Source organism: Etheostoma cragini, chromosome 18 (genome assembly GCF_013103735.1).
Source record: "Etheostoma cragini isolate CJK2018 chromosome 18, CSU_Ecrag_1.0, whole genome shotgun sequence".
NCBI lineage: Eukaryota > Metazoa > Chordata > Actinopteri > Perciformes > Percidae > Etheostoma > Etheostoma cragini.
Window position 1 is genome coordinate 13012554 of NC_048424.1, and position 72089 is coordinate 13084642.

At 40.3% G+C, this 72089-nt stretch overlaps 3 protein-coding genes and 2 long non-coding RNA genes across 6 annotated transcripts; 2 read left to right on the plus strand and 3 right to left on the minus strand.

Annotated features, from left to right (window-relative positions):
- Positions 1 to 5203: 5203 nt before the first annotated feature.
- Positions 5204 to 7558, minus strand: LOC117961174. The gene is made up of 3 exons (XR_004660335.1): positions 7379 to 7558; positions 5683 to 5684; positions 5204 to 5217 (listed from the first exon to the last, which is right to left on the minus strand). It is a non-coding gene; the product is annotated as an uncharacterized LOC117961174 (long non-coding RNA).
- A 19677-nt stretch (positions 7559 to 27235) lies between these two features.
- Positions 27236 to 30129, plus strand: mrps18a (mitochondrial ribosomal protein S18A). The gene is made up of 6 exons (XM_034899655.1): positions 27236 to 27433; positions 28015 to 28046; positions 28727 to 28831; positions 28951 to 29074; positions 29604 to 29676; positions 29780 to 30129. The coding sequence occupies exons 1-6, from the start codon at positions 27286 to 27288 to the stop codon at positions 29922 to 29924; spliced, it is 627 nt and encodes a 208-aa protein (XP_034755546.1). The 5' UTR covers positions 27236 to 27285; the 3' UTR covers positions 29925 to 30129.
- A 173-nt stretch (positions 30130 to 30302) lies between these two features.
- Positions 30303 to 34096, minus strand: rsph9 (radial spoke head component 9). Its single transcript, XM_034899645.1, has 5 exons — positions 33707 to 34096; positions 33444 to 33606; positions 32979 to 33108; positions 32551 to 32697; positions 30303 to 30602 (listed from the first exon to the last, which is right to left on the minus strand). Exons 1-5 carry the CDS (start codon positions 33931 to 33933, stop codon positions 30442 to 30444), a joined length of 828 nt encoding a protein of 275 aa, XP_034755536.1. The 5' UTR covers positions 33934 to 34096; the 3' UTR covers positions 30303 to 30441.
- LOC117961178 lies at positions 33575 to 43255 on the plus strand. Of its 2 annotated transcripts, XR_004660340.1 has the most exons (3): positions 33575 to 33637; positions 38602 to 38691; positions 43014 to 43255. It is a non-coding gene; the product is annotated as an uncharacterized LOC117961178 (long non-coding RNA). The 2 variants fall into 2 exon arrangements; XR_004660339.1 differs by lacking the exon at positions 33575 to 33637 and having other exon boundaries at positions 38540 to 38691.
- Positions 40911 to 51535, minus strand: tmem63a (transmembrane protein 63A). Its single transcript, XM_034899574.1, has 23 exons — positions 51458 to 51535; positions 49879 to 50056; positions 49657 to 49736; positions 49444 to 49522; positions 49095 to 49132; positions 48678 to 48820; positions 48357 to 48408; positions 48136 to 48244; positions 47834 to 47904; positions 47663 to 47743; positions 47091 to 47205; positions 46638 to 46771; positions 46156 to 46299; positions 45590 to 45743; positions 45399 to 45505; positions 45196 to 45282; positions 44800 to 44865; positions 44202 to 44364; positions 43558 to 43663; positions 43038 to 43205; positions 42732 to 42847; positions 42594 to 42644; positions 40911 to 41449 (listed from the first exon to the last, which is right to left on the minus strand). Exons 2-23 carry the CDS (start codon positions 50029 to 50031, stop codon positions 41309 to 41311), a joined length of 2358 nt encoding a protein of 785 aa, XP_034755465.1. The 5' UTR covers positions 50032 to 50056; positions 51458 to 51535; the 3' UTR covers positions 40911 to 41308.
- Positions 51536 to 72089: the final 20554 nt, after the last annotated feature.

Genomic DNA, 72089 nt, shown 5'->3' on the forward strand with positions numbered 1-72089 from the left:
CAGGAAAAAAGAATATCCAGCAGCAAATGTGAATTTATCTTTCTAATATGTCACAGAAACACTTGGCATTATTTTTATTCTTGGCATTAAACCTTTCTCGCTGATTCATTTGGTCAAGTACGGCGAGCCCTGTACAGTAAGAAAGTCATTGTGGAGTGTGTTTTGTCCGAGCAGCCCCTAAAGCCCGGAGCTGGCCTGGCCTTATCAGCCTCCACTTGTCCCGTTGTCCCTGGCAACACATCCCACCTGGAATGAGGCCAACACCCCATTAGGAGATCAAAGCTGGGTAAAGTGTATAAAGCGCACTCTCTCTCTCTCTCTCTTTCTGTCCTTGTTTCTCTTCTTCACATGTGTTTACACCTGACTGCCTTTTTTCTGTCTTCTTACGTTTTGTCTCTTTTTTTAAAGTGCTCTCACTTGTCTATTTTTGTATTATTTTGTTTTTTTGAGTCATGAGAAAGGCTCAATGGAGTGACAAAATATTAAAAACTAATTTCATATACGACAGTTTACAGATGTGGTTGGCTACACTGGCAACTCTGGTCAACCTCATGGTTTCAGAGATTTAAAAATTGAATCCGGCATATTTTACTCTTCTTCACTTTGGCGCAGAGACGAATTACCCCCCCAAATCACTTTGCTTAGGGGACAGTACTTTAGGACAAAGTCATGTTTCTAGTCCATCCGATCAGCCACTTTAACCCTTAATATTGAGCAACGTTAGGTTACATTGACCATAAAAATTCCAGCACCCTGTTTGTGTAAGTTTTAAATACGAAACATATAAATAATGCAGCAGTGACAAAGACATCTACAAAACCAGCTGGAGGGGGACGCCGGCCGAGTAACACAAACAGAGAGCTTGTGTTACTCCCATCTGTCTCCTCTCTGCTCCGTTTGCTGTGTTTTTAGTAACGGTAGCGAAACCACTAGGTTATCTTGGACGCCCTCGTCTTCTGTTCACTCTGAGTGAGTGGAAAGTGGAAGTTGTCTGCAAGAGTGCAAGTGTTTAACGTTTCCAAAAATAACTCCATTACTGTAAGGTAAAATATATAGAAGAAACTTGCAATTCTAGCTCTTGCTTTGGTAGCTACAACAAGCCAATAGGAAAAGTCAGGCTTGTGGTGTTCAGTTATTTGGCTCATATTTCCCAAAATGCTCTCCAGCAGTAAATGTTGTAGCTGTCCATTCGTTAAAGACAGTTCATGCATACTGCCTGCATGTCTCTGACACCGCTGTCAAACAGTGTGTGATGACTGGCACCTGTTGCAGCAGTTAAACACTCACCAGGCGAGTGTCACAGCCATAAATATTCATCTTGTGATTTGGGAAGTTGTCTACCTGTAACATCTTTCATTCAATAATAAAAATGGAGGCGGAGCAGTAATTATGTAATATGTCACCCACCTTGTGTACTGTGAGGGACCGAGCTGGCAGGCATGAGGTGTCACAGGGCCAAACCAGTTGGTCTCCTAGTTATGGTTCGGGGAATGTATGAATTGTTAGGTTAATTTTAGCCTCACCGGTTTTAGTCAAAAAGGCTTGTGCAGAATAAAATTTCAAATAAAGTTATTGGGGTGTAGTGCAAACCTCAGCTGACACAAGCTGTCAGTCAGTCTCGGTCTGTTTGGGAGCATTACAGATGCAGTGGTACTGACAATGATGGGAAAATTGGTGTGTAAAGCGTCAATTGTATGCAAGCACCGTGCAACACCTGTGGCTTATCCATACAGTAATACTTCTAATATGGTGGCACATTTAAGAAGACATCAAGCCAGTGAAACTAAAAACAAAAAAAAAAACAGTAATAGAATGACTCAGGGAAAACTTGTTTAAAGAGTTACTAAAGTGTTACTGTACATAGGTTATATAAATGTAAGCACTACAAATAGAAACTAATTGGCACTGCACTAAAAAAGTATAAGTATGTTTGAAACAAAAGCTATTTTTCATCATTTGTCTGTTTGCTGATTAATGTGCGTTAGGGCAAAAGGTCAAAAACTCAATGAAGAGCAATTAAAGTGTTGAATATAGAAAACTAAGGTGTGTGCAGGAGAGTTACCAACATTTAAATCCGCTCTGTGCCAGCAGGTGCTGGAAGTTTGGCAGTAACGGGCTGAAACCTGCATTTCTCAGCATCTTTTTAAGTTTCTTCCAAGACTTTTGTGGTCTCTTCCTCATGTCTGTTTAACACAAGTGTTAAAAGCCAATGAATTATTACTTTTTCCTTTCCACTGGAGGATTTGTGTTAAAGCTTTCAGTGCTTTTTTGCAAGACAGAGGACTGGCTATTGGAGGTCTGATGAGACCTGCAGCCGCTGCATAGGGACATTTGTTAAAAGAAAGGATAACACATGGAAACTGCTTATGGTTACCAAATGAGGCAGATGAAAAATAAATATGACAGTATTGAGGAGGTGCTCCCCTTCAAAAAGAAACATATTTTGCATTTCCAAACATCTTTAAACTGGAGTCTACCGCTAGATGTGCATTATCACGAGGCTTACCAAAATGATCCAGGAAGACATTAACTGTAAATGTTTATAGTTTATTCGAGCCCATTTAATACATAGTACTTACTCAGTTCTTGTAAACGAATAAAAGTTACTTCTTCCAAACAACTTTAATACATTTCCTTTTTCTCCCTCAGTGATTCTGTGTAGGTTTTTCTCTGCCTTTCCTGTTTGGCTGCATCAAACTGTATTAAATAAACTTCAAATTTTCAAATCCTAATCTTTACAATGAAACATACACAACCAAAAAAACATGTTTGAAAAATAAAGATAAACAAAACTACTACACTGCTATAAATTCTTGACCAACTGCTTATTAGAGTTCCCCTTACTGCAAATTAAGCTCACAAAATGGATTATTACATTACATCACGATTATTACAAACAACACACTTAATTTTTTTCTCTCTATAAAATCGGTCAAGATTAAAGTTCTACATTTGATTCATCACTAAGAAAATCCCAGAATACCCTTTTGTCAGGGACAAAACATTTTGACACAATGTCACAGCTGTAATTTTACAGAGAAACATTGCTCATAAGTCACTACTCTAGACTCCCAACAAATCTCAAAGTGATGTCATCCCTGGGTTACTGTACGGTCCCATCACAGGTGCAGTCTAGCGTGTGGGAGAGGAATGTGCAGATGTATCTGTGTGTATTCTACAATATCAACAAGCACGCATGAGAACGTGATGCCTCCTAAAGGGAGCGGGAAAGAAGCAACACTTTGTTACTGTTACACAGGGACTTTGCTTGCATGTTGTACTTGCAAACTTCTCTGGCTTGCATGTGTGTAGTCCAATATGGACTACACACATGGACGCTTTTTGGATGTTACGCTGATAACTCCCCCCTACACTCCAATAAAATCTTTCCTACAAGTATGGCCTTAATAATTATTGCCAATTCAAAATTGGATAACATATATATCAACTTTTTCTTCTCTTGTATTCTATAAAGGTTTGCTTTGATGGCATTTGGAAATTCCCACCACTACAGTAGTGGGAGTTTTTTTGGATAATCTGCTTGTCTCTTAGCCTGGCTGAGGATCTAAGGAACATAACTTGTGAAACTCAGGTCAGTAAGGATCAATAAAGACAGTTCAAAGACACCCTCCTGCTCTAAAAAAAATGGTTTAGAAACACTTGTGGTTTATTCTGAGCAGGCACATTGAAGACTGCACACAGATACTCACAGAGTGTTTATCGGAGAATCTGCCTCCTGGCTCTTCCTCTCACATCTACATGTAAACTTCCTGCTCCTCTACACCGGCATGTGTGTGAGGCAGCAGCTTTACAAAAAGCCAAAAATCAAACAAAGGGAAGGTATCAAATTGGAGACACTTGATCAGTTTCCATGGTAAACTCACAAACAGACCCTCCACTACTGGCTGCCATTGCTGGCAGGTCCTCAGGAAAGCCCAGCAAAAAGCCATTTTCCAATTACAGTACTTTTCATCACTCTTCTCAAGTAGCTGTGTGGCACTGGCTACAAACAACCGCGGCTTCTTGGATCCAAGTCAAATACAGAGAGACGGAAAGGGAATTTTGGGCCTTTTTTGTTATTTGAGGATACAGTTATTTATATAGACAAAGCTGTCAGACTGAATACTTCAGTGAGAGCTATGGGCTTTCTGGTTATCCTGAAATGGCCTGTGACATGGGTCAAACTGGAGTGTATCAAATTCTGTTCATACACACCTGATGAAAACAAGACTCGGGCGTCCTGATGGCCAAAGGGTTCAAAACGTGGATCATTTGAGTCTGGCCAGGTGCCTTCTTTGCACATCTTCCGCCATTTTTCTTTCCACTTGTTTCCTTTCATCTCCCTACAGTCTCAACTACCTGTTTAAAGAGAAAAAAGCCACAAAAACATCTTAAACAAAAGTTAGCTAGCAGTTCTGAGAGGGTGTACTAAGAAACAGTGGTGTTTTAAGCTACATTAATACTACTGGTGGCGCTAGATATTAGGGAATCACCAAACCCAATGGGAATATTTACTATAGTCTCATAGAATTTCATGCCAACCCATTGAGTAGTTGTCAAGTCTGTTCCCTATGTACCAGCATTATCTCTGTCGTTACCACAAGTGGGCAAAAATGTTCTTTTTGGGAGTAAGATAAAGTGATTGGGCAACAGATTCTGTAACAAGCTGCTAAAACATCACTTTTGTTTAGAGCAGACACTTGCCAAAATGTCCTGATGTTGGTGTGAGGACCCATGACTGTGTAGTCTAGTTTTACCTGAGTCCAAAAACAATCATAGCACTCTGTGAAGACAGTCCATTTTCCCATGTGGGACTGTAGTTGACTGTACAGCCAAGTTCCAAACTCTCTGTGTGTGTGGCTTTTCTTACGTTCCTTCATCCAGGGAAGTCAACTGATACATGCTTCATTTTTTTATTTACTTTTTTACAAATCTACAGCTTAATGCTCCTGTATAAGTGTGTATGCTCCTGTGAGTATCACTGCTTTTTACTGAGCAGAAGCCTTGAGTGAACAGCTGTGCTGTAGGAATGAATCTAACTCCTCTTTCAAGGACCACTCACCAGTTGAGCTTTTGAAAAAGAGTTTCTTTCTCTAAGTGCACCCTGACCAGCAATGCCAACATTGTCCAGGGATTTGAAGTATATCCCGTAAAAAGCCTGCAACCGTCGAGGTTTGATCCCTCGTTTCACTTTCTTTCACAATAAATGACATTTAACTCGTTCCGTGGTCAAGAAGTGAAACATCTTTGGACCATATGTTCTCTCTCTAAATAATCAAAATCACTATTACACTATCCTAAATGTGTAATGATGCCTTGATAATAAGCTCTGATAAAATGGAATTATTCTCAAGAAAGCTGAATTTACTGGAGACCAGAGCTTAACGGAGCTTTGTTTATCTGAGACTTATCTTCTAATCTAACGGTGTAAAACAAAAGGACCAGTTTTTACACTCACACTTGAAGACATCACGGGTCCTCAGAATCATCAAATGAGCAACCTCCGCCCGTCGCCAAGTGAGGGGGAGTACGAGCAAGAGACAGAGGGAGGAGAGGAATGTTAGATGGAGTGGGGCAGTTCAGTAGTCATGCTTACTTAACTTGGTAGGTTAATTACCATACTGACAGATTGATTACTGAGAGTGACAGAGGAGGGGGTCTGGCAGCAGCTCCCAGCTGTACTCCTTAACCTTCAAATAATGTGTGTGTGTGTGTGTGTGTGTGTGTGTGTGTGTGTGTGTGTGTGTGTGTGTGTGTGTGTGTGTGTGTGTGTGTGTGTGTGTGTGTGTGTGTGTGAGAGGGGGGGAAGAAAGTGAGACTGCAAATGGGAATTGGAGAGTGTGTGAAATTGATGTGCGAATAATGAATGGTTTAAAAAGAACGAGTATTTCCAGAGCTCAGTGGATGTACATCATTGCCTGGTCGACTGCAAAATTTGTCTCTCTTTGTGGTTGTGTGTAGATGTGCGTGTTGGACACCTGGAGCTTGAATAGAGTGTTTGGGATGTGTGTATCCGTATACTTTTTAGTTCAGGGGTCGCTGCAAAGGGCCTCCATGTCACTGCAGTTGGAAAACAAACATCTACATACAGACACACACACACACACACACACGTACGATCATTTTCTTGTCAGCAGGTTCTGGCTCTGGCCACATGATTGTGTTAATCATCATTACCATGTGCTGCAGCAGATACAGCATGCACCCTTTTTAAACAATTGCAAAGACTCTGAATGACACTTATAGATAGATACAAATGTGTGCAAGAATACACAGTAATTTCACACTTGGATTTAAACTATTTTTTCTTATTTACAAAAGCAAACATGTTTTAATGAAACAAGTCACGTTACTCACAGCCTACCGCACTAAACTCGACACACAGATGTGTGTGTTGACACTAGTTTCAACACAGCTGTTTTTTATTGAGTTTCATGTGGTACACAAGACACAAACACATCAAGCGTCTGACTACTGCAAGAGGTCTGTGTATGGCTTTGTGTTTTGTATATGTATTCAGGTGTGTTCATGTTTACTTTAACATGTAATAACTGAATAAATAGGATAAAAATATCCATGTCCACCTTAGGGCTCTTACATATGCAGCTCGCTGCCCTGCACAACCTCGCTGACCTCATCCTCTGACATTTCAGATCTTCTGAGCAGCGATGCGAGGGATGAGCCAGGAGACGAAGAAGGAAGTAGCTCAAGTGTTTTTTTGTCTTCCTCTGTTGGGGGATCAAAGCTCCTGCTATAAGAGCCGTCTCTCTCATAAGGAGGATTAGTACGAAACAAATGCAGCTCTGGCTGGGCCCTTACCGTCTTCCACTGAAGGAAGGAGGAGGGGTGCGTTCCCATGCCAGCACAAGTTTGTACCTTACACGCACAAGGGGGCTAAAATGGCAACTCGTTTTGAAAATATCCTGTAAAAGATTTTGGAAAGCGCTGTGTATGAGATTGTGATATCCACGCACACAATGTCACACGCATGAACCATCCTTTTGATGTTGTGATGATGGGTAAGTTTGTTGGGGGAAGCCCTTGTTCTGCCAAGCACAGATCAAATGAAACGCTGGAGAGTTCAACAAGTACACTGTGAGCACTGTGTGTGTGTGTGTGTGTGTGTGTGTGTGTGTGTGTGTGTGTGTGTGTGTGTGTGTGTGTGTGTGTGTGTGTGTGTGTGTGTGTGCACTCGTGTGTGTCTTTGCAGCATCTGAGGTAAGGAGAGTTAGGGCTCCTGCACACTGCCTGCATGGTATGTCAGTTGCGTGGCAGCTTTGAATTTACACTTACATCTGCAGTCATGTCAAAACCTAGAGACTTTCAAACATCAAAATGTCATTTATCAAATGTATTTGTGTAAAAATGGCATGCAAACATCTTTTGTGGAATTTCCTATTTTGACTGGAAAAGCTTTCAACATGCTTGTGTGTCACGTGAAAAATAGGCGTTGGTTCTATTTCTAGCATGCACGTGTTTTCGGCGCGGATCGAGCCACGGACGTGAATGTCACGCAGGCAGTGTCCGAGCTCTCGACCTGTTTACATGGGAGCCAAAATAAAAATGGGCACGCCACGCAGCTGACATGTTCAACCATGCATGCTTGAGCCAAAATTTAAAATTGCCGCCACTTGAACCCCATTTATTGACCAGTGAGAAACATCTACAGATCTCCATTTGTTACATTTGTTAGTAAATATCAGCAACTAATTCCTCAACACATTACACAGCAGTGGCAAACCCTAGCTCCATGCCCATATTAGGCCGTCCTATTTGATATCAAATTAAAGTGACCTGTGGTGCAGCTGTCTGCCCCACCTGGCCCGCACCCTCACCACACGCAGGAGACTCTGCCATCAAGTGTGTGAGTGTGTGCACAGTGTGTTCCCCTGAAGCATGTGGGACAGGAATGGACTGATAGTGCTGTTCGAGCAGTGTGACATTTCTGTGCCCCATCATTCCTCCCTGACACGTTGTATCTGCCAAAACCCCAACTGGTCACACACAGTCCTAACCTTGTCGGACCATGACAAGCACGCCATCACACTGACAATCATCATAATAAACACTATAGGTGTGGTCAAAAGATGATTCGGGGGACTGACTCTGCAGGGTGATGGGGGAATTCCTTCACACTGGTGCCAAATGGACTAAATGTTTATGGTTCTATGAAGCCATGCGAGTGCTGGGATGTCTGGTAGATGTGGAAGAACACACTGTGGGGAATGTAGCACACATACTGTCTAATCACAGATGGTCATGAACTAGGTCATTTCATTGTATCAGCATGGGTGGTTTACTGGAATGGGACAGCTCCAAATGAATCACATTCTATTCTAACACTGAAAAAGTGTACATGCTGATTTTCGAAAATAGAATGCATCATAATTACTCTGCTTTTATCATTCTAATTATTAAAATTCTGATAATTAATTGTAAAAAAAATTAGGGCATTTGTTTAATTGCAGAGACTTAGATGGGAATCTTTATATCTCTCTTGCCAAGCCTTCAAAGCTCACTAATTAACATGTTGTTTAGCATTAGATACATCTGTACAAAAACATCTAAAACTGGCAAGTTTTTTTTTTACTTCACGCATAGCTAAGTTAGCTAGCTACTTGCTTTAGCTTCTTATTAAGTATAAAGACATGAGAGGGGAATTGATATTCTCATGTTACTCTTGGCAAATAAGAAACTAAGCATATTTTCCAAAATAACACAAAACACTAACAATACATCCAATAAAACAGCATGTGCAAATACATAAAATATAATAAATAAGAAACATGATATGATGTTGTAAAACAAGGCACTTTAAGCAGATTGTTAAAGTGATAAAAATACCTTTTTATGAAATCTTTCATAGCCGGTTCTCGTAAGCTCATGTAGACGTGTAGTTCATTTAAATTCTGCCTGCATTGAACCTTACTATGATAAATAAAAATAAACAAACTTAAGCAAGCAAACCCGAGACTGAAAGCAGCAAATTAACTGTGTGTGCACACACAAGCCTCAGTGTTGTTGGGGGGTTACCAGACTTGTAGTTGTGCGAGGTCAACACACATTTCTTTTCTAAAGCGACAACCACTGGGGCTGACATGTTCAGAGCTGTTTCACTTTGTTTCCTTTTTATACACAAACAACGTCCCACTGTCATCACTCCATCCTTCAAATACCAAAGGGCCCCCTCAAGAGTATGGTCTCAGTGTTGGCCTTGAGTCGGGCCCCATGATTTCTACGGAAAGCACATCCCCAAGGAGGGAACTTTTGCTCAATGCAAACTCAGAGATTTTCTTCACTCCAGGATGTAAGCAGCATCACACCCAGAATAAGAGAAAAAATACCCAAGCATACTCTGTCAATCCTGCTCTTATCAACACATTCTTACACAGAAAGTTTTTTTTCATTGAAAGGTGCCTTCAGAAGGACAATGGGCACCTCCCCCCTCATGTCTGGTGACATTCGGATTGCATTACACTCCGACATATAGCAACAGACCCTCCCTGATTGTGTTTTACAGCTGGTAGTCAATCTCTCACCCTGTAAACCTGCCGGCCTGTGTCAGTGTGTGTTAGTGGGAGTTTTCTCACAGGTTATCACTCTTACAGCTGTTTTTTCTTGTTCTGTGGCTGTAATTTAAGCTACTCTGCAATGATAATGGATTTAACAGGTTCCTTTTAACAGCACTCTGACCAGATGTGCTAGGCTGCCTCAGGATAGACTGCTAAGTATCACTTTGTCTTCATTTTGTCTAAGGTGGTCCTCCATTTTCAACCAGGTAAGTCTCGCCTAGAGGTCCTTGCCACACATCTTAACTACCCTTAACTTTCATGACGTTTGTAGCCTCGTCTGATCCTCTCTGAACTCTCTCTGTTCTTCACAGCTCATCCACCCTGAAAACTCCAACCTTAAAGGGATAGTTCGGATGTTCTTGAAGTGGGGTCATAGAGGGCTGCCTGAAGGTAAGTTGTTAAAAAATATTCTGAATAGTATACACTTGTACTGTTGAACCTTTTTAGGCTTTTTCGGTGGCTAAAATAAGTTAACTCCTACCCCCGTCAACAGCAGTATCTTGCCCTGCTTCCATCTGTTTCTCCAAACTGGGGGAGTGCCATCCACTGTCGTAATACACTGATAATGTATAAGTACCTCAGACAACCCCACTTCAAAATATCTGAACTATCCCTTTAAAACTCAAGCCAACAACACACTGATGTGCTGATAATCTCCTTAGATGTCATGTCTTTACAACAAAAATGTAATTACTTTAAGCTTACAATTCACAGTATTAGCCACTCACTTGTAGTATTTGTATTCCACCTGAAGCAACTTCTCTTAAATTAATAGTTCAACATTTTGGAAAATACATTTACTTTCTTTGTGGCAGAGAGTTGGGTGAGAAGATTGATACCACTCTCAGTTTGTTCATCAAATATGAAGGTTGAGCTAAGAGATGGACAATTTAGCTTAACATAAAGACTCAAAAACAGGGAGAAACAGCTATCCGGGCTCAATCCAAAGTTACCAAAATCTTTAGGAACCAGCATTTCTAATGCACAATATTTAACACATTTATCTGTACAAAACCCAACGTACCCTCATAGGTTTTTTTAGTTGCTGATGTTGCTGATTAAACCTAGAAAGCTCTTCTGGGATTTATGCAAGGTCATTATGTACAAATTTGTAAACTGTCCAACAACAAATCTAACAGGAGAGTCCAAGTGCCGAAAAATTATTTCTTGCTGCACATGACTATAATAACTTGTGTGTTCAAATTATTATCTTGTGTGCATAAGAAAAAATATATATTCTGTACTGTATATCTCTCAGCACCCTGAAGGCTCCATGATTTAACACTCGGACAGGGGCCATTTTGTATAGTGAGTACTGTCACTTTAAGTAGCCTGATTGGTTAAGGTTAGCCAATCGGTCAGCGAATGGGACCTGAAGAAATGCTATTGAATGGCGAGTCTTGCCTAGAACTGCTTTTGGTTCCATTGTACCGCAGGAGGAGGCTATGACAGGCTTTTAGCCCCACCTTCAATAGTGACCATTCAGAACAGGTATAAACACTTTTCAGACATGATCAGACAACACTTTGTACTAACTGTTCTGCACACTGATACCCTGACATCTGAACGCTCTAACCGTGCATTCTTATCTGTCTGCGCAACTACTGTTTCCTCCAAATAGAAGCGACATTTTTTAAGTATAGATACTTACCAGGTAATCTTCTCATATCTTATGAACAAGGAAGTTCTTGCATTCATTTTATGAAGAATCTCAACCTAAATGGCCACAAAGCCAGCAATTCTATGCTCTTAACCTTTCCCAGATGTGCGATTCAACAGAAAGAGGAGGGTGTGGATGAAGAAGGTGCAGCAACAAGATGGGAAAATATCGCTGAAGAGAAAGAAAGCCGTGGGAGAGGGAGAATATTGCGGGGTGAGTGACGAGGGGAGAGAGGCTGTCACTGCCTCCAGCGGTGAGGCAGGGGGCCAAAGGTGAGAGAGATGGGGGTCTCTGCTGTCTAGTTAGTGGGACCACAGGGAATGACGGAATTATTAGGACGAGCATCTGACAGGAAATAAATACAGTGTGGGCAGAATCGCCGAGAGGAAGCCAGCCAGACATTGTCGAAAACTACAATGCAGTATGGGTTAAAAAAATGTTTCATTGTGTGCTGCACCAGAGAATTCTTAACCTTTGCTGCTCAGACTGAAAGCAAATAAATTATTTCTTCCAGAGGGAATCATATAAATGCTCTTATCTGAGATGTTGCTGTCGGTTTCTTTATTTTACTTATGAAATACACTGTTTACACTGTCTACACTGACTTTATCCAGTTTAATAAAAACTGTTAATTAGAGATTAGAGATTAGAAAACATTGCTTTATTAGTCTTGTTCTGATCACGTTTGTTGAGGTTGTTGGGACGTCACTGCGTGGGTTAGGTTCCATCGTGTTGTGTCTGGATTTGTTGTGATGTGTTGATTAACAGATGGAGCAGGAAGACAACTGGATACCTCTGTAGCTTCGCTGGTTAAGGGTCATCCATCCTCTCTGTCATTTGTACAAGGATATTTGAGAGGAAAAGAATGAAAGGCATGGAGAGCACAAAGACAGAAGAGAGCGGTGACTTTGAAGAATCCTCCTTGTATATGTCAGTGTCAAGATTTTTCAGCCAAAGCGGAATCTGGGACCCCTAACCAACACAAACAAACAGCTGAAACACTCCACGGCACTGCTTCTGACACAGTCAAGGAACGACATGAAAGAACATTTTTCTCATTCTGCCGAAGAAATGACTTATGTGGCATTCTTTTTTTTGGTTTTCATCTTTTTTTTTTCAGACACAGCATTGGCTTAGAGCAACAGATGTACCAACAGTCATAGAAAAATGGTCAATTAGCTTCAAACAAGACAACTGATACATTATCCAGTCATGTTCACAATTTAACTGGCTCATATGTCTGGACATAAAAATCTAAAAGCCAATGTAGCTTCAATGTAACTAGATGTGCTGCTTTGATGTGGTTTTGACATCCCAGAATTACTCCACGATAATGAAAGAAAATGATTGTGCTTATGCTTCCTGGCCAGGAGATGAGGATATCACTCATACAATTTGTAATACTTCCTGACCACTAAACACACAAACAGCAGAGGCCTTCAAAGAGCTGTGTGTGAAAAGTAAATAAAAATAGATGGATGTTACAGTATGTTATGAGTCAGTTTAGGACAAATTTGTTATGTTGGATCAAATTATCTGTTTTACAAGCCAATTTCCTAGTAGGTGGTTGGCTTTCTGAAGAAAGTTGAAGCCAAGTTACAACAAATGTTGTTTTGATTGAAGACTTTTTACTGTTTATCCAAGCGGTAGTCTGGTTCCAGACCTCTAAGTAGCTGCTCAGATCTCCAATTTCATCAGTCATTCAAATGGGTGAGTATTTGTGCTCTTTGACTGCTGTTTCTCTGGTTGGAGAAACCACCAATCAGACAATCAGAGTTTTCTAAGGAAGATTTGAGAGCTTCATCTTTCTGTGCCAGAGCCAGAAAGTGGTTCCATAAAACTAGACAGAAACGTGGCGACAAGCATGAAAGGGACTGACACAGGTTGTTCAAAGCTCACAAAAAACAACATTCTTAAATTAACATTACTTGAAGTAACAAAAAATTAAAAAGATTTCAGGTGGACAGATATGTATGAATGGGTGACAGCTGGTATGAATAAAATGACGAGATAATATAATGAAACAAAATGGCACATCATTCTGATTTTCGGGCTACATAAAGGTAGCTTGGTGACAAGAGTCTACAGCCATGGTAGAGGCTCCGTGAGGCTGCATTTTGCTTTGAGTGAAATACTAACATCTCCATACTAACATTCTTACAGTGCCAATACTAACATGCTGATGTTTTGCATCATCTAAAGAGAGGTTGAGTAATACTCAACCTCTCTTTAGAATCTTAGGCAGTCCACAGTTGTCCACTATTTCACTTGAAACCAACAATGTCAATGATAGTGGCGCTAGGGAACACCAAAGTGTTAATTTCATGACAATACACCCTAAAGTGGTTGAGAAATGTTAGTCTGAATCAAAGTGGTGGACTGAAAGACTGACCAAAGTTTTCACTCCCAGAGCCAAGTTATTGTTGTGGCTAAGAACAGTTAAGCACTTTGTTTCCTCAAAAACCCAACAATTCTCCAATTCATTTCACTTTCAGTCTTCACTTTCATTTATAGTATCAAAACATCCGTACACTTTACAGATATAGTAAGGGTACAGACCACTCAATGCTTTACAGGGACCTAACCTAATTCCCAAATCACAACACATCAAGACACAGAATACAGACTTGACGCATGAATGCACATTCAGTCATTATATTGTGCATTAGTTTTTGGACAAGAACAGAGTTATTTAGTTCAAGGGGGCCAAGCAGTCACTGCTGTGCAACAGGCATGAAGCTAGGGCAACATCCGTGAAAAGTATATTTTCCGTTCTATACCATACGTAGACAAAATATCCTTTCAGTACATTTAATGAAGCAAACTAGTGTTTGCAACAGCCAAAGGGTATGTGTGTCTACTCATCAACATTATCTTTAGCAATCTAAAAACTAATAATATTCTTTGTGTTTTGTTTTTTTAAGTGACCACCATGCTTCTATGAAAAAGAGATAATTTAATTTCCAGCAGGGCCTCAGTCCACAGAGGTATTCTCAGCTTGGAGCAGATCTAACAGGATCCCCTGCCAGGATGTAAAGGTCAACACAGGATCTCTGTTGGGAACACTGCACGGCTCTTGCTCTGGGTATGTCTTTAACAATGCCATTTATGTCTTTTTTTTCTAACTGAGGATGACAAAGATAATTTAATTTCCATGTTAAAAGACTGGTTGTGAAGGCTGAGCCCCTAGACACGTGCCCTGAGGTCCCTCTAAACTTTTACTGCGTCCCAAACCTGTTTAATACGGATACAACACACACGTTCTTGCATGTATGTCTTAAATAGTCAATGGGGATTTGGGTTATTGTGATTTTCATTATCGTTTAGTTCACTGCTGGGATTCAGCAAAATCTCAAGAATGAGGTAAGTATGGTATACCCCTGAGCGGGGACAAAAGATAACTGCAGTTGTTGTGCTTCCAATGGGCCGATGTATGAGCTATATAAACATATTACAAGGATTTTAGGCTATTGCAAAACCTCTAACTGATAAAGTAAGCTGTTCTGTTTCAGTGTGTCTGAAAAAAAATTATTTGAAGATAACACAATAACATTGCTAACAAACCCCTGGGGTCTTTGGTTTAATCGGCAATCATTGTGATTGCAATCTGGCTCGATTCCTGGAGAAAGGTTCAGAGACCAATTTCATATTCTGTATAAGTTAGAGATTGTCTGTGTCTTGTTCTCAATGGACAGCTTTCTATTGAATCTTCTGCAGAACCATGTAGAGACATATTCAAGGAAAATTCCGGTTGATTTCAAGCTGACGTATTTACCTGGCGCATTTCCCGTGCACACCACATCAAAGAATTGGGGAAACAAGGACTGACGCAAAACAACGTATGTTGGGGCAAGTTGCATGAGCCTCCTTCAGCTCCAATACTTCAATAAGTCTGCCACCAGGAACGGCCATTATGGCTATCGGCCTAGGGATGTATTTGGGGCAACTTGCTGCCTTACCTTATTACACATCCACACATGTTGGTTTGTTTACATGTGCGAGGCCAACTTATACTGTCATAATACTGTCTTCTTAGGAAGCTCAAAAAGTGAAATGCACTGGTGCATTATCACCATATATAGACATTTGCTTTTCTTAACACAAAGAAAGAGGTGACATGAAGAATGGAGGCATGAAGGCAACAGGAGGAAAAGCTGAAAGTGGGAACTGTTGATGCCAAATTTGGGAAATAGATGTGTCTGCGGATGTGAGTGATCCCAGCTGTGTAACTACAACAAATGAATTTGCAGGGCCTATCAACACGATTGTCCAGCAGACTTTGTTACACTGTCTGTCTCTACCATGTTCACATTTTATTCCTGCCATTCGGACACCTACAAACATTTCTTTGCTAATTCTTGTCTATAGCACAAACACAGCCTCACATATACACAAACCAATATGCAAGTTGCCCTGGTTGGAGATCCCTTTGCAGTTAGACCAAAAGGCTGAGCCAATTGGTCGCTTGTGCAGCTTGACTTAAATCTCTACAACAGAAGTGACAAGTGCAAAGTTGGCATGACCCATACGGCCACAGCAGCCACATTCATGGGAAATACAACAGGTTTAAATAAACAGTAATTATCCTTTAATAAATCAAATAGAGTCAGATATTGTTGTGGGACTGAATGTACCCAAAAACAGAGCAACCAAGGCTGATGTTTCATATCTGGGCTCACGTTCATTGGCAATAACAGAAGGACAAATCCCTGCTGAGGTAAGGTCTGTTAAATTATTTCTTATTTGTAGACCAACGTAATAATGTTTTCCTCAGAGGGCTTCATTCAATATAAAAAGATTAACGATTGGTCATGAGAAGAAACAACCACCTCAATCGAATCTATTTAAACATTAGTTCTTGCAAATGAAATTAAATGAATTACAAGCTTGAGGAGTGACAATTTATGTGTGCATTAGAATCAGTTTTCTAATTATTAAATAAAGCATGGTTTGAATATTAATATCTTTAAATGAATAAAATGTCCTATTTACCACTGATAGGAGACCTGCTGGAATAGTACAGGATCTGGTGCAGTTGGGAAATAACACAAACGTTTGTAAAAACAGTAAATCCTACCAAAGTTACTGTGGAGCCTTCACTTACCTGTAATAGAGTTTCAAATATTTTGACAGTGCATGAGTTTAATGATGTTGGACTATCTTATTACTAGTGGCATGCAAACTCTATAGCCTTCCTCCTGTCAGGGAACGCTCTGTTGCCTTGGGCTAGGCATATATTACTTCAGGGAAAAGAATCTCATTCAGCAGGCAGGTAAGACTGTCTGTGTCCTCAGAGACTTTTATCTGCTATCCGGATTTGAACAGCAGTGTTTTACAGCCAAGAGCACAAGAGTTTAACATGTTTTTCTGGAAGATGACAAAGGTATGTCTTCCTTGCAAGTGTGGCGTAGTGTGTTAAATATATGGTATATCTGTTTTACATTACTGTGTGTCCCTAGCTTTACCCTGCTTTACCCTGCAACTAATTCAACATACATCTCCAATAATCAGAGCCACATTTCTTCTGCAGGGAAGGAGATTTTTGGACTAGTGTATATATGAGGTCCAGGTCGTGATCATGCTGTCAACTTGACGCGGACAATTATTTTGTCCTGGTTACCGTCTCCTGGACCGATTATATGCGAATAGTCATTCACTCTTCACAAAACCTATTTATATATATAACACTCTATGAAGTCTTCAAAATAATATTCAGCTATTTTGGAGCATTTCTGGATAAGGTGGATAACACTCTAGAGGTCACTAATTAACACGTTATATTTAGTTTCTTTCATCCGTACGAGTGTTTAAGCACTTAATGGTGCGGTAACGTGCCAGACTATTTCTTGGCTAGCATCCGTTAACTTCTTGAAGGTAATTTATCATTTTAGTTACTGATCTTCAGAGGTGCTGATAGGTGAATATTTCTTTCCTTTGGAAGGAGCCGGTCTAGCTGTTTCTCAGACTTTATGTGGATACCGTATTTATGTACATACAAAAGTACATACAAGTGTCTTGTTGCTGTCTTTAAAGGTTATTAGTGGTGCGGCTTTGGTCCAGCTTTCATTTGATTTTTTTGGGTTCCTTGTTCAGCACAAACACATGCTGTTTTTTAACTCAAGCAATCTTAAGAGATCTTCCTCAGATCAAATATCTGCAGATTTCCTGAGGATCAGCAGTAGATGAGTTCCAGTAGTAATTGAATCATACAGAACACTTACAAAAACAACACATAGATTTTAACTTAACTTATAACAGGTGGAGTGGTCAATGCAAAAGAGAACCTCAATCAGTGTCATGAAAAACAGTACAGAACATGTATGTGTCCTGCTGTGAAGTCAGTTAAACCAATGGCATGTGCTCCACAAGGATGACAACAAGTTGTACAGCAATGAGAACCCATCTTTGCTGAAAAAATCATGTATGTTTTTTTTTTTAGATACATAAGTCTGTGGAAATAAGAACTTTCTCTGGAGATGAGCTATCTCTGTTCAAACATGGAAACACTACCCATTGTTCATCGTGGGAATGAAGCTCTGACATGATCCAGATGCAACCGCAGAGCAATATTTTAGGAAAAGACTTCCTAAAGAGAGAGCAGGAAGTCAGTGTGAGATTAAATTCTGGCAGCAGGCTAATTGTTTAAACCCAGAAACAGAATAAGCAGCTACGCCGTGGAGAACTGGGAGTGAGTCGGTTAGCTGAAAGCATCGCTGCGTTTAAGAGCCGTGGTTGTAGACTCTTAGTCTTGATATACTCCAGTTCTCTGTGAGTGATTCAGTCCAGTTTTCCAGCAGTGATACCACCTTATTAAGATCATATTATAAGACACTCCCTTAAAGGTACAATATGTAACATTTCTGCATCAAAATGTCTAAAAACAATCAGCCGTCTCTGTTGAAAAAACCCATTTATTTTACTTTTACTTTGGTACTTTAAGTAGTTTTGAAACCAGTACTTTTACACTTTCACTTGAGTAAGAAGCTTGAGTTGATACAGAAGTATTTTAAAGCCCTAGTATCTATACTTCTACTTGAGTAGAAGTACTTTTGACATCTTTGGTCCCCCTTTACACTTGTACTTCTTACTTCTTTGTACTTCTTACACTTCTTAAGTTGCAAACTATCCAGCGCAGCCTGCCGTTGGCGCATTAGCCGTATGCTTGGCCAGCAAGTGGTGTTTGAGACACGTCCCATACTCCACTGGTAACTCAATCCACATTGACAGTACATGCAAATAAACTTTAGTCTTGTCGAAAGAACAATCTGGAAGGGTTTTGAAACTGAACTTGCCATTCAACAGACCCTTTTCTTTATCCAATTCTGCTCAAGGTTGGTTTCTACTAGCCATCGACAATGTTACTGCTGCATCGCTCCCTAATTTCCCAAAAGAGGGAGCGGCCGGAGGCCCAAATCACAACACACATGCACATTTGCGTTAAGTCATTAAACCTGAATTTATGGTGAAAAGATTACACTCGCTAGAAAAAAATCCAGGTAGAGGTCTGCTATCTCTCAAACAGCTGTGGGTTCAAAAACATGAAAGAGAATGAGACATTGATCCAATGTAGGGGACATGAGGGACCAGAGGCTTTGATGCTTTTGTTCGTGTTTATTTCCTGTACGAGCATATGGGGACACTCTGACAACAGGGTGTTTATCAAACATGAATAGACTGAAATCAGCTGAGAGGACTTTGTGTTTGTTCTTCTCTGTACTTTCTGTCTTTCCTCACTGTTCCCTCTCCTCTTTAATCCTTTTATTTCATTCCGCCATCACACCCCACAAGTGTCCGTTGTGAGCTCCGGGTGTTTGGAATCATTTTGCACAACAAAGAGAGAACATCCCACATTTATAAATTGGCTCTTGCCAGTTGGACGGGTTTTCTTAAACAAGTATTTCAGCAGGGGGAAAGAAAGTCTGCTCTTCAGAATCTCAGCAGCCAACGGCGTGGGTTAAGGGTTGATATGCATGACCCAATCTGATCTATTCGATTTTTACAATGTTTTACACAGTTGACACCTTCTTCTTAGATCTATTTGTGAGCTGTAGGGGATTTATTAATCATAAAACTGACTTGTTTCTTTTCCAAGTTCTTCCCTTGGACTTTATTTCTTGCTAGTCTTTCTTTTATGAGAATAAATGTAAGTTGGTCAGAATTTTAACACTGAGCCATTTTCTATGACCAAATAAATAAAAAGGGAGTAAAAATAAATAGGAAATGTATGTATTTCTTTGGTATGGCTTTTTCATTCCCAACAGAGAGAATGTAGCAGATATTCATACTAATTCTTTTAGTAGGCCTACTCAATACTAAAGCAGAGACAAAATTGCTATGTCTGAAATGAATTAGCATTACATTTAGTTGGCAGCAGAAGAACCAAAGTGGCAATACGTCGATGTGTCATGGAAGATTTGATCTGCAAAACCAGTGCCAGTAAAAAAAAACTCAAGAGCAATCTGACACTAAAAGCATACATACAGCTCTTGTAAAATAGACAGATTTCATAAATTGGAAACATCTGGAGGACAGTTTGGAAACTTATAAACACCTCCATCCAAAGCTCATCTACAACACCTTAGAATAAGGGTGGTGCCGCTAACAGTCAAAAATGAGTGATCCTCTCATTTTCGCGTCAAGTCGGTCCAAGCCAGCTGAATATATGGTGGTTTATCGGTTTACTGCATGTAGTAAAGATAACAAAATGGTGACACACTCAAAACGATTTTGACTCACTGTCTGCAATGCATTCATTGGAGTGTAGGGTCTTATCAGATCAGGTCTTTAGGTAGTTTTTTCCACGATAAAAGTGAGATTAGGCGATCTTCGAGCAAAGAACCATTTTCTTACAATTGAAAAGTTGAATTCATAAATAATAAAACACACCTGTTCAATTCAGTCAGGGTTTTGGCTACTACAGCCTCACTTTGTGTTCTATGGCCAGTATTTCATTATGGCTTTTGTTGGCAAACTTTAGCTAGACATTGAGTCAGTTCACTGACTCTTTTTTACTTGTGTATACTGTTACACTACATTATAGGGATATTCTATAACGTTTTATATCACAAAACTAAAAGAAGTTGGCCTACTGCACCTTTCTACGTGACAACCAAACGCCGTCACTAGGCTCATTTTTGTTAGCCTTGCAAGCTTGTCCACTACTCTAGAAGGTAAAGAGGAAAATACAAAATACATCTGCCCTTAAAAAGTACATACAACAAAAACATTCAGTTAACTTTTTAATTTCTACTTGCTGTCACGATGTCCGCAAACATTACACAGTCCCACCACGACTTAGTCAAAAAATGTAATCTGATTCATTCTGAAAACTGAAACATGGCACAAGTCATAAGAATTGACCTTAAAGCATACATATGGCGGTTATGAGCATGAAACATGTAGTTTTCCTTTATTATTCAGTGTGAATGGAAGGAATTATGCATGTGAGTGTGTTCCACTTGATGACAAAGCAGCTCTTGGAAAAAAGTAACTCTTCCTTTCTGACTATTCTCGGTCCTGTGTTTGCCAGCCATGGAATTTTACTGGAGAGTTTGCCTTCTGTTTGACTGCCCAGTCCTTATACGTACGAGTGAATGGAAGATGGAAGGACTTCAGGTTTGCTTCTTTTCAGCGTCCACTCTTTTGTTACATCATGTCTCTTTGTGTGGAGAAAATGTCTCCTAATTAAGCCTGATGCATAGAGACTGGAGAAACTCTTGACTGCTCGCCGTTCACTGTACAACTTCTTCTGAACGTGGCAAAGGCAGACTGGACACACACACACACACACACACACAGAGTAAGGTTTTTACATTCTCTTTCAGGAAATGAGATGTATTGGACATGGTGTTAGAAATACAACAAAAAAAGAGGGTTGGAAAAAAAGAAGAAGAAAAAAAGACGGTCTCAAGTTGTTTTCATGAATGACCCCCAACCGGGAAAGGAAGAGAGCACAGGACAAAGATCATGTACCCCATCAGGGAGCCCACATAACATGTCTTGATGATGGAACAGGGGATTTTGTAGGTCTGAAAACGCACTGCTGTGACGGGAAAGTAATTAAGTGTCTATGTAATTCCACTTGTAGATTGGAGACATTTAATTCCTTCATTTACAATGTTCCTTTTAAATTTGTGGAACAGGATAAGGGTATTTGAAGGTATCTCACCAGTGCCTTGTCTGCTTTGTTAGATGTAATAACGAACCTACTTGATAAGTTGTGAAACCAATGTGTCTAGTGTCCTTGATAACATCCCATTGAATGTGTTTTATTATTTTACTCCTCAAGGTCTAGCTGACTGGCTGGCTGGCTGCTGCAGGTCTACAGAAGGTGGGAGGCGAGGCAGTCAAACAGTGTTAGTGGAGCGAAGCTGCACCTGAAAATCACCACTGTCCCCTGCTGGCCTCCATCTGTCTACAATTCTGTGCAATCTATACCATTCAATACATTCACCCAGTTTCAGCCAGAGAAAAGGAGACAGACTAATGAGGGTGAAGCAAACGCTGAACTGACCTTATGTAACACCAGGTTCCTTTACAAGCCAGGTGTGGTTCACATAAAGGAGGGGTACAGAGCATGCACATATCTGCTGTTCTCACTTTCTCTCTTCTGTGAGAGAAAACATTATGTTGAACTTGAAGGTTGCCTCACACAACTTATAACCTTGTGTCAACTAAAGTGTTACTATCCACTGGGGGATTCAGTATTAAAATGTCCACCATTATTTCAATTAAAGATCAACTTTTACTCATGCTTCAAAACCCATGGGGTATTGTGGTTTTAACAGATTGTCAGCAGTGCAGGTTAACCAGTTCAAACTTAGCTGAAATAAGTATGTTACGTGACGCAGAAAAGCAAGACAACGTTAAAGTCAACTGAACAGATATCTCAATGGAGTTTCTTGAATGGCTTGAATTTCTTACCCATACAAGGAGGGAAAGAATGGCATATATGTTGAGGCCACACTGAGATAAGCATTAGGCTACTGTGAGAAAAAGGAACAGTGGGGAAATAAGTATGACCAGAGTAACGTCTGACAGGGATGTCAACAAAACTAATTTAACTGTTTGCACCATGGCAACACATTTCAGAAATAAAAATGTTTTTTGGAAAGGCAGCCAGAACTGTCATGTCAAATGATGATGTCAGAGCAAGCCTTTTGCACAGAAATGCTAGAAAATATAACTAATGAAGCTGCTCTACAATTCTTTTGTAAGGGGTCGCTCGTAGTGATAGACACTCGTAAAAATAAATACAACAGTTTCTGTTCAAAGCTTTTTGGCATCTTTCAGCTCATTGTTTTAGTTTTACGACCCACAGCTTTTTGTGTTTTGTTTTACTCTCCATGCTCTGCTCAGTATAGTATTCAGTCACAACTGGCAGCTTTCTTTTTGAGCTCTCACAAACCTACTCTCCCCTTTCCGCCTAGCAGCAAACAACAGATAGCATTGTTTAGCTGAGCCTACTGTAGTGGAGCATTCCACATGTAAAGAACCAGATATTTCTCTAAGGAGTTAGAAGAGACCAACCAACTTTACAACACCATGTCAACTTAATAAGGTGATCTTATGCCAATGCTGTGTTCATAGCTCATTGGGCTGTCCCCAAGTGGCCAACAAATCAATTATTGTAATACAAGTCTGTATTTAATGAATCAACCTGAGGAGTAAAATTGGTACATATGTTGGGAGGACTATGTATCCCAGGTTGGAATATTAGCGAGTCCAGCAAACAAAGAAAGACAAAATGGAAGCTTCTTTAATAAAAATGGTCACCTCATAGGTCATGCCTAGGTCTACTTGAAGACAGCCTTTTAGGAAAAGTGGCCGCAGTTGACTGGAAACCAGCTGGTGTATGTAAGAATGCCACTGCAAGCGTCATGGCAACCCAAGGAGGAAGTTAAGAGCAGAGGCGGCCATGGTGGGAAACTAATCTGGACAGTGCTTCACAAGTCAGCACAGCACAAAATGGCCAAACGTCACGTTAAAACATCCTTCAGAGCTTAAATGAATCACAGGTTACATTTTTTTGTTGCTGTTCCTACAGGTATGACAAAAACACGGTGCGGAAAAAAAATCCATGCAGGTCAGAGTTTTGTCTTCAGTCCAAGGCATTGATCCTCCTGCTTTAACTGACGTATTTGTTGCTAGCCACGAAAGGGTCACAAACACAACTCAGCCCAAGAAAAAGAAAAACGTAAATGGTACAAAATGATTCCAAATATTTAAAGAGGATCACTTAGGAGCCATGGAGCTGTTGTTTGTATTGTAGTGCAAATGTAATTGTGAAAATTTGTTCTGACTCAAAGGCCTGAACGTCATACGTAAAGTATGTATATGAGAAAGACAGATCCAGGGGAGCTTGTATTTGTGTGTACTGAGGATTTAAGGGCAGGCTGAGTTTGTGTGTGAGAGAAAGGATGGAAGCTGGCTCCCAGAGCCAAGCGGGGGAAAAAACGCGGATAAGAGCCTCTTCTAAGAGCAGCGGGTTTGTTGATGAACCCAGTCCCATTTAGCACGTACACCCAAATAAGTGAAGAGTAGTGAGCGAGAGGGGCTGAGAAAGAAACAGAAGGGGGGGCTCTTTGATAAGTGGATGGATGAAGATTCATGTCACTTTAAGAAAGCTTTACCCAACATTAGAGTGATAAACGCACACTGGATGTCACTGTAGTCTTTGAGCTCCACTTCCCTGGTTGATGAAACCTGCGTCTCTTGTTTCCAGTTGTCTGCTTTGGCAACCGTCTTTTCCTTCACCTCATCTTACGAGCAGTGGGGGCCTTTAAGCAAACTCATTCCCTTGAAATAGGCTAATTGTGTTCAGTTGACTTCCTTGGATGCAACAGTCCTTACAAGTTAATCATCCAGGAAAGCCTCTTAGTGATAGCTATGCCTTAATTGCATACCAGACTGTGCCCATCAATTTGGATGGCAGCAAATCCACACATTCCATCTGCATGGGAATAAGAGATTCTGTCAAAAAGTGTTGGCTCTTACAGAGAGAAATCTTCACCTAAGGGAAACACTCAGCACAGACAGGCATTGGAAAGCCGCGGCAGTCAGGTTGTGTATTGCAGTGATTTTTTATAAAGGTACCACCTCAGCTTGTGAAATCCCACGGTGTTGCTGTTATGAGACTCTTGGAGGTCTTTTGTGTTTAGACTCTTCAGCAGAAGCTATCACCAGGGGCCCTTCAGTCTTCACCAAAACATTAAAGGCAAAACACACTGACCAGCGTGACAATAAAAGGGGAATGCGGTGGGGTGGGTTAGATTTGTTTTTGTGTGATGTGACCGTGCACACTCATCTTCGCTCCAGTCTCAGCTCTTCTGCTTGTTCCATGCTGCGTTTTAGCAGTTTGTCCAAGGAAGCGGGGGTGAAATCTCTAACCTTTTCCACACAGCAATAACTTCCCACCATGACATCGAACCAACATTGCTTCAGCGTCCCTCAGCTCTCGCTGTGAAAATGTCAGACGAGTTCTTTTCATCTGAGGTAAATCCTATCTGATTTACTCTCCCCCCTCTTCCTCAGCTGAGGCGCCTGTTTGTACAGGGCCGTGTTTCATTTGAATATCAAAGCCTGTGAGGAGGTGGTCAGACACTTTAAATGCCATTTTTTGGGCTTCTCTCAAGGAATGTGACTGCTTAAGTGTCCTTGACGAAGGGACCTGATCATTGAGACAATGCCTCCTTTGTGGCGGCAGGGTGACGGTAATCTCTATATATCTACTCTCTGCTCCGTAAATGAGATGAACACAGAAATTCATTAGCAGTGTGCAGCTCTTTTAGGCTCCAAGATGGCATTCGAGCAATTGTTCTTTTTTTTTTTTTGCTATGAAACCAAGCAACCGTGATGATGAATGTGCTTGCAAAATTCTTACGAACCACTTTGTTAAGTGTGTAATGACAAAGTTGTACTCTGCATTACAGCTGCTAGTATCTTCATGTGATCTAATCCCAATTAATGTGTCCAATATCAGAAAATAAACAACTAAGATGTCAATGTCTACAATGTGCATACTGCTGTATCAAAAATACAATTCAAAATTTAACGAGATTTCAACATCTTAAAAAAAATTATTTTGGGAAACAAAAGTCATTTAAAGTGGACATATTATGCTTTTCTATGTTTTCAACAGTTTATTTTACTCTTGGCTGAGTGTTACGCAATCCTTAGCTGGCCTTCTCCGGCCTGATTGGTCATCTGCTCCAGGTAGCCAGGACTGGAGTGTTACTATTATTATTATTATTATTATTATTATTATTATTATTTTTAAGCTACTGCGGTGTTAACATTGTCAAATGTAAATACATGCTAACAGCAGTAAAATGTGTCATCTTAGATGCCAATGTTGATAAATTCTCCCCAATTCCGGGTCACATCACTCCTGAAATATTTCTGGTTATGAAATATTTAGTTAAAAATCCTTTATCTGCGATTTCTTATTGTGGAAAATGCTGCTATACTCTATCAATGTCCACTGCTTGTTATTGTAGCTATATGCTAACGCAGTAAAAGTTGTCATCTTGGCTGCCAATAATGTCAATTACTGCTGAAACATGTCCGATTGGGTTGTATTTGGTTCAGAAACCTTTATCTGTAAATACTTCTAGAAAACACGCTGGCCAATCAGAGCAGACTGGGCTTTTTCTGGAGGGGTCTTAAAGAGACAGGTGCTTTAACAAAGCGTCTCATTCAGGTGCAGCAGCCATGGGCAGTATTACATTAATGCATGTAAACATGTCCAAAACACAAAATACAACCTGAACCTGCTGTATACTAGTTCTCCTTAAAGTTATTAAGTGTTTCTAACAGTGTGTACCCTTTAGGTCTAACAAACACGTTGATCACATGTTGATCGTGTTGTTCACATCAGAGCCTAGCAACATTTTCTTGCATTTGTTGATGCATTGCTACGTTAAACTGTTGGCAGGAATGTGTATCGTGTTCACAAGCTCTGCAAGTTATCACATAACTTTTGCATAAGACTAAGTTCCACAAATGTATTTTACTTTATCTAAGAAAGGACTTTTGTAAGTAGATCTATTGTTGCAGCCTGCATTGGCTTTCTTAATGCTTTCTTTATGCACACAGATGAATCCATGAGATAAAACCTGAAAGCAAACAAAAACATAACTGAAAAATGGCATGATGTTCTCATGATTACACTATCAAACATCAAACTCTTTATCTTCTCTGAGTCTCTATATCTGGCATGAAGAATCTGCCTGTATCTCCCAGAGTCTGTAACAAAAGCTTGGCATGTTCCTACACTGCTCCTTTAGGAGCCTCTCATACTTTCATCTGATGAGCGTGGTATAAACAGAACTATGAGCAGTGGCCTATATTTGTTATGAGATCTGAGCACCTAGACACAAGAATAAAAGTATCTCTAGGATCCTCACATTCATGCTGCAGTTTATCAGAAGAAGGATTTCTTTTCCCCTGCACTGGAACGTTATGTTTAAATCTTCCATACAGACAAATACATTCTAGCTTTACACTGATCTCTCTTTCTCTCTCTCTCTCTCTCTCTCTCTCTCTTTCTCTCTCTCTCTCTCTGGGCTGTTAAGCTCTATGATCCAGATGTCACTTATCACCTTTTCTTGGAATCTCTCCCTTGTCTTAGATAGGATAGATACTTCTCAACATGCCATGTTTTCATTGCTTTTCCCCCTCGTGTTTAGGGGTTGCTTGGGGTCTATTGTAGATTAATTAGATTAAGGCTAGATCTTGGCTCATAATGTGTTGTCCATGATAAAGTATCATACAACCTATAATTGTATTTATTTGTTTTTGTAATAGAATTTCCTGTTGGCCATGCAACTATTGTTTATAAAGTCAGTTCATTGAACACAACCACATGTCATACACAGACATGGGGGAATTTAAATTGATTTGTTTACCTAATTGTGTAATCCAGTGTCTGTTGGAATTTGTCTTATATTGGTCTTCACCACCATCGATGTAATAAGTGGCCTTCACCGTGAGTGTCGCTGTTTTCATTCTCGCGAGATTACCAGACAGGGAAGTGAAGGTCAGAAATTAAACATGGCAGCTCGCAGTTTGTTGAGGTCTGCGTGGACCTCAATTGCGGGCTTGAAAGTAGGTACCACGGGCACCAACGTGAAGGTTCAACGGAGGTTAAATGTTCCCCAGCTGCCGACTTTAACCATTCAAAGCAGAGGGATCCGACAGGGTGAGACTTATCTTCAAACGTTAAGATTTCAGTCCAGCAATGTTAGAAGAGCTAACGTTAGCTAGCATGTTGTCGCAGTGATTAGCTAGCTGTTACCAAAAGTCATGCGTCCGTTGAGGCAGTCTTTCCCCTTGACACCTTTTCATTCATCTCGTTGTGTCACTGTCACATTGAAATACACACATTAAAAGTAGCTAAGAGTGTGCTGTTTTATCCTTCTACTCCTAACCCTAAGCATCCTTAAACTGGATGGTTTATGTAGACTATCTTAAGTATTTCAATATGACTATATATGTGGCATTTATTAACTCAACAAAGATGTAAAAAGTACTTACTGTAGCCTCATCTAACCACATTTTGAGTCAATATTACTATGAATTACCACCATTTGTTAATTGGGATTTAGCTAAAGTTGGAGGTCAAGCTGAATGATACCTGTTGGCATTCATAATGTAACTAATTACTAACTAACTTGGGGACCACATGTGCTAAAAATGTCTATCAAAGATTAGGAAAGCAGTAAAGAAGTGTATTTATATAACTGTTTAAAGTCTTAACATTGTACAATGTGTGTTTTACAGTGGTGCAGAAGCAGGAGGGTAAAACAACAACAGTAAGTATAAGCGGGCTGTAATGTGAAACTGATAATGTTTTGGTTGTTAGATAAAGCCCTTGTCACTGTGAAAAAACACAAGCATCAAACTGTATTCATTGCAGCATTCAAATGAATTGGGAACTAGTGGTAATGAGAAATACACATAACCCATATACTGTACTTGATCGCTATTGTATTACATCAGACTATTAAATAAAGATACAAATGTAAAGCCGGATGGAGAACACTCTTCTGCTTTATTATAGTATGGATTTTCAAATTAAAAGAACACTGCAATACATACAAATCAATAGTGATCTTTAATTTAAAAAAATGAGTTTACGTATGTATTGTTTTTTTTCTACAGTGGTTAGGAAGGCCTTTCAGTTTGGAGTAATGTACTCGCGGGGATCTTACATTGTTGTATAATTTTACTCAACATTGACATGTCAAAGGTGTCATTTTAGGATCAAGATGACATAATAGTAACACAGAGCTGTGTTTTCCAAAGGAGAGGCCTTGTCAGATGTTAAGGGATTCAACAAACCTTTGACTTACAATGGCACACCTCTATGACCAACAGTTACAGTAGAGAGGATATGGAGAGCGTGACTCGTGTCTCATACTGCATACATACATATTCAGTCAACCTGACATGGAACGTACCATAACGTCATATTACGCCAACTGTCTGTCAGATTGAGGGAGAAATACTGAACATTGCAGCAGGACCGCAGCCTCCAAACCCCACAGCCAAGTGTCCTATCTACAGATGGAACCTGCAGCACAAATACAACTACACTGTAAGTCCGGCCACAGGCATGTATTGATCAAATCTTCTCCGACATTCTGTAAAATGTATCAGCTGTTTGTTGTGTCTGGTTTTCTTTCTCATTTTTTCTTTCTGTTTCACTTCCTCCAGGACGTCTTGTTGCTCAGTCAGTTCATCCGGTCAGATGGAGGGTTGTTGCCCAGGAGAATCACCGGTCTCTGTCCAGAGGAACATCGCAAGATTGCCATGTGTGTTCAGATGGCTCACAGAGCGGGTCAGTGTTGATGCCTGCTTTTTGTTTGTGTGTTTAAATATTCGATCACTCCAAACTCAAATTACTTTGATTTACTTATTAATATACTTATTAAAATTACTTATTTAAAATGATTGCAAGATTTCTGTAAATTTCAAATACAGTGTTGCAGAAAAGCAAAGACATTTACGGACTAAGGTTGTGCATGCCTGACGCTATGCTGTTTCTTCGGGCCTGCAATCCTCACATTGAGAATCAACAAATGTTGGGCGTGTTTGCTTTAGAAATGCCTGATAAATTATCAAATTTGCCCACAATTTCATCGATTTAAACAATAGTTTCAGCACTGTTTTTAAAGAGAAACCAGACAATACTGCTGGTAAAAGTGCTAATGACTTGGTTTAACTGTCCTGGTTCCCAGTCGAATAGTTTGAGTCTTAAGCATCAATAAAATCCAGCAGTTGGACCTGCTTTACCTATTAATAGCTGTTTTGATCACTAATTTAAATAAAGTACCTAAATGTGACTTTGGTTTTCCACTGCGTTCAAGGTCTGCTCCCTGACCACAAACCCAAACTTCCGGAGGGCCATGTCCCAAAGAGGCCCAAATCCCAACTCAACAGGTAATGTTTGCATGTGTGTCTGCTTACATGTGTTGCTCACCATTATCTACCAAATTGTCAGTTGGAGTGCAAATGAAAGTAGCAATGATTTTCTGTTGTGCAGATACCTGACTCGCTGGTCCATTGACACTGTGAAACCAATATATAAAACCGGACTAAAGTGGTGTAAGAAGCGCATGGCTGTTGGCCACCCGGTACTCAAGGACAATGTACGTTACGGTGTCAAGCCCCTTTACATAAAACACTGAACGACAGACAGCCCGATGAATCAGTGCAGCAGCCTGACACAAGTGGGTGGGCACATTTTTATCCGAAGAGTTTCAAGTGGATTACATTTTGTCATCCTGCCCTAAAAGCTTTAACCATCTGTATTTATTCTACCTTTTTGTTTATTAAGCTTGATAAGGCATGCTCAGCCCCAACCAGAACCATATATTCTGTCTCTGCTGGTTTTCAAAAAGCCCTTGAAGTGAACTCTCGGACAACTTAATGTGAGCAGCAACTGGGACCGCAACGCAGATGTGCAAATAAAATGTGTGTGTTTACTCTGCCTCTCAACATGTGTTTACTGTATAGGAATAGCTTTTGTATGTGAGAACTGAATGGAACAAAAAGCTTATAGAAACTTTATGACTGTAACTCCTTAGTTTATTCATTTCAAAATAAGACCAAGAAAAAGTCCTGCAATATGTTACATAGAATGCATGTTGATGTGTCTGTTGTTCACATCAACATGCTAAAACAGGAAATGTCTTCTTTTTTTTTTTATAGCATGAAGGGAAGGTCCAAATTCTTGAGCCCATCACCGATATAGATGTATCCATGCTGAGGTGTCGTTGGTACATGGTAGAAGCTCAGGCCAAGCCACAACAGGCTGCGGAGCACGCACACTTTACTGGCACATTCAAACTGAAGACTCCACGATCCTACACACAAACGAACACTTGCTGTAAACAATTGATGTGTAATGCAGGAAGCTGCCACGCCATGTTGAGCTGAATTGTAAATAGAGGTTGCAGTAACCTTTTCAGTCAGTCCAAGTAGATTATACTACTCACATGCTAGAGGCAACCAAGGGATACTCTAATAAATCAACCCTTTGTGTTCTTGATGTTTACAGTTTAACCTGTTTCTCAGTATGTTAGGGTGTGACCATAAAGCCAAGACCCAGGTAATTGAGAACAACAGCTGGATTGGCTACTATGTAAACACCAAGAAGCCCTTTGATCAATGCTTTTACACAAAAGGGGAGATGATTTCGATCAATTTGCCATTTTGTTGTCTTTTGAACTTTTCTGGTATGATTCAGCTAAAAGTATGTTTGGTATCAAGGTTATAACTACCGCTGCAGGAGGAGAAGCCTAAAGCCATTAATCAGGAGGTGGTAACCGTTTGCAGGATTGTTATGGGAAAGAGGTGGAGCCCAGCTTAGGGTCTCTGAGATACAGTACATCGTACCTCATTTCCCCCAGGGTCCCCTTTAAAACTCTCCTTTTCAGCAAATGCATGCAGTCTGCCATTGTGACAGCTGCAGTGAGTGTGGCATTGAGACAGCTGTGTAATGTCTGGTGCAGTGATGACACTGACATCCGCATCAACTCAAAGAACACACACAAACATACACATGCGGAAGCCCTCTTAAATCCGACATCTGTTGCGTGTTATGGTCTTGGGCGCTAAGCATTTTTGTCTTTCACACACAACATTGGTACATCCACTTTATCAATGTCTACTTTTATAGGCCCAGGAGTCCATTCATCTACTGTAGGCAACTCACCTCAAAACTTTAACACTATTTAATTTACATTCTTTACACAGTATGATGGTGCATTCATGCCATCTAGGACTACCAGGGGCAGCTAATTTTTCTGTTAGCAAACTCTAGCCCGAGTTTCCCACCTCTGATTCCTACAGGAAGTGTATCTGTGTCTGAGCTTCCCAACGGGATGTGAATTCACAAATCTGAATGACTCAAAATCATTTCATGCTTTCAACTACACACAAAAATTAAATGCAATACAGAGAAATTACCATTCTCAAGAAAGCAAGTCTCAGTTCATTGTCATAATGCGCTTCAATTTCGAATGTTGGAAAAAATGTGCTCTCCATACCAAGAGGCAGTAGTAATATGTTTTAAATTTGTTAAAACTTGCTTAAACACTGATATTAATTATCAAATAGTTTTATTTCCTACAGATGTGACAGCAATCCCACTATTCATATTTTAACATCCGTTTGTACTGGTTTCTGTCCTGGTTTTCTTGATGATAGAATTCTTTGTAATTTTCCTTTCCAAACTTGAGGGCAAACTCAGAGTGGGTGGGTCCTGAATCCAGATCCAAGAGCTCAGATAGTATCCAGCTGTAGTCATCTTGTTGTCAGACCACTGTATGCAAAGGTTCCTCCAACATATTCCCAGAAAACCCATTGCATCATGGCAGGTAAGTTGACATCGGAAGAATATAGTTGTTTTGGTTATAACATTATATACAGCCAACTGCTTTACTGTTAGAATGATTCAGCTCTTACTTGGAAAACGTCCTTGAATTCCAGTGAGTTGAATCGGCATAATTTGTGCAAAAATCACACCTCATTTAGTTGCAATGTGGTATGGCAGTTGGAACACGCTAAATGATGAAAAAAACTGACATACCACTAGCATTGTAAAGGCCTCAGCAACACATGCTAGTGCTCAAAATAGCTGTGTTATGTTCCAGATTGTAGGATGGCCTTTTTCCTGCAATGGCTTGATCAGGTGCAGTTTTCTTTACAAACCCTGTTAAAGCCCAGTAAAATAACTAATCTTGTAAGATATATCTGTTATGTGAAGAAATGACTGGTGATATGGTATAGTGTGGAACAGAATGAACTCACCTTTAGGAATGTCATCACTCAGTACATCCAGGAAGTCAATGGCTGGGGTCAGATCACCCATTTCCAGGATGGATTTCTTCTTCAGATTCTTTGCTTTGCTGAAGTGGAGGAAGTTGTCCAGCTTCCCTGCTTCTGAGTGAGACAGACCTGAGGAGCAATGCACATTGGCAAGTAATTCCAAGGAGTCGCAGCAAAGATGATGCAATTTTACAATCATGTGATGTCAGAATACACATGGGCATGCATATGTTGCCTATGTATTTGTTTCACAAAGTAGGAGTAGCAAGGCAACGACCTCATTTTGAGAAGTGTTATGAAATATTTCCTAAAGTGTTTCGTCCACTTTTTTTAATATGTTAGCAAACGCCTTAGGGTCATTCTCGTGTAGCACAGTGAGGATACACACCATGTGGGAGTGATATATTTACCACCAAAGCTGTGGCTCATCTGGACAAGACCATGTGGACTCTTGATGAAGGCTCCACGAGGTACCACGGACGCTTCATCGTCGATCTGATGAACTGTCACTGCCAGCCGCCTCTCCTCATTGACTTTAGTCTGAAACCAAGAACTGTCAGTTACTAAGTTCTACACTGTATGGCTGTACTATTGGAAATTGAGAGATTAAATTCTCGTCTGCACTAATTCTTCATGAAGAAATGATTAATTTTGGTCACATCCATCCTTTTTTTAGGCTTAGTCATAATTTGACTGCATACTATAATATTTTTCTTTGGATAACTAGCTAGATGGATGGATGGATGGATGGATTTAAATTCATAAACTCGTCCCTTGCGCTGATGAAGTACTACTGAATATAATAATGACACTAAATCTAGAGTTTCATCTGATAGCTCAATACTTTCACTAATTCAACTATTGGTCACACTTACCACTACCTCCTCTGTTGCGTCATCATTCTCTCCTCGCCTGCGGATCTCAATGTGCTCATACACATAAGAGGGGTCTCCTATGAAGCGACTCTTGATTTTGGACACTTTCTCGATCATAGAGTCTGTGGCAGGAGGGAGCAGGAACCAGTTCATGCAGTTGAAGCTGCAGATAGCACCAAAGGACACACAAACGGGTATTTTACACCAAGGGCAGACTTAAAGTAGCTAAAATGAAAACAGAATCACAGTTGAGGCTATCTTACCTATAAAGATTCTTTTTATCAAGCAGTTCATCTTCTCCTCTCCCCTGAGCAATAAAATAATCGTCCTTTAAACCCAATATTTTGCCCCAAAACAAGACTCGATGGAACTTGTAGTTTTTCTTCAGGATCACCAACGAAGTCTGCAGTGCGGTTCTTTGCTCAACGTTTAAAGTACTTCCGCTACCGGCAACGAGTTCCAAAGAGTAGTATAACGAATTTGAGTCCATTATTTATGTAATATACGACTTAATGGTGTAGATATTAGTTGTATTAATTACCGTAACGTACCTGGTGTCTTAAACGACTTGCTAGCTAGCCAACTGAACAGCTATCAAAAACCTTCAGGTCCAAACTCTAGTTTGGGTGCTAATGACAACAACGTTGTTGCGCTGGTTGTTATAGCAACGTGCCAGTGTGTCTATCTTTTTTCTTTTTCTTTTTCAAATAACTTTTTATTCAGTGTGTGAATATAACAGTTAAAACAGAAACAAAACAGATTTTTTTTACCCGTGTCATTTTGGGTGTGTTTGCATGCAGTGTTTATACAAAGTAGACCACGCGCCTCTGGTAGGTCTGACCTCATGCCCCAACTTGTCAAGTGAGTGCGTGCAGAAAGTAGCAATCCCCAGGAAGTGGACAGAGTATTTATGTATAAATATTATTATTGTTGTAATTAGTTTAATTTGTCGCTAGGAGAGAAAACGATGGCAGCTTTCTGACTCATCCCTTATACTACTGCAAAAAAATAAATAATCTAAAACTACTTGTGCTCGGGTGCAAAACTATTTTGATTCATTTCGTATAAAAGTAAAAATGAAGTAAAAGTAGCCCATCTGTCACTGACCTAACACTTACTAATATCATAATTCTAACCTCAGGACAATTTCAGGTGTAGCCTATCTTATTGCGTTCTGTAAGCAATGCCAGAGAGGATACAAGTTAATGCATAAAAACATGCAGCTATCCTCAATCTTCTACTGTGAAAAGGCAGGTATTTGCCACATAAATGTAATATTAAACACATGAGACATTGATACTCAGCATACAATACAGTATAGGATGTTACCAGAGTGCTGATTGTAGGCACTTTGTGCAGGCTTCTCTCTCTCACTTTCACCCATAAAGCCCAGGGGCAGGGAAGCATGCAGAGGAACAGGAGGACTAAAGAGTCTGGCTTTCGAAGAGTTTGGTTTCTGTAAAACACAATCAGTTAAGCGTTTAGCACAGCTGGCAGGGAGCATGCTCAGATCCCTCTAATGTGACTGAAGGGCACTTTCAAACAGGAGTGAATAGTGCTTGGACATCATCTAGCATTGTGCTATTTACACACAATCGTGTGTTTTTGTCTGCTTTTTAAGCAAAAGAAACTGCATGTTGGTGTTCAGCTGAATAGGTTACAAATATATGTTTTTAATGAGAGACATCAGGACATGAACTCCCAGCACATGGCAGGCTGTCTTCCTCTGGGCTTGCTAGAGTTTTGAACTGGAAAGTGAGAGTATTTCAGTCATATCTGATCAATCAGCTATCTACCAATCTGATATTTAATGTGCTTGTGATTGTGCAGCATTTGACCAAAGAATTGTTTTTGTTGACATTTTTTATCTTCCACCTGCTGCAGCTTCTTATTTACCAATGGATCTCTTCTTATCAAAACTTTGCTCATTGTGGTAATGTGACTTCCTGTTCTCCGTGGTCTATATCTACAATCACTGGTTCCTCTGAGCAGTGTATGGAGCAAATCCTGCAACCAACATCGGTTGTTTGGTTTATCCTGGCTCAGATCCAGCAGTCTCAGCCAGCATACGCAGTGTGCCGCTGGCTGAAGTTACACTTAGCAAAACATGATGGCTACTGTCCAGCAAATGATTTTTGACAGTCTGCCAGTGATGGGTTAATCTTGTGGTTTGTGATCCTATTTTGGTCCCTCACCTTGTTTGACAACACTGCCTTCCTCTGTGTTAATTTATGTCTGGGTTCCTGAAAAACTGGGCTGTGGATTCATTCATGTTGGAGACTGGATTTAGTGCCCTCTTCATTCTGACCCTCATGTCCTCACCACTGGAAGTTATAACCATACAGAATGACGAGAAATAGTTTTATAATCCCCTCTCTTTAAACTAGTTTTCATTGTTAGTGTGGGGGGCCCGGCCCGCCATTGAATTTGCCTTCACACGCACAGGTGATTCACAGGAACTGAGCCATATAATCCAGCATTACTGTTTGTAATGGTATCTCATTGATATGGACGTCACTGTTTACTGCTCACGCACCTAGCGCTGTATCAGATTTCTATAAAGTTACTGCTAATGCAAATCCAACATTTCCAACTGCGGCTGCATCCAGCAGCCAGCCAATTTTAATGTAAAACATGCATTATTTCCTTTGTATCCCTTGAGCGTGTGAAGGCAATTTCAATTCAGGATTTGGAATGGCGGACTCAGCCACCAACAATGAAAACTACCGTCTACTCTAAATAGAGAATCACAGTATGCAAATACATTGAATGGCTATTGCCGAGAAAATACATACCATAAATCGTAACAAAATTGGGGTTTAATTTCATTTTAGTTGCATCAAAATTTTAAAGGTTGTAACTTTGTGAACCCATTGCAGGTAGTTTCTCTAAAGACCACAAGTGGGTTTTAATAATTCCTAATGTCCATTCATTCCCAGACATGCCTTTTCCCATGCCACACTGCATTTCCAGAGCTCTGTGTGTTGGCTGTAATTGTCCAAACAAAAGGGTCTTGGTCTGGAGTCACATGCTTCGTTTCAGCTGTCTGGCCCGCCGCCCTTCTGGCTAATGTAGTCCTCCAACAGAAAAGGGAGGGAGAGTGGGGTGACTTTTCTACTGAGTACCCCACACAGAAGAGAACACACAAGGACAGCCCCTCACCAACCCAGCCACTCACACAGACAAACACACTTTGAGCTTGTGGCTCAGGATGTCACCTCATTAGAGTTGGCAGTCTAGGTGGAAGTTTTGGACTTGGAAGCCACAGAGTGACCCACACAGACACACCACTCCAGTTCTGTTTCCCAATTGGCCGGGAAGGAAGTAATACTTGGAGTGAAGCAGTCGGTTTCTGTCCCGGTCCTGCTGTTCTGGGAAACTAACCTCCCAGGCGACCACCGTTGCCACGGCACTAATCCCGACGGACAAAAGATGGGAGTGCCACAGAGCACGATGCTGCCAGACACTCTTATTGGCTGGCACCATCCCACGCGATGCTGTGATTGGCCTGTGCTATGTTTATATACAAATCGAAGCAGTCAGAGGTCACATCCATCGATCTTAGTGGTGACATGAAGGAAACCTGACCTCAAAACCTTAGAACTCTAAATGGGTTTAATTCCTATTTAATACACACACACACACACACACACACACACACACGCACACACCAACCTGATCTCACAGAATTACACACACACACACACACACACACACCAACCAACCTGATCTCACAGAATTACACACACACACACACACACACTTTCTTAGGTTCAGAGGCCTGGGATTGCAGAAGTATGTGAATACTGAGAGAGAGGGAGTGAAGTGACTAAATAATAGTGTCTGTGCTATACAAAAGCACAGATGACAACAATACCAGGAATGCATAGAGGGCACTGAGTTCAGTGGGTTGCACACGTACACACAAACACACAGGCTTTGGATTAACACTGGATATATATTTTAATTGGGAGAAAGGCTTGTTGTATATACTAGTAATACCTTACATGCTAAGTTACTGATATTTCATTTGACCTAGGGTGCCGACAAACTGCTTGAAACTAGTAATTATCATCAATAGGTTTGATCTGTTTTCCTCAAATTTCAAAAAAAATAATTCTTAATATTCCCCTTATTTACATCTCTCTGTATTTCCCAAATCTGTCTAGTACCCACACTGTCACTTAAAATCTGATTAGGAATAGACACGTTTCAGTTCATAAATGCCAATGATATGTTTGCGGGAAAAAGTGTCTCATTAATATTTTGTCAATCTCCTGCTTACATCTTGGTCAGAACTTTGTAAAGAAATAGATGGACACTATGGAATATATGCTTATTTGTTTTCTTGCGCTGTTTGATAAATTGATGTTTTCTAGGAAACATCTTGGAAATCATTAGCAAATTATTAATTAACCCCTGACCTGTCAAATGGTTTTACCACACAAATGTAATGGTGTCTGATGATGTTATCTGGGTTATCTCAAAATAGCCTTGGGATTCCATTTTGTTTTTAACAGGAGAGCCAGCAATAGAGAAAGTTTGATTGAAAGATCTGTGCATTTAACAGAAATAGAGAGAAAATAATCAAGCATTATGGTAAAGGATCCAGCATTTTTGGATCTTGTAGCACACGAGGGACTGAAGGTCAGCACGATGTAGCCTCTGGTGCATTTCGACAATTCTTATTTTCAACTGAAGAATCCCTTTTAGTGTCTGAGTTTAAGTTTAGAGCACTGTTCTTATGTCTATGACAACATCTGAGTGAGCTGTTTGAACATGAGATGCCACGAACCGCTCCCAGTTGCTTGTAATTGGATCAAAATTACGATCAGACTTTCACACACCCATTTCTAGAAGCCCAGAACCACGTGGGCGGAAACTGAGCCAGTTCATTTGTGGTGTGTTTAAAATTAGGTCAAAGTTTTGATTTGGGTTTTGGAAAGATGTAAACTAGTTCTGGCTGCTGCTGGTAGAGAGAGCTGCTTCCCAGGCTCCTGCAGTCTAACATCCACACTGTTCCGGTTTCACTGAGCTTGCAGTCTTCTGTAACAACAAGTGCATTATACAGTTACACATATAGATATATATTTACTACACACACAACCCACAGACAGTATATCAGGTGTCTAATATAAAACACTCATCTCTTCCCCAGCTCATCGTTGGACGCGCACGGGGATATCTGCAAGTTTTTAGTGCCCTCGCATCCTGACCCTGCGCAACTTTCTCATGTGACTTTGTTGAGGTATGTCTGATCAAATCTGTCTCAAAGTCTGTTTCCATAGAAATCATGCTGTGTATGTTTTTTTTTTAGATTATCTGTTGGGCATTTTAGGCCTTTGACAGGTCAGCTGAAGAAGTGAAAGTGGACAGAGAGGGGGAAGTACATGCAGCAAAGGGCCGGAGGTCTTTATACGGGCGCCCTGCTCTACCAGCTGAGCTACCCCGGCGCCCATGCAGCGTATGTTTGTGTAATTATTAGATTTCCATCAAAAACCAGGCTGTATTGTGAGGTTTTTTTAATCACTTTCAGCACACTGTTCATTTAGCATTGATAACAGTGTCTTTATTGTTTCTCTCACACACACACACACACACACACACACACACACAAACACTTAAGAAAGACTAAACAAGTGAGATTGTTTTGTAATGCTTAATCTTTGTCCGACAGTGGTAAAGCAGTCAATAACCTTTGTGCACTCAGATCGTACAAAATGTATATGGTACATGAAAAATTTTTTTTTTTTGTCAAGGTCTCTTTGTAAACAATCTTTAACTGTGTGACCAGTTTCTAAATGTGCAGTTATTAGCAGCAGCCAAAATGGGATGGTTTCAAGAGAGTATTTAGTACACTGTGACTTCTATGTATTTAGAGGTAAGGCCTGTAAATGTGCACATATATGCAAATAATAAAGCCTAAGGGGAACATGTGTCAGATACTTGAGCCAGGAAGTACTCGTTTGTTGTTACCTTGTTAAGGAACACTTCAACAGCTCCTGTTCCTGAGTTTTCAAGAACCAGTGTGAGGCTCCAACAGGGTACAGATTCTCGTGCAATACTTAAAACCATTCTTTCCGCAGCTAATAACCCATATATGTTGTTAGATTAGCACTTCATTAACCATATTTAACTACGCTAATCGCTACGGCTTGCTAAAAGTCTTCAAATGACAACAGAGGTATTTCTCAGCCGAGGCAGGTACCATGGTGAGAAAGGGTAAAGGGCAGGAAAAGAGGAAGCGAAAGAAAAGGGGACAGACAATAGTGAAAGATCAGGTGAGGAGGCGGGGCTACTGGAACTGTCACCCAGTAAAATGGCTCATACCAATGTCAGAATAAGTTAGAAATCCTCAATGCAACAATGTGCATTTCTCCTTTTTCCCCAGCTAAATGAATATTTCAGAGGTTAAGCTATGGCACTGCAGCTCAACAGTGCCACCCAATGACAAGACACGCTCATAACAGTAAAGTTGTTCCCGTTTGTATTTTAAAAACAGCATATGAGGTTGTTTCATATTGACCACTAAATACAAAGTTTCTCTTAACATATGCAATCTGAAGACATTTTATCTGCTAAACTTCAACACTCGTATTAAAGTTACACAATGGACTTTAGGATTTAGCTCATTGTTAAATTGCACGATTTAAAAAGCTGCAAAAACATAACTTCTGAGTAAATTAAATACAAAAAAAATTGACCTGTTTTAAACGTTCCTTCATTAATGGAACGACGTGATTGTCTTATCTGAAACAATAAGGGAAAATAATAGCTTTAACCATTGCCATATGTGAATTTAACATTGTGATTGCAAAACTCCTGCAATACTGAAATGCATGTTTGTTCTATTGTCATATTACAAAAGCAAACATTAACTTCTTGTGTTAGTAACACCAAACAGGCCTCTGGACACAAAAAGTGCATCATGAATAATAGGCAATAAGTTATTCCCTTGGCAGGTGTTGCTATCTGGCATCAAAAAAGGCACTGTGGAGAAATCTTAACTAGAACTAAATCTGGACAACGTGTAACAAACAGAACGCTCTGCTTGTCCACCTCTTTGGCATCAGTGTTGCTAACTTGGCTTGATTGTCTTGTTCTGGTAATAATCATAATCAGCTTCAACATGTTTTGTTTTTTTCCACAAACATAATGGGTTATTTGAAATGGCAGGTTTTGGCTAAACATGCCTTGGTGATTGAGAGGCCTCACACAGAAAAGACGCATGTACTGTGCATATGTAACTCATTCAGATTGACTCAGCACGTTCCTATTTACCTTCTTTCCTGTAGAAAGCAATTTAAATTTAACACTGTCCCCCCCACTGGTCATTTTACCCATATCTTACTAAACACAAAAGGTAAGAAAGGGGGACTTGTGTTGGGCAGCACAGAGCAGGTCTTTGTAATCTTTTGCACATTCCTCTGTAGTACCATCTGGAGATTTGGCACTGCCAGACTAATTCACAAATGGGTTCATTTTTTATTTCCAAGGGGCGTTAAATAAGGGCGCAGACCAAAATGCCTCTGGATGCAATTGGACACATGAAAGTTGGGGCGGTGCTTGGTCCGTTCTCAAGCAGATAAAAAAGGGTGAGCTTGTCACAAACCTTCTCAAATTACAGATAGACATTACAGTAAAATGTCTTTTCTAAAAACATTTTAAGTGGGAAATAAGGCAATGATGTCGTAGAATCTCTATTGGTATCTGATTAGCACTGCCCGGTTATACAGTTTTATCTGAGTTTGGTGAGCCTGGTACGTGAGCCAGGCTAGAAAGCATTGTGAAAGAAGCAGATGTACGATCAGGAGTTGTGGGCATCCTGACTCCAAAGCTTTGACTCAGTGTTGAGATATGCTGAATCAGCCATCTGACATGCGGTCTGCCACTGGGCTGGAGCTGTGGACCGGGCTGCCCTCTGTAGAGCCGTAACACTGCTGATGTTTAGAGCCCTGTTGTCCTACGGCAGGTGATTTGGGATTTAACACTCTGGGAAGGTAGACCTGTAATCATACAACACGGAAAAGATGAGTACTGAAAACAAACTAATCAAATATCATCAAATATATATATAATATATATAAAATATAAGCATCAAATACCCTAGATAACGGTAGAACATAATGGAAATAACACAACATAATGTGTGTGCACATAAAGTCAGTCCGAACTTTAATACTGTTGGTGAAAAAAACCTGCATGAAGAAAACCGTGTTTGCCTTTTACACTTTCATCTTCAAATTGTATCTCTGGGTGGGGGAGATAGTTGATGCTGTGCTTTTGGCAAGGTGTTAAGCATCACAAATTGTTGTAAACAAAAATATTGCGGTAACTTCCCTGTGCATAATGCTGCAAGATGCCACTGCTGGCTCTGCTGGAGGACTAACCCCAAACGGAAGAATCAGGGGAGACAGAGACTTCAGGGACCATGACGATGACTGGCTAATATGCCGATTTAAATTCCCTAAAGCTGCGCTCTTGGATCCATGTACTGAATTGGGTCTAGTAGAGAGGGCAACGTGCTGGAACCGTGCCATCCCGGTCCAAACACATCCTTAGGGGTAACCGGCTGTTTACATCTAAGTTTTTTCAACTTTATCACTAAGCCTTCTTTGGACATAATATAGTTTAGTTCTTATCATATATCTGTAGGTACCTGTAGGTCTGGTATATACCCAAGCTGTCCCTGAGTGCCGTAATGCCTGTGTTGTCAGGCTTACCTACACTGTGTGAGAATTGGCCAAAATTGTAATTCCATTTGCAGCAACTCCTGAGTGTCTGAGAGATTTTTTTTGCTTTTTCAGTGCCCATCATGATTCAACATGATTTGGGGTCACAAAACAACAACTGCCAGGTTCATTAACATACTTATAAGCATTCAGAAGGTTCTTTGCATTGACTATTTATGAATGAAATAGGCGTCTACAGGGCAGTAATAGGAATAATATGTACGCACACTTGTGGGTATTCTGTGATTTATAAGGGGAACACTGCATAGAGATGTGCATGCACACAGTTTTATAAATTTAGAATTTTCGGCTTTTAGACGTACATACACTTTTAGTTAGAATCCTACGCACAGTTTTATAAATGAGACCCCTAATCTGTATTCAAGCTGTGGACTTTGTTATGGAACAAGTACAGTACCTTGGTGTTTTCTTCCCCTCCCTCTACTGTATCCTCATCCTCCTCTTTCACCTGCAAAATGCCACAAACAATATAAAGGCTTACTGTGAAAGATGACAAAGAAATGACAGCATGTGCCCACAAAAAGCAAGCGCTCACCGCATAATTGTGTGGACTGAGGTACTTGAAATGGCCAAAGCATGTGTAGCTGATGCAGATGAAGACGGTGAAACACAGGACCACCAGTGTGAATAGAGATGTAGAAGTCTTGAAACCTGACACACACATACACACGCAGAGATTTTACGTTTTATGTAGCTGCATGCAAACACCTACATTTACACACATTACTAAATCTATATTTACAGTTTGTTTACATCACTATTACTTAATTGCCACTAGTGAATCTGAGGTCAATTTACTTATGTTAACTTTGTCCAGGTTTGGCACACGCTTGTTTCTAACCTGCTCTGAGGACAGAAAAGAAGTAAAGCCATATAAGGCAGATGATGGGTGCGGCCAGAGCTTGATTGACAGCTCCCAGGTGGACCTGGTGGTCTAGGCGAGCCGGCAGGTAGGCAAAGTACAGGTTGTGTTTGTCCACCAGGTGTTTGAGCATCATGTACAGGAGACCTGATGAAGACACACACACACACACACACACACACACACACACACACACACACACACACACACACACACACACACACACACACACACACACACACACACACACACACACACACACACACACACACACACACACACACACACACACACACACACACACACACACACACACACACACACACACACACACACACACACACACACACACGTTTGTTTAGAATTGTGTAAGAGAAACTAAGATCTCTAGCAAATGATGACAGTGTGAAGCAATCAAGATAATGTTAAATAGATCTGATGATAAACTGCAAGTAAGTGAATGTGTTGAGTGTGTGTGAGTGCATGCGTAATGACTCACCAAAAGGTACAATAATAGGACATATGATGCTGTAAGCCATAATTACAGTGAAGACACATAGGGACCAGCCATACGTTGCTCCATATTCAAATTCATAGGCCTGGTTCTGTAAACCAAAGACAAAAAAATAGTTGACTTGTAAATGTTGAGGTAAGGCTGACAACAAAGCAAACTACTAACAAAATATATAATATATACAATTCTCTTCTTCTGTCACGTTTATTGACTTAAAAAAGGACAATAAAGCACAGTATATATATATATACACATTACACATTGTCCTCCTGTCTACAGGCATATTTACAATTGTTTACATATCTTGCACAGTCTGGAACAACTGACCAAAGACTTTCCCTGCATGCCTTCATGGAGAAAGTACAATCTAAAAGTGGTAACCCTTAATAAAAAATTAATTTAAAAAAAGTTGACAAAAGGACCCTTAAAAACAGAAAGAGAAGACAAAATATTTACACAATTTCATAGTTTGAAAAAAAAAAAAAACAATTAGCAGGACTCCTGGCCAAGGAAAAAGCCACAGGTGGTCATTTTAGTTCCCTAGTGCTCTGTTTCCAGCTATGTACTGTAAGATATTGATTTGAAACACACTAATAACTTTTAGATGTAAGGACAATGCCTTTACAAACCTGTTTGACATATTTCCTTTCAGCCGCAGAGCGAGCAAACGCCAAACGAATGATGTAAAGCAGTAATCCTGGCAACCGCAGCAACTCCATCCCAGAGCCCACCAGGGCTGCTGTGATCACATAGTTGACAAAAAAGGCTCCTTGATCAGGTAAGAACACACACCTGTTGTATTGGAAACCAAAAAGATGAAAGAAAAGATAACCAACAATGAATAAAATTAGATAAAAATAAAGAAGAAAAACAATGTACACATGCAAGCACATTTTCTTATTTTGCGCTTCTCACCTATTTTTCTGACCAAATCACCTTCAAAAAAACTTTTGAAAAACTAACATACAACCAATCTTTAAAAGAAATGTAAAAAAAGAAAAGAAACAACATTATATAACAATGAGTGACTGCCTTGAGTGACGGCCTTGAGTGGCTCACGCATTGCAACTAAGGGATGTTTTTATGAATAGCGACTTGAATACAGCTGAACCTTTATGATGCAAGTTGAAAGTAAAACAGATTTTTTTTTCATTCTTTATACTGTAATTACTATCATTATTTTGTTTAGAATAAAAAAAACAAGCAAATACAACAGGGATTACTTACTCAAACCTAAGTTTTCCATCTTCGAGAAACTTTTCAGCAAACAGCCAGCGAAAAAAAAATGCAAGACTAATTGGAGGGAAAACAAAATGTTAGGCAATGTTCTCACTGAATCCATTTATATAAACATCATCCATTAACCTTTGAGGAATCCCTTTCAGCCAACTGACATTCACTGTTTTATTTGGTATTTTACTGTATATAAATACGTATTAATTAAGTCACGTCTGGTGCCTCCTAATTTTTTCAAGTTCATGCTCAAGTTCCAAATTTATCACTGTCCCTCTGACACATCCGATGGCTACAACAAACTACGACTAAATCCTAACTGCAAAGAAACAATCAACCTAGATGTTGGGCAAACTGTTGCTTCTTCAAACGGATGGTTATGCAAATTACCTGGTGAGTCCCAGCGAGGGGAGGATTAGCACCATGAAGAGCAGGAAGAAGTACAGCTTACGCATCATGCTCAGCTGCTCACTGGACCTGAGACACAGATGGCACTAGATCAAAACATGTCCTCCGCCAACAAAAAACAATCACTGCACTACCAGTGTGTGTGTGTTTGTGTGGGCCTGTGTTTGTGTGTGTGTGTTCAATACCTGCTCCAATGTGCCTCTCCTATTGTAGAATAGTAAACTATGGTTGGCAGCAACGCAGAGAAGGACCACAGCAGGAGAGTGGGGAAGAACTGACTGATGATAGGACTCTACGTTGAAAAAGAAGACAACTGATGAACGATTTTTGGTTTTGAAAGCAGAATCGTGAGTATGTGTGTCCGCATGTGTCTCACATTGAGATAGTAGATGGGCATAGTCACGTTCCACTTATCCATGGTGTTGATGATGATGGTGGGAGTGGTGAGGAAGGTGAGTAGGATGAAAAGGAAGAAGTTGAGCGCAACATAGCGCATGAACCAGTGAAAGCCCCGCACTGAGAGATTTTCCCTATAGCAAGGAAAATAGGAAACCTAAGCAACACCACAGATTCACATAAAAAGGCAGTGTAAAGTAGAGAAAACATCAGTGTGGGGTACACACAGATTTATATTCCTCGTCCTTTAAATCAACTGAATCAAAAGTGCTATTTTGCCTTATTGCATGATCGGAAATAGAAAAATGTAAGTGGGGATCAATACAATGTACTATGTTCACGGTTATGACTCACCTCATACAAAAAACAAAAACATTTTGTGTTAAATTGGAATTTCATTGGAATCATTCATTTTGAATTTTCTAAACAATAATACCATATAATTAGACTAAAAGTCAAAGTCAGTTGATGATAATATTGAATTATTGCCCAGCCCTATTGGCACCAGTACTATAAATACTAAGTCATATGAGTTTCAGACCTTACCAATACACATTTCTGGGATGGGGTGCATAGCTGACGTTCCACTTGTTTACTTTCAGAGTTCCACTGTTGGATGAAGGTTGGGGCAGCCTCCCACAACAGCAGCTTTTCCCACCACACTTGAGTGCATTGAAGTCTCTCAGAATACTGAAGTGAGTAAATGACCGCTGTTAGTGATACACATTAACCAGTGTTAAACAGTGGCAGCTGTGCAAAGGGCTGATTTCAATAAAAAGTCATGTGGTGACACTAAAATCAAAAGATCACGGTCCTGATCAGGCCAAAAAAAAAAAAACTAAGCGCACTTAGCCAACATAATAGGCAAAGCAACTTTATTTGTATAGCACAGTTCAGCGGCAATGCAATTCAAAGTGCTTTACATAAAAGTGATACAAATTGAAAAATTAGTACTGCTTTTTCTATGCTGTACAGTAAATACAGATGCAAGTACTGACCGAAAAAGACACCTTTAAATTTATACTCACTAATTGGCCATAGCCTCAGTCTGCAAGGTGACGAAGGCCATCCCCAGGGGGCGCTGTGGCACCAGTTCTGTCTGCTTCCTCACCTCTTCCAGCAGGTCTTTTTCTATAGTACTGTAGTACTGTATGGCATCGACCTGTTATCAAAACAAACAAACAAACAAAAAAACACACACACACACACACAAAATGCTTTAATTGGAACTACCTTCATTTAAATCTTGGTGCAAATTAGTTCACACATGCACACTTAATTTACTGCCACTTTAAATAACTAAAACTGATAAACCCTTCTTATTTTATCACACGATTTTAATCTTTGCCCTCATAAGGTATATGTGCAGTATTTGCTTTAACTTTTCTTAACCCACATTGTAACAGAATAGATAAAAACTAAAAGCAGTCAGACACCATGCATGAAACATGCTTTATGTTTTATCATCTGATTCAGCTCACCTCTGAGTGGGAGCAGCAACAGAGGTGACCACACAAACGGGTGTTAATCAACTCACGTGTCCCTGTTTTCTCTAGGGCATGCTCGTAGTAGCGCAGGTTTTTTCCTGCTCGCATTCTGAGGGTAAAGACAATAAACAATCATACAAGTTGGTACAAAGTAAATATCCTTCATCATTTTGTTTTCACTTTGAATATGCTTCACTTGTTGGAGCTTGCAACCATTTCCTCTAAAGATAAGCATACAACTTCTGAAACTATTTCAATATTGAACAGAGTGAGACTAAACCTTACAGTTCATTTGTGGGCCATAAAACTAAGATAACGAGCTTTAAGAGGCTGCAAAGCTCACAAGAGCTGCTGATTTAGAGGAAATCCACTCTGAGTTTACTGCTGCAGCCACGAAATTCACATTGCACATAAAAATTTGATGCACGGTAATTGAAAAATATTTATTAGTGGCACAAACCAAAAAAATAATCAGCAAGGACTTGTGCACAGTGGTTGGCTCTACAGACCATGGCATAGAGGGCATCAGTCACATGATTTATATTTAGTTAGTTCTGATTTCTCACCTTTCCTTATCAAGGTGCATGAGCTTTGCCACGTTATAGCCCAGGGTCACAGCACGCACTTGACAGGAAGGGTACGCTTCTCTATACAAAAAAAGAGATACAATGGGTGAAGATCAAAATTCAACTTAACAAAATATGGAAACATTGAATTTTCCAATTCAGTCTACTTACATGAAATGGGTCTTTACATCTTCCTCTGTTGCTGTTTTAGGAACTGAACACACAAACAAAGTGTTTCTGGTCTACAAACAGAAAGACAGAATGATAAATCAGTCCCATACCAGCAGCACCCAGCGCTACTTAACATAATCAAACATTGTGATCTGGCTTTCATTATGTGCTTAGCTCCTCACAGACAGGTGCAATGTAATATAAAAAGAGATAGTAAAACAACTAATGTGGAAACAGTTAAAATGTTTAGGTTTGTTGTAGACATTCAGACCTGTCTTGTAGTCTAGCAGTCAGGCACTCACCGTCTCTCTGCGCATGCCTTTCATTTGGGATGTGTGACGCCGCAGCACAACAACTGTCAGGATTAGGTACAAAACTGCAAAAACTGTATGCAGCCATAACAGGTGGTTTCTAAAAGAAATGGCGGACACCAAGAAGACAGTTTTCATAAGCAGCCCCCAATCTGTTTTGCAATACAAACATTTGTTTATATACCCAAACAATTTAATTCTACAGTAGTTACTCAGTTCGAAGATTCCCAACAGTAGTCCTTCCAAAACTTTGTGGATTATTATCTGGAAAAAATAAAAAACATACCGTCAAAAGTAGAAAAGTAAATAAGAAAAGACAAGAACATGAACAGAAAAACATCTGAATACAAGCAGCCTAACTCTAGAGTTCCCAAAACAATTAATCAAAATCACCAGTTCAAAAGGTACACACTTTAGGGACAACAATATGAAGTAGACTGTGCAGCTGCTCCGTTTTGATTGGTTGAATCACATTGGAAACAACCTAACTGTAACTTCAGCCATTAACAGAACAAGAATAGTGCAAAACGCACCAAGCAGTTCTCCTGTCAAGTTGACTGGCAGTATGACTGCAAGGGAGGTGACAGTTATAACCGACAGCAGGGCGATCAGATGACGCTGGAAGGACAGGTAGTGAACAGCATCCAAACCACATCTGGCTTTTATTTTTTCCTTACTGAAACACACAAACACACACACACACACACACACACACACACACACACACACACACACACACACACACACACACACACACACACACACACACACACACACACACACACACACACACACACACACACACACACACACACACACACACACACACACACACACACACACACACACACACACACACGATAGTACAAATAGTATAAGTAATAATAGATTAATAGTTTTGATTGAGCCAAAAGTGTACACAACAGCAAACAAAGACCAGAAAAACGTACTCCATTCTGAGGATGTAGGGCAGCCAAGAGCAGCACCCCTAAACAGAAAAAGAGATATTTTGATTACACCAAAATACACTGAAGATTATATTAATAAGGAATATTTGTTAAATTCTTAATGGTTAATGCCTGATTTGAAATTATTACAAAATTACATTCAATTGATATCTTAAAATAGCAATGTTGATACAGCCAGGTTGACATGATTTTACATACATACATACATACACACACACACACACACACATATACATACATATACATACATACATACATACATATATATATATATATATATATATATATATATATATAACATTTTCTTGAAGAAAAATTTTGTTTTACTTACTAATTCATACTCAAGGTCATCCATGCTGGACACTAAGGATGACATGCGTCCATAGCGACGGCGTAATGACTCTGTGAACCTGACACACAAAGTGCATTTTCAAGGAAGGAAACAAGTTGACAAAATAGATTAATTTCTCATATTAGAGTCGGTATTTAATATCTGAAATCTGTCCTACAATGAAATTTAAAGTGTGTGAGATCATGAACTGACCCTTCGTTATCTGAAACTAATGCCAGACGCCCATAGTCCCAGAACTTCCTCCTGATGATAGAGAAGACAATCAGCAACACCTGTACGTGGCATGGGAAATAGAACCAATCAGCTTTCACCTCATAACACAAAGTAAAACATATATTGATACAGGAAGTTTCCCAGTCTTGTCTCACTTGATCACATCACAGGCAGACAGACACAGTGGATTACAAGACATACCAGAAAGACCAAGAAATCGAGCAGTAGCACAACTGGCACTCCTCCAAAGGGGACTCCTGTGAGAACGGTGCTCTGTTTGGAGCTGTAGCAGCTTATGTTGTCCGTGGAGGTACCATTTGTGTCCAGCAACTGATCCCACCACATGGAAGACATTACTGGAGTGGAACCAGCAGTTTGTCTGCGGAGATTGATAGTATTAGGCTATATATTTAAGAAACGGCCTCCCAGGGCCAAAAGTGGCCCCCACAGTGATAACAATATTTATATATTTCATTAATTGTTGATAAGATCTCTGAAAATACAGAAAAATATAGGTTACAGTTTACAAAAGCCCAGTCTTCAAATTGCTTATTATTTCATCCAACCAACAGTACACCCCCCCCAAAAAAAAAGATTTAATATGATTTAATATAAAGAAAAGGAGCACACCTGTAAGATGCTGGAGCCAGCTAATATTGGCCATTTTTGTTCAACAAATGACCAATCCATTTTCAAAATTGTGGGTGATATTTTGACATTTTCTACATTAAGAAGAGCAATACAATATTGAGAACCCTGCTACATTTTTAAATTGGGTGTCACAATGAAGGAGAAAAGGAGAGAAACACAGAGGGCTTCTGTCTGTGCCGAAGAAACATAAAGGCAAGCAATGTCTGAAAATACTGAAAGGGGCACATCCCCGTTTCCCAGAGCACAGGTTGACTGTCTGAAGATATTGACTTAACAATGATAGAATACACAGAAATGCCCCAAATTCTCAGCAAATATTTGGCATTTTTGTTTGAGAAACTGACTTAAACGATTGCATTTCAGTTCTTACTTTTCTGCCAATTTAGTAGACTCCTGGGCTTGTCAGTGTTGAGATATGATGAGAACCAAGAGGCTTAAAGCAATTTATTTAAGTAACGAAGAAAAAGAAACTTTTCCTTCCTGCAATTGAAGATTAAATCAGATGATGTCAGTGATTAACATACTTCAGACCAGCAATAGTAGGAACTGAGAGAGTTGCTGGTGTTGTCTTACACGTTCTTGATTTTAGCCGGAGAAGTTTCTGGTCCTTACCTACACGAGAATGCCCCCTCTCTGGTTTTATTTTATATTATATCCTTGGATTACTTTTACAGATGCATTCCTGTAGGCTGTTTTTGTTGCTGGTGGAGCTGAAGCTAGTATCAACTACTTTATAACGTTATGCAGTAACCCCTGACATTAAAAGTGACCAAAAACACAGCACAGCAGACAACTAGTCCAGTGTAAAAGTGAAACCCATTTCCCTCCAACAGCTGTTATGTTGACAGTTTGCCTATGTTCACTCACGTCAACAGTCTCACCAAGCTAAAGCCAAAAAGAGTATTGTGTTGTACTGAACACCTAGCTAAAGCAAAGAGTTACGTGGAAGCTACAGTGTACACAAGTTACACAAAAAGTTCGCTAATGCTAAATGAGGTAGCTAAGTGAAAATTTGCCAGCGGGCTAGCGTTATGTCAACATCTTCCGCTAACATAACCTCATTAACTTGTCTGAAAATGGCACTTTTCCGGGTTGCCTGCGGAAGTATGTGTCATGTAGACAGCCTTACCTGTATGTTTGTCTTTTATTCTGGCGAGAAGGTAACTTTCTTCTTTCTATACTGTTATATTCCTATGACCGCTCCCTGCCCACAGATGTATTATGGATGTCCCTTCCCCTTTATGTTCCGCGTGTGCGCAGACGCTGCAGCAGAGCTGACGGGTGTCTCGTGCTCAGGGTTCTAATCAGTCCTCGAGCCTCTACAGACAAAAACTCTAGTGGAGTCCTGCTGTTTTTGTTTCTTCGGAAATGGCTACTTCTTAGCCTTTTCTACGAGTTATAAGCGTAAATTAAAGAATGTCCACTGATGGAAATATGATAAAGATCGAGTAAATATTGAAAAATGTCGGAATTACAGCACAAAAGATCATTTGATTGGCTTGCCTTTTCCTGTAGCCTATGGGATTTAATGGCTTATTTTGTCAAGTGGGCCTAACCTGCAGAGTATGGGCGGATTTAGACGATGTTAAGTTGTGCCACATTGTTTTGTCATGGAATAACCTTTGGAGTTAGATTCCTAAGTTTGTTTTGTTTGGGAAAAAGGTCATACTAGCCAACAGAGCCAATGAAATATTTTTATTTGCTGCCTATGTAGTCTATTCAATAAATTATGTTCGCCTGGTTTAAGTATAGCCTACAGACACACATGAAAGATAACTCAGCAATAAGTTGAAAATAGGTGTCAGAGCAGGCTTCCTTACATCCTTTAGTAAAGGCTCTTGGGGAAACCAAGCTTGGATTTGAACTTGCTTTTTCTTCGTGCCAAGTTTAAGTTGGAGAGATGCTAGTAGGCTATTGTATTAAACTGTCACCAAAATGTCTTTCTACAAAGTGGACAGTAACAACTAACAATTAAAAAACAACTAGCCCTAACATTATAAGGTTGACTCCCTGAAGAAGGCTTGTATGCTAAAATGCGTTAGAGTCTTTTTTAAAGGTTTAAGATGACCAAGCCATAACAATAAAGGCTTTTAAATGTTTCTAAAGAGAGGGCCTTGGCGTTTTCCTGAGTTTTGCTATAAATGACTGTCCCATCCAAAGAGCACCTTAAGCTGAATTTGAGTCCTGGAAACGCTCCTCAACAGACATTTTGTCACCCTAACGTTTGTTTATATGGCGAACCTTCTGCTGAATCATTGTCATACACCCAAAGGTGTAGCCTAACCACAGATCCAGTAATAAAGCCAACAGTTAACAGTGTTTACCCCTGCTTAGTCTTCATGCTAGCTAAGCTAACCGACTGTGTGTATTCAGTTGCTTTATATTTACTGTTTAAACGTAATACTTGCATCAATCTTCTCCTCTAACTCTATGCAAGAAAGTGAATATTTTTTACCATACTTAAAGTCATGTAATTTGTAGAATTATTACGCTGTTCTGAATGTACAAAAAATCCTTCTTTTGGGCTGTTGATTTTGTGTTTAATAGTAGGGTAAAAAGAGAAGAAAAAAAAGAGAAAAAGGGTGGCATGTGGTATGGGACAATGAAATAAAAGGTCAAACATCAAAAAGATGGTCATTTTACATTTCCAAAGTCTTTGGAAAAATCACCTATAGCAAGTCTCATATTGTTAATAAAGTGTACAAAACACTCCTCCTGTAGCTCCTCAGACATCTCTCTCAATGATCCCACCCAGAGAAGTCAGTAACACTCCCTTTCATAAATAGAAACCAGAGCAGAGGAGTCTGTCTTCTCCACTCTACACCCACCGGAGAGGAGCTATAATATGCTCTTTGTGACTTCTCCCATCTCATCTGATAAGTGATTAGTCAATGCTCTGCTTTACCGAGATTTGAACAAGAATTAGCATAACATCAGACATAGCAGAGAAAATCTGAATTGTTCCACTTTTGAGACATCATAGTAGAGGTGTTGTTGTGGTTTGTAGGACAGAGCATTGCTAACCAATGTCACGGGCCCCTATCAGATGTGCCAGTGGTGAAATTAACGAATCCAATGCAATTATTCATATAGCTTACTGTGAGATTTTGTGGTTGCTCTGAGTGTGTCTCTCTCTCCCTCTCCCTCTCTCTCTCTTTCTCTCTCTTTTCCCTCTGCTTTTCCATTATGGGATTTTCTGTTTATCTGTTGTGGTCTTGGCTGTTCATTTCTGCTTCCCATGTCTTGCTGTGTGTATTTGTGTGTATTTCTTGTCTCTGTGTGAAATGTGCACACACTGATGTCCGTGTTGTCACTGTGTATACACAAACATCAATCTGTGTGTGTGTGTGTGTGTGTGTGTATGGTGACTGTTCATGCCTCACTGTGGGACGCGTTGATTAGCGCTCACTGCGGCTCAGCTCCCAGCTGTCCTTGCGGCTGGCTACTGATTGAAACCAATCAGGCTTGCGATGGCCCCATCGCAGTGACCCCTCACCCCTCCCACCCCCGGCTTAATCACCTGCTGATTGGCCCACGCAGGGCCCCCTCCCGTTGGCACGGAAGGTTAATTTGGCCGGTGGATGAAGGCTCCAGGAGGGAATAGGAACGTGTGCTGGGTGATATTGCATGGATATAGCCCACCTGTCAATCACAGCCACTTAAAGATGAGCAGCAAGGGAGAAAACACACTGACAACCAGAAAGAGAAAGTTAGAAAGGGAATAAGGAATGGAGATGTTGGTGTAAAAACCTTTTAGCAGAAGTGTTTCCTTTGGAAGCAGCTTTACTTTTTCACATTAAACATCCTCCCCTTAAGATCCACTTAAAAGCTTTTTCCAGAGCATCTTGACTTCTTATTAAATGGATCTTTCTCAGTAAACTCAGTAAACAGTTAGAAGTAGTCGGAAACTTAGCAAACACAATGCACTGAGGAAGACCACAAGATGTGAAAGCTCAGGGAAAACAAATACATTTATGACAATGGTTTCCAATGTCAAGACTGAATGTTCATGCTCAGGTTACAATCTGGTAATTTCTTCTGTGTTTCCTTTCCCTTACTTTACTCCTCAATCCCAATGGATGACTTCAACATTTGTTTATTATATTAGTGTTGGATATGTGGAAATGGTTACATCAAAATTAACTATTTTGATATAGTTGATTTGAAAAGAATATGATCACAACAAAAACTATAAAGTAAAACCAGGTCAAAAAACTCACCTGAATCAAGTCATTTGAACAATAACTGTATTCGGTTATGGTGATCCATATACACAGAAATTAGATACATGGTGTAAGGTTTTTCTATTAGACACCATATAGACATGATGTATGAATTTGCAAGAACTAATTTTCTAAGTAACACTCATTTAACTACAATCCAACTTACAATTACGCCTCATTTTTTTCTACCATTATAAATACTGCAATGTAAAGGTTTATCCAGAAGGGGGCAGTGTTGTATTCAATGTGCAAAGATGCAGCTTGTGCAATAAAGGTCCATCAGTGATACACTGCTTTATAGTCAACTTCTCTATTTTAATGCTGCAGGTGTGATTTTATTTCAGACTTCTTTTACTATTTATATATATATATATATATAAATAGTAAAAGAAGTCTGAAATAAAATCACACCTGCATAGAATAGAATAGAGCTTATCTCATGGCAGTTGAAGTTTGCAGCTGTCATCAGTAATTAGGTTGAAAAGCTTAACGAAATCTACAGTAGTAAGTGCACCTTGAGTCAATATGTAGAATTTCTTTTCCACAGCACAACATTCATTTTTATTTTTAAGTTTTGAAAAGGGTTTCATTTTACAGCATATTACAATTTACTGCTAAAATGTGTGTGTGATCAACCAAAGATACCATCTACATGTTGACGACACACCCCTTCCCCCACACTGGTCTTACTCATGTATGTCAGTACATAGATTTTACTTTATCCCTGTGTGTGTGTGTGTGTGTGTTTGTGTGTGTGTGTGTGTGTGTGTGTGTGTGTGCGCGCGCGCGCGCACGTGCGCTCATGTGTGCGTGTGTGCGCGCGCAGTTTGTGGCAGGTTCTGCTCCCTCCTAGTCTCTTGTGGACAGAATAATGTTGCCAGATTACCATATCATTACCATATCATTTCCATGTTATTATCACACTTCTGCCTGTGATATGTGTCTGAGTGTGTGTGCGTGCACGCTTGTGTGCATGTGTCTGAACTTTGGATCAGATCTTCAACTGTTTCTCTTTGTGTTGCTCTGAAACACACGTGTTCTTACACCCACACACACACACACACACACACAGACACACACACATACACGTACACACAATCTCACACAATCTCCCATAGGAATACACACATCCCTCTGACACGCTCCCTCTGTTTTTCACTGTCATAGACTCTATCTCTCTATCTCTGTCCCACACCCATGTAAGCACATCATAATTCTCAATAATCTGCCATTCATGATCCATGTATTCTTAATTGTTTATGTTAATCCAATTGCCAATTAAAATAAACCTGTTAGTGGAGCTGCAACAATTGCCAACGCTTATTTTAAAGAAAAAGTTGGATCTGTTTTATTGGTCTTTAATAGCAAGAATTTACATTTTTGCATAGTGAAATGAGTGTATGTCACTAAACTAAGGTAAATTCCTTTTTAACCGTCATTGGAGCTGAAGCTATTAGTCAAATCAATTAATTGATTGTGAAAATATATCAACAATTTTAAGGTTAGTTGTTCTAACTTCTTAAATATGAACATTAGCCATTTTTCCAGTTGTCTTGTAAATTATACATCTCTGGATTTTGAGCTGTTAGTAAAAAAAAAAACAGGCATTGTCTTGGGCTTTGATAAATTGTGATTGGGATGATACATTTTTTACATTTTATGAACCACATCATTATTGTGAAATCATCATCAGATTAATCCATATCCAAACAAATTGTTAGTTGCATCTCTGACTGTTATTACTGTTTAAATGGAAATAATCCAACATTAAGATTCAGGCTGCATAAAAATCTAAGATTAGGTTTCGCTGTTAATTAATGTTAACTTCATTTCCTTGAATATTATATCCATACAAATAAGTAGCTACGTGGTTCTGCATTAAAACAAATCTGTGATTTATTGAGTAGTACTGATAATCCATCACATCTTCCCTTATCTTGCCTATTTGTCTCCAGATTGGAGAAAATGTAAAATTCAATCAAACCAGCACACAATCCCCTTTAGCCTTAATTCAACCAATCTGGCCATGTTGGAGCACTGAATTCACTGCTGTTAACACATTTTTGGATAAATGACAACCTAACATCTTCTGTAAATAGTTAAAAATGTTGCCGTGATGGTAAAACAGAACGCCCTCCCCTGTAATACAGTCAGTTAGCCATTCTGGCTCCAATCCTCACCCTACAAGGTCAGCCATTTTGGGGTCTGCAGCTGCCAGAAAATGCCCATTTAGTGAGGGGAGCATGTTTGGGGTCGTGCCCTTGTTTACATGGGGAGCCTGAGCTGATGGTTTTAAAATGGCGTCCAGATGGTGACAGAGACTTGATTGCGGCAGAGGGGGCTTCTGTGTCCCGCCTACTCCTGCTGTCCAGCTACTTTAGCAAAAGCTGCATGTCTCTATGTGCTCACTCTCTACCTCATATCAGCATGCTACCAGCCCTGTTTGTATCACTCCCTTCTCTGTCCCCCACTGCTCAGAACCGTTATTGTTCGTTTCTTCTGTGGATATGACTCCTTGCCTTTATATTACACTCTGCGTTATACCTCCCATCATTTCCTCCCCTTCTTTCTCTCTGTCTGCCCCTCTTTTTCCCTCTTTTGCCCCTTTTGCTTTCTACTGATTCCCTCTTTTGCCTCTTTCTTACTCAAACACATCACAGCAGCAAAGGCACATACTTGCCTGCATGTGATGCATGGCAGAGGCGTGAGTACATCGCTCATGTCACAGATTGGAACCTTTGTTAAATTACAGTGTCGCCGCCGCCACCGCCCCCCTGAAAGCACAAGCTTAAATAACATTGAGTTGTATTAAGATGAGAAGGATAAATAGGATAAAAAGGGGGGAATATGTACACACAGTGGCTTGAGAAAGTTTACACACCCATGCTAAAGTTGATTAAAAACAGAAACAGAAAAACATCTTTTGGAAATCATAATGCCTTAATTCAAGACAATTTAGGAAAACCCAACCTTTTAAGGACACCAATTTTTTGTGAATGTTATTGTAAATAAATAAATGTTCTTTCTTAAAATACAGGGAGCATAAGCATACACACCCCTATGTTAAATTCCCATAGAAGCAGGCACGTTTTTCTTCTTAAGGGCCAGTTATTTCAGGGATCCAGGATTCCATGCACCCTGACAAAGTTTTCTTGACCTTTGAAATTAAAATAACCCTATCATCACATATCCTTCACCACACATAGAGATTGGTATGGTTTGATTTCCGTTAGCTAAATAGCTGGTTTAATTTGTATTGAGAGAGGATCTTTTGTAAAGTTCCCCATGCCTATCTCTGTGTATGGTGAAGGGTATGTGATGATGGGGGGTTATTTTAATTCCAAAGGCCAAGGGAACTTTATCAGGATGCATAGAATCCTGGATCCATGAAATAACTGGCCTTTAAAATAAAAACGTGCCTTGGTTGGATTTTTGTATTGAGAAATTAAGATAAATTTCCAAAAGATATTTTTTTTATTCCTCTTTTTAATCAACTTTAGCATGGGTGTGTAAACTTTCTCAAGTCACTGTAGTTTGATGATGGAAGACAGAGGGAGAGATGAAGCGAAGAGGAGAAAGGGTGACGGGGGTGTCAGTCTCAAGCTTTCTTTCTGTGTGTATTCAATGTCTGCTTTATCACTCCATACAGGAAAAGAGAAGACAGAGGAGATGACTGAGAGAAAAGGAAGTGATAGAAAGCTGGAGAACATGATGGAGAGGGGACGGAAGGGGAAGCAGGGAATTGAGGTGAAAGATGGGTGTTGGGGGAGGAGAGGGGAAGGAAGCTACTGTGCATTGGTGGAGAGGGGGGAGAAGAATGAGAGGGCGGGCCACAGTAGATACAGATGTTGTGATTGTGTTTCTGCCAGTGTGAAATATGATTACTGTTCTCTCTCATTGGGGAGCTGATCACCCTTATGCCTGCCGTACACACGCACATGCACACGCTCGCACACACACACACACACACACACACACACACAGACACACACACTCACACAGACTCACACAGCAACAGTGGGAAAGCAAAAGCGCTAAATGGGTAAGCACGACGTGTCAGGAAGTTTTGAGTGTGGCCTGTGTGTGTGTTTGCAGGTCTGCACCTTCGACTTGTTAACGAGTTTGTTTGGACCTGTCCACATGTAATTTTTCGTGCGTGTGTGCGTGCGTGTGTGTGTGTGTGTGTGTGTGTGTGTGTGTCTGTGTGTGTGTGTGGTCACGTAGACATGTGTCTGTTTTCTCCCCCGTGGTGGTAGCTAGTAAGTGATTCCACAGGCTGTTGGCAGAGCTCCAGCCCAACTCAGAGTGGAGGGAAGACAGAGAGAAGAGAAGTGAAGGGACACGAGAGTGGAAACTAGGAAAGAGAAAGAGAGGGAGAGAGAGGCAGCGGCTGTGTAATTAGTAGCAGGTTTTCTCAGCCCTTTACGTCTGTTTAATTAAAAACTGAAAGAGGGAAAGAGGAAACAAGGAAGGAGAGAGAGCCCGCAAGAGCGAAAGAGAGTTTTGCATAGTTATTTTGTTTTTTGCCAGGGGCAGGTGTGAGGCTGGCGCAGGGAAAGATGCCTAACAGCTCCAGGCGTCTCCCTATAGGCTTTGGGAAGAAAAGGGATAAACTCCACCAACAGTTTGATTAAAAAAGTGAATTAAAGTGAATGTGTTGATTGCTTCAATATTGAATGATAGACATAAGAGATTTTACCTTGTGTAGTCATAACGACAAGGCCAATGAGTGATATGGAGGCGATAATGTTAGAGGTTGTTTTTTTTTGTATCCTGCAGCTCTGTATCTGGGCGATGATGACTCAGCGATATTGGCAGCATTCGAGGTGCTGATGAAGAGTTCTTTCTGTCTTCACTAACCCAGGGCAATATGGATCCATATTGCTGAGCACGCTCTTTCTTTTCCACCACAAAGTCTTTCTTTTGTCTCTTTACTCCACCTCAATCTTATCGCCAACTTTCTTGCTGTCATCAGTCTCGGCTTGTTGGGGATCACTGGCCTGTTTTTCTGTTTCTCAATTTCTATTTGTCCTCTGCGTTCCTGCTCTGTGCCTTTCTTTTATCTTTCTCCTTCTGGTCCGCCACAAATAGAAGCTTCCACTATCAGGATTGTTTTGTCTCGCGCTGTTTTCTCACTTTCACACAATCTTCACCTTAATAAAACATGGTTGCAGAAGCTGTTGTAGTGTTGATTTCCCTGCTACATGCTGATGTGGAAAACCCATCCTCCAGATTTTTAAGAGCCACTTTTTTTTTTAAATTCCCTTAAACCTGCACTTATTGATTTTTGGCCTCTTGTGGGAAGCACAATGAGCATTCATTTGGAATCACGTTTCTGGCCTCCTGACAAATCTAAGTCCAAAATACACTTGTCTTTTAGCTCTGTTTTGATCTCCACCAACTTCTGAGGGGACTATCTGAATCTTTAGCTGCTACACGCTCCACTATTTTCAGCTAGTTGGGTGTGGTGAGAGGGAACCAACACAGCAAAGTTTCGGGCCGTCATGGTTTTGAGTGTAAAGGTCACAATTTTAAACACGTCTGTAACGTTGTAAAAAAGTCAGACTGTGGGAATCTTTAGACATCAAACTACTTAGTTGAGTTGGGTTTGGTTAAAATCAAGCATTACTTCACTTTCGGTTATGCATGTGACGCTGTAAACATGACTAAAACCCCCTTCTCCCAGGTGAAAGTCCTGTGTTTGTTTGACCCATCAACCACCCCTTCCTACCTCCTTATGAAGAAATTTGGCACTCTTACATTTCATCACTTTAATTGCTGCTTTGCTCCCATCATAATTACTACAGCCACTACAGGGTACCGCCACTATAAACGTAAATAGAGGTTGTATTTTGCTGCTTGGACAAGCAACGTCTAGGAGCATTTTTCAAGGGAGGACAGTCTTGTTGGTTGACATTTTACAAACATATCTATTCTGCCACCATTCCAATACAGTGAACATGATTTCATGTGTGGTGCTAACGCTGGATAAATCAAAGATGTTAGTTGTGGGTGTAACAGTTGCCATTAGAACTACTTTCTACCAAAAAAGCAGTCCCTATGAAAACAGTTTACAGTGTATTATGTGGATTCACCAGAGTTACAGCACTACACTGTTTCTAGAAAGAGTTGCTGCACCAAAAACAAAATTCAATTCACCTCCACTGTGTTGGGGTGGAAGCAGAAATCACAAAGGCAGCTATCTACTAACCAAAACTGTCCTCCCAAGAAGAATAACAGCAGCAGTGGTTTCAGCAGCTGCCCCAAATGATTCTAGAGCAACAAAGTCCACATAGGGAGGAAGTCAGGGTGGCAGGATGAACAAAACATCTGACTTTAATGTCAACAACTGCTATTAATTTCCCATTTCCAACAGGAACAATCAATGTTTTTTTAAGGCTGACCATGATTGTTTATAACCTCATGTTCATTGTTGTAACCATTGACAATGAAGCTCAATCAAGGACAAGGCATTGCCATCCAACTCTTTCCCTAAACCCAACCAAGCTGCTTTTGTGCCTCAACCGTAACCATAGCCTTATAACATCATAAATCTGATTTATTTTTCAACATTGATTTAGAGCAATTTTGCAAAGCACACGCAAATAATGTTTTCCTGACGATAGAGGCGTCAGATTAAAACAGGCTTGTGTCATTTCAAAGGACACAGACAAATTAGTTTTTGTTTTTTTCAATTTAATTTGGAGCACTTGTTGCTTAAAACCGGACAAATAAAACTAAAACCCTCTACATGGCAAGATAGCACTAGAAGTGAGAAAGTGTGATTTTTGTAATTTGTGTGCACTGAACCGTTGTCTATTTGCTTGGTTACGTTATCATAACGGGAGTAGATGTATGGGGTTGCTGTAGAAATTCAAACAGCACGACCAGAGCTGCTGGCAGTGGCTTACTGTGCTGCATTCCAGTGATACAGCTTAGACACATAAAAACTGCACATCCTCTGTATTTTCCTCCTCTACCCTCTGTTTCTCTTACTGTACATCAATATATTTTCCTTGTCAAACGTTTTTCTCTGTTCCATAAAGTGTTTTTTGTTTTGCAAAATATCTTCATGATGTGTTCGGCCTCTCTTTTTTTCTCTTTAATTTTTTTTTCTTTTGAGTCCCTTCTTGAGAAGTAAATGACAGAGATGAACTGGCATTTGGTCAGGAAGGGAAATAAAGACACAAGGGAAATAGAGTTGGGCACAGAAAGAGCAGAACAGAGGGAGAGAAAAGGGGAGGGAAGTTGGAGAGTGAAGAGCCGCAGCCAAAGCCAGTCAGGTGGAGGAGAACGAGGAGTAGTGAGATAAGGAGGCAGCCAGAGAGCGGGAGCTAGCAGGGACCCGAAGGGACCCGAAGGAAAGACACTGATACCCTCTCTTTCTCTCTCTCTCCACCCCCCACCACCTCCTTCCCTCCCTTCCTCCCTCCACTTCCAGCCTCCTCTCCTCCTTTGTGCAGTGTCTCAACAGAGCTGCGTTTGAGTGGCAGGCCGTCACAGATCAGCTAGCAGCTAAAGCAGAGGGCTGTGTGTGTGCGTGTATGTGTGTGTCTATATATGTGTGTGTGTGTTTGTCAGCCAAGGCAGGGGGCTGCCAGCCCAGAGCGAACAGATCAGGGGAGAGTCTAGGTGGGTTTATCACTGCCGCCGAGAGCCAGCACACACACACACACACACATACACACACACACACACACGCACACACACACGCACACACTCACACCCACATGGCATAAACATTAGAACACAACTGTCGCACACAAACATAAAGTAAATTAAACAAAGAAGTGGGGAGTTAGACACACATATAGTCAGATTTACGCATATGCTCATGTGCATACACACGCACAAATACATACACACACAGAGAGAGAAAGGGGTATTAGACCCAACTAAAGCAAACCTGTGAGCGTGAAAGCGCCTTACTGCCTGCCTGCTAGCAAGAGATGTGACTGAATTCTTAAGCAGCCAGCTAGAGAGCGAGGGCTGCTAAATACACTCACACTGACACACACACACACACACACACACACACACCACTCATATCTCAGGGTTCAGACGAAGGCTCGTGCCTCATTCCTCTTGTAGCTTGGTGACTCGGATGCCGCAGCATGCTTGTTGAGGTAACGAATAGGTGTGTTTGCTGTGTTTGTGAGTTCCCAGGGTGTCATATCTTTATTTTGATCACATTTATTGACTTTTTAGATTTTATTATATAGCATACTTTAGACAGAGGTAACAGAGGATGAAGAAGGGCAATGTTAAGCATAAAGAAAACCTTTGGCTCAGTACATGCAAGGACATCCTGACTGATGCAATATGTTCGAAATGATGGCAGACTGGAGAGCTAAACGCTCTGTACTTCAAAGCTACTCCAATCAATATTTTTATATTTAAAATCAAGTAAAGGACATTTGTTTGATGATGTGTATGTGAAAGCAGTGATGAACCCACCCCAGAGTAAATTTACCGAGCTGGTGGAGCCCAAAAACAGAGCTATAAAGACAATACATTTTGGACTTTCATAGTTCTTTCAATGATGTTTCACGTCCGCTGGATGTGTAAACAAGCCAGTGTTTTTATACATGGTAACAGATCAGAGTTGTTTTTCTGCTGCCCCCAAAGCGCCTTAAACTCAATTTCTGCAGGTTAAGACAACACAATTAATAACTAAAAATACCTTTGCTACTTTGAACAACACATAAACACATTTTGAAAAATGCTTTAAGAATCTTCAAACTAACTTTTGAAAAAGATTATGATGATAAGTGAGCACATATGGTATAGCCAATATCTGTCAATATACAAAGAGTGGGTGACTACAGAAAATCCTTTTTTCTACGTACATATGTTGTTAAAGTGGTGAAGCCATTTTTCATCGCATTTTATTCATTTACATGCGAGCTGCAGTGCATTGAGCTCTCTCGGCCATTGTAAAGACTCAACCCATGGCACTTAAAGCCAATAACGAGCCAGTTTATTTGTTTCCAAGTTGGTCATCACATATGTTAAGTGTGCACAATTAATATGTTAATTAAAACACGTGTGTGTTTGCTTCTCCGTGTGTGAAACTTCTCTGGTGCACTGTGTGATATCTCTTTGTGTAGCAATGGAACAGGCAGGCCTAATTACATCTTTAAGTGTGTAATTAGGAGCGAATGTAATTGGTGGTTTGCACACACAACACACTCCTGGTTGGTAAACACTAATCGTGTCTGACACAATGCCTAACATGGCTATTTAATGCAGCAAAGACAGGTTGTATAGGCGCTTGCATGGAGGCTCTGTATGCACCTTTACATAGGCGCACATGCGAGCACATGTGCAGTATTTATTTGTGTTGAGATTATTTTCACTATCAATGTTTTGTTTTGAACATTATTTGATAGCTGACAGTGTTGATTCAGACAGGAAATGTGGGGGGGGAAAGACATATGACATGCAACAAAGGTATTTGGCTGGAATTATTTGGTGTGCATCTAAACCATTAGGCCAACAGGACTGTAAATTACTTTTTTAAATGACAGAAATAGTGATACATCCACACATCACATCTTCCCTGAGCCAAAGGTTACATCGTCAAATACCTTGTTTTCTGCAGCCAACATGGTTGAAAAGACATTCAATTTAGAATGCTATAATACAAAGAAAGGAAGCAAATCCTCACCCTAGTAAGCTGGAACCATAATTGGAATGTTTGCCTGTTAAAAGACTCATTGGTCTATAAAAAAGAACAGCTTTGATCGTAGATTTAGGTACTAAGTGAGACGATCTCTTCTCAAACTCCAAAACTGTGCACAGCAGTTTGTAATGCTATGCGGTATAATGATTTCCCATCTCTGGAAAGTTATGTTTGAAGGAAACGTATCGGTGATGATCACAATGTTAGAGTCTTCATGGTACTAATCTACCGGAAAAGGGACATGTAGTTTGCCGTTGCAGTGGATTTCTGGACGACACCTCAAAGACACTGCAAAAGTTAAGCCAGTCTTCCCTTTTTTGCAGGACAACATAACGTGTTTTTCCCGAACAATTCATGCCATGTTAAATAGCCTTTCATTTTAAAAGTGGTGTTACAGAGTGTTAGACACTCCAGCAATGTAGTATTACAATACAGTTAGTCCAAAAAGTAGGTTTACAGGTATCGTTAGACCCTCCATGACTAATGCCCTGTTCTTTCCAATTCCATGCCTACACTAGTTAGGTAACACAGGTTTTCTCGTCTCCAAGCTCATCCCATATTTTTACATTGCAATCCAGACCCACAAAAAACCTTGTACAACAGGCTCCACAGGTGGAGTAGTACTCCTCATGATAAGTAAACTGAAACTTTATGTGCCGGTTTGGAAGAGTGCCCGTTTACATGGATAATTCAAAGTTGTTGAGTAATTTCTGTCCATCAACTAATCAATACGGGACTTCTGCATTCACTTTAGAGCAAATAAACGGTAATTGTGGGTTTGACCGTCCATGCATGATAGAAATGGCCGTGCTGGCTGTACTTTTGTTTACACACACACACACACACACATAGAGGAGGTGAAGAAGGACAGACTGAGAGGTAGGGTAAGAGAGATAGGGTAGGCCTCCAGCCTCTCTCCTTTCTACAGAAGGGCTGTTTGTTTAGAGTAAATTACACGTGCTGCAGAGGAGGAAATGATCTGCTTGGCCCCATGTAAGATCTTCCCTGGCATCAAGACCACTGCACTCAGCTCTTTTCTCTCCTCTAACACACCCTCACACATTCGTGCACACGCACACACATTCTCCCCCTCCGTTCCTTTCTTCCCTTCATCTTCTCAGCTCTCCATCCATCGCTCGTCTGTCACGGCAGGAGTGCAGCCAATCCATCAAGGGTCGGAGCTAGGCGAGCCGTTAGGGCGTGTGTGGGCGCGTGTGTTTGTGCGTGTGTGTGTGTGTGTGTGTGAGATTGAGTGAGTGACAGTGTGTGAATGAATGACTGAATATGCGAGTTGTGCTTATGTATCAAAGTATCTCTGTAGCGTCGCTGAACGCCCTCTGTCTGTGAGTCTACTTTATGTTTGTATGCAAGCTTTGACACTCACAAACACACACACACACACACACACACACACACACACACACCTTTCCTCGCTCCTTCACCTTTGATAAACAGTGTGACTGGTGTGTGTTTGTTGGTGCATGACATCAAGGAAGTGGATTGGCCCTGCCTTCCTTGTGCTCTGCTAACAGATCGTTGGACCATGGCAGACTGCAAAGAGCCACACCATGCTGGGATGGAGACTTATGATGAAATATCAAATTATCTAGCAGCGGAGTGGGTCTGCGTGGGGGCTTGCATGCACACACACACACCTAATCGAACTGTTGCCGTATTCCTCTATAAGTCTCCCACTGAGTCATTATGATCTGATGATGGCAACAAGCCTGCATTACTGATGGCCTGTTGTTTTATTTACATAATACATCTCCTTTAGGGTGCTGATGTAGTCTCTGTAAAACCACTTCGGAGTTATGAGTCCATTTTCACGCTTGTTACCACAGGAAATATGAGTGTCTATCAGCGTGTGTTAGAGAGGGAGAGAGTGAGAGTCCCAGCTATGAGCAACACTGACAGCTTCACACTGAGAACACACACAGGTCGCCGTGCTTAGTTTTCTGGTGACAGTGAATTGTGGCTGTGAGCAGAAAGCCAAATTCAGGTTCATCAGACATTCCAAAGCTCAAAGCTTTGCACTGCTCTGTGGGAAGTGTGTGCATCTGTACCTGTCTGTGGATATATGTTGCAGGTTAACCACAGAGAAGGTCTCCAGAGTTGCAAAGCCATCCACGGGTGCAACGGGATCAAGCTAAGCACAGCAGGATACTCTTGGCATCGATATGCACCACCACAGCCTCTCAGCACTGGATTTCATCAGACGTGTGTGTGTATGTGTGTGTGTGTGTGTGTGTGTGTGTGTGTGTGTGTGTGTGTGTGTGTGTGATGATAAGTAGCCAACATGAGCTGTGCGCCTGTAATTGTTTTATGTAAAAGCATTGGTGTGTGTTCTTGTGTGTGAAGAAGCTTATTTAATTTAATCGGAGCATTTTGTGATCGCAACCATGATCGAGGTTGTAATGGGCAGATTGAGGTTCTTCGTCTAGAGTCATGATATTCAGCGAGATGATTAAAGGTTACAAGTCACAAACCGCATAGTCTTAGATCCTCACAATGTTGGAACATCTTCTCAGATTTCACGTGAAAACAACTCTGCCCATGGTCTCAGGAACAGCGTGGTCGTCATCCATGGCTGGAATCTGCTCAGTGTCATGGAATAGTATTACTTTTTTCTGAGCACTTTAACATAAGATAGCGCTCATAAGAAATAGATTTGAACATCATTAATTTTAACGAGACGGAGCAAATTCCTTCTGCTGATGAAGATCATGTGAAAGGATTGAAAGCTTCAGAATAACTAAATGGACCTTGAGGTAAACTTGTTTGGTCAACTGCTATAAGTTACGATACATTTGTTTGGATTTTTAGTATGAATAATTACACATGGCCCATTCATCAACAATAATAATCATAATTAAGTAATTTTAAGAAAGTCCAATTTCACGTTTTTCTTTAAGCAAAATAGCTTTTCACAGGAACTCTACCCAGTTGTATTTAGTAAATACCTTACATTATTTTTTCCATAAACTGAAAGTGTTTCTCTAGTAATTTTGGAATTTATTTGCAAAGCTCAAATTATGACGAGATGATTCCTAAAATAACAATCTGATCCACATTGTTGTGTTGACTGGGGAAACAAACACAGAATCAGAAGCAATTTCAGTATCGGTAGCTCATGTTTCAATAAAAATCAATGGGGCTTGCCTTGTGTCAGGTAGGGTCAACTCTCCAATTCAATTTCCTCCTGAGGTAGAGCTGCACAGACAGAGGTTAGAGGGAGTAGTGTGTGTGTGTGTGTGTGTGTGTGTGTTTGTGTGTGTGTGTGTGTGTGTGTGTGTGTGTGTGTGTGTGTGTGTGTGTGTGTGTGTGTGTGTGCGTGCGTGTGATCTCCTCAGGTTCTTTTGTCCTCACGCCTTTCCAACCCTCCCAGTTTCAAGTAAACTGCTGGACACATGTTGTCCACACAGCAGTTTTAAAAGAGAACGTTATTTAGACCCTAATATATTCAGTCAGAATTACTACATAGACATCATTGTGCAAAATATTGAAGTTTTAACGCGTGTGTGCGTGTGTGCACAGAGACAAACATCGATTGGTTGTAATAGCCTAAATAAAACTCCTCCAATTGCCAATTGGCTGCAGCAATGACAGTGTTTTTTCAGTCATTTCAATAATTCTTTATATCGTAGCTTATGAACAATTTTGGTAGTTTTATCAAAGAAACATATTTATTTTACAATCGCAATTGCAAGTTATGTGTTTCAATAGCCTATCAGCTTGTGAGGACGGATGCCATTTTGAGTATAGGCTGCACAAAAGATGACGGACAGAGTTCTCTTTCACTGGGACATGATTTTATTTTCATGGCCAGAAAACTAAACATCAACACTGTCTCTGGCAACATTTGAGGTAAAAAATTGTCACATTTTGTCAACTTCGTCTGTAGTTATTTTTAAAGTGCACCATCGCCCAATTAGACTCTTTACACTTGATGAAAATATAAACATCAGACACAAACATGAGCACTTACATACACTCATATAACACACACTCCAAGGTTGACACTCATTTTCCATACTTAAAATTTTAAAAGTTACCATACATACATAAAAGAGACCAAACATTCAATGTTGAAACCCCGGGTTTGTATGGTGTCAGATGATCTTTTTCTCTACTTTCTCTGTTTATATAGCCAACATTAAAAAAATAACAAATTTGTAACAGCACCTAACATCTCCAATTCAAATAATGAAAACTCAACAATACCAAGACCTTTAAAGGGTAAAAATGAGACTCACCTCAAGAAGAGACAGCTTGAATCCAAACCTGTTACAGTGAAGGCACTGGCATGCATAGTTTGTGTGAGTATAAGATGAAGAGCATTACATTCAGCTTTACCCAGCCCACAAAGAACCTTAGAACATTAGAATTCAAACTACCACAATATCACTTTTCCAACCCGGCATCCCCTTTCTCTCCTATATACTTCTTTTAAAGCTGAATTTAGTTTTACAGAGGTCCCTACAAAAAAGAGATTGCTATGATAACTTTTTCAATATTTTTTACAACTTTCCTAAACTCTTAACACTGTTGGCACAACATCTGTCTGTGTAGGCTATACAATTAACACAGTTGTTGTTGCTTTGACACATAATGCATACAGTTACATACAAACTATACTACATACATACATATACATATACATATATATATAGATATATATATGTTTTACAAACAAGCTTGACCAAGACCAAAACAATGGATTTTCACTGACACATTTGCATTCACACTGTATGTCAGAACAGATAACATCATGTTCTAAACCTTAGGCCAAAGTCAAAATAAACAGCTGTTCATATTTTTAATTGAAACACAAATATATCCCCTGCATTTTTTATGTATGCCATTGTTGTTGTTAATGAGAGAAACACTTGTTTGAAGTTATGTAAAAAGAAATCACTCACAGCTGATTCCCATTAAGGAATCACACTCAGCTGTTGAGATTATTTCATTCTGTTTTTACAGTATTCTTTATGTGTTACAGTAAGTGAGTGATCTACTTTGACAGCAAGGATTACAGAATAACAGAATAACAGGATAACAGAAGTCCCATTCCTTGTTTGTTCAGGCAAACCTGGTTAAAGCTGATTCTGATATGTTACACTAGTACATACGGTAAAGGAGAACCTATTTGGGCTGATTTTGTTATGAAAAGGACCAATACAGTAAAGATGAAAACAAAGAAAGTACGAAAAAATCCTACACAAGGAAGAGGAAGACAAATACCAGGACAATTTGTCGATTACAGACAATTCCGTCTCTGTTTCCCTTTTTTCATTAACCGTACATTCTGTCTCTGCCAGATGTGAGTCGAGTGCAGATGTGAGTTGCGTATGCTCAGATGTAAACGGTTTGCAGCATAACGTGTCAAACTGAAATCTGTGAAATCCATGAAATAATAAACTCTTCTCATTAAAAACAATAACAGAAGGTGGAAATCATTTTCATTCAAAAACGTTTTAGGTGTCTATGATTGTTCGATTGCTAATTTTAGCTCAAAACGCCATTCAACGGACAGCCTTTGTTGTGTTTGATTGCTAGTGAGCCGTGAACAAAGTTAGTTTTTTTAGGTCCATTTTTTACTTTATTGACATTACAGAAGTCTCTCGTTAGTATCTTGTAGGTTAGTTGTCCTAAAGTGATGCACGCGCGACTTAAATCTGCACTCAACTCACATCTGGCAGTGACACATTCTATAAAGCTACTCTGAGATGGCTCATTCGTTTTTGTATTGAATTTCTGCAGCAAAAGAAGCAAAATGCATGCATTTACTAAACCCAACAACACAAAAATGCAGAGAGGCTTCAAGAGAAACTGCAGATAAAACACAATGTATGGTCAATTCAATATACTATCTGTTGTTTAAGGGCAGACCTGACACATAAAATGATGCAATTTCTGTAATGCCACTTGATATTAGTGCGTTTATGACATTGGGCTATAAATGACTGAATGTTCCTGTTGGGAGAGAACATGTGTTAGTGTTTTGGAAGAGTTGTGTGATTTGTTTGCAGTGTTTTGGTAGACATAGTGTGTTGTGTTAGTGTATTATTGGATTTTGAAAATCAGTGTTAGAGTTTAGTTTACAATGTGTGATCTTGAGCATAAAGTTAACCATTCTGCCAGTTGTGTGTTGCAGGTGTGTTTAGGAAAACTGTTAAAAGCATTGAAAAATGTGTCATAGCAATCGTAAAAAACTGTAATGTCAAGAATTGAAAAGCTTCTCCTCCTCCGTCCTTTACTCTAAAATTGGCACCATCATGCGTTTCTCTACTTGTCAATGCTGGAATGGCATTGACGCTGTATGAAGGACGGCGCATTTGGAGAGTTAAAGTTTTTCACAGTTGAAAAAAGATGGCACTGTGCCATTCGTCTTACCATGCGCAATGTCCTATACTTGAATTTAAGTGTGAAAGGAGGTTAACGCTCTCCGTCAACTTTAACTTACTGCAAAATCTGGAATTCAATCAGGTTGAGGAATTGGCAAATATTTTTCAATTGTTTCCTTGGCTCCTTCATGCACACACACACACACGCACACGCACCATTATAGTCCTATACATCATGGGCTGTATATATATACACATACAATATACATCACAGATGAAATATAGCCCTTCAAAAAAGAAGGCAGAACACCTCCCACCTCCATTAAAAAAAGAAATCTCTCTCTCTTTCACACACACGGATACACTTTACACTGGCTACGTGCGTATTGAACACGGGCAGGGGTTTACAAACAGAACTGCTGGTGAGGGGAACTATACTGAGCGAGAGAGATGAGAGGAGTCCCTGCAGTGCTCAGGATTGGGCTGCAGTCCGTGCTCGTGACGATGAAAACATCAAAAAACAAGACAAACGGGCAAGGGCACAGACAGCAAACGTCTTCAGACACACACATGAAGGAGGCTGTCAATGGCCTTGAGGCTGGTGAGGTTTCATGTCTACCTTGTAAACCAGAATCTTCCTGTGAGTTTTGAGTTTATGAATGTTCAGGTGCCACCATGAAAGAAAAGGGGGAAAGAGGAAAAAAAAAGAGCATGGATCACTGACCCCCAATGATCCCATTCTATTCAGATTGTGTAGCTATTTCCCGACTGATCTATGCCATCTGGCTGCGGATCTAAATTTTGGCACCCCATCCATGTGGAATGCCCCGACGCACGGCTCAGCTCGCAGTGAAATGAAGGGAAAATGAAAATGAAATGAGCTGAGCTTCTCTCCTGATCCTGGTCTCAGCTCTGTCCTCTGCTCAATCTCATCACCCCCTCCCTTCCTCCCCTCCTTCCCTTCTGTATCATCCTCCTCCTCCTCCATCCTCTCATCCCTCCCACCTCCCTCGCCCTCCTCCTCCTGCACCCCTCCCTCCTGCCACCCCTGGGTAATCAGTGTGCTCTCTCATTCCGTGGCACACGGAGACACATTGATCTGGCAGTGCACACTCCGTCTCACACACACACACACACACACACACACAAACACACCAACACGCACGTACACACACACATTGATCCGGCCCCCAGGTCAAGTTCAATAGGAACAGCCAAGCGGCCCTTTTTTTTTTTTTAACAGACTGGCTCTGCGGCATACTGCAAGGATCTCTTTCTTTCACTTTCTCTTTTTTCTCTTGGACACTCACACATTGGCTACACACCAATGCAAAACACACACACTCTTTCTTTCTTTTCCTTTTACAAACACAGACCTTGGCACCTGAATTTCACAAAAGAAATAAACAAAATGAATAAACTCATGTCTCAGTGCTTAGCATTCTGAAACATCCATCAACTCTAATTTCATTTTTAAAACCTTTAGTAGCGAACGTGTCTGACTAA

Bases quoted from the DNA above. Each gene is read 5' to 3' on its own strand.
- rsph9 (XM_034899645.1), bottom strand. From the start codon at position 33,933: ATGGACTCAAATTCGTTATACTACTCTTTGGAACTCGTTGCCGGTAGC. The intron at 33,109-33,443 runs GTAAGTGTGACC...TCTTGGTTTCAG, and splicing joins ACGCAACAGAGGAGGTAGTG to ACTAAAGTCAATGAGGAGAG. The intron at 32,698-32,978 runs GTAAATATATCA...ATTGCTCCTCAG, and splicing joins GATGAGCCACAGCTTTGGTG to GTCTGTCTCACTCAGAAGCA.
- mrps18a (XM_034899655.1), top strand. From the start codon at position 27,286: ATGGCAGCTCGCAGTTTGTTGAGGTCTGCGTGGACCTCAATTGCGGGC. The intron at 29,075-29,603 runs GTCAGTGTTGAT...ACTGCGTTCAAG, and splicing joins TCAGATGGCTCACAGAGCGG to GTCTGCTCCCTGACCACAAA. The intron at 29,677-29,779 runs GTAATGTTTGCA...TCTGTTGTGCAG, and splicing joins CCCAAATCCCAACTCAACAG to ATACCTGACTCGCTGGTCCA.
- tmem63a (XM_034899574.1), bottom strand. From the start codon at position 50,031: ATGTCTTCCATGTGGTGGGATCAGTTGCTGGACACAAATGGTACCTCC. The intron at 42,645-42,731 runs GTGAGCGCTTGC...GGCATTTTGCAG, and splicing joins TCAGTCCACACAATTATGCG to GTGAAAGAGGAGGATGAGGA. The intron at 41,450-42,593 runs GTACTGTACTTG...GTATGATTACAG, and splicing joins GAGGGGAAGAAAACACCAAG to GTCTACCTTCCCAGAGTGTT.